The 65,998-nt window shown below is 39.6% G+C and overlaps 1 protein-coding gene across 1 annotated transcript; it reads left to right on the plus strand.

Annotated features, from left to right (window-relative positions):
• Positions 1-5,715: 5,715 nt before the first annotated feature.
• MAOB (monoamine oxidase B) lies at positions 5,716-60,204 on the plus strand (the record flags this gene model as incomplete). Its single annotated transcript, XM_083361335.1, has 15 exons — positions 5,716-5,770; positions 20,547-20,641; positions 21,892-22,029; positions 25,838-25,942; positions 26,736-26,827; positions 38,164-38,305; positions 44,950-45,099; positions 48,039-48,198; positions 49,394-49,490; positions 49,977-50,030; positions 51,774-51,831; positions 53,740-53,837; positions 56,932-57,043; positions 59,188-59,247; positions 60,049-60,204. 15 exons carry the CDS (start codon positions 5,716-5,718, stop codon positions 60,202-60,204), a joined length of 1,572 nt encoding a protein of 523 aa, XP_083217461.1.
• Positions 60,205-65,998: the final 5,794 nt, after the last annotated feature.

A 65,998-nucleotide genomic window follows, 5' to 3' on the forward strand; every position in this document is an offset into this window, starting at 1 on the left:
TTCGGCGAAGGGTGGGATATAAATGGAATTAAAATTTTAAAAAAAATTGTACCAACATGACCATTCTAGCCTTAAACATGCTTTTAGGTTTTTTTTAAACATCCACATGTATTGTATGTCTACATAACGTAGCAATTGATGGCTCAATTACTGAGGTGACCATTCTTCTCCTCTCTCTCTCTCTCGTCTAGGATTTGTATAATTATTTTTGTAATATTTATCTTTTAATTTGGATTTTTGTATATTTATGTTCTCAGGGATGAATGGCTGTCCTTTTCTCTTACATAAAGAGAGTACTGTATTGGTAAATGTATAAAGAGAGCCTAGCAGGGTTTTTAAAACAGATTTTCCCAATCTAGTACTTTGAAGGTGTATTGGGACTGACAATCCCAGAATCTTTGGTCAGATTAGAAGAGCACATTCAGTGCCAAAGAGTAATATGTTGTTAGGGGTTGCATCTGAAAGGAATTGCACCATCCTCCTACACTTTTTCAGTCTGCTGTGGCACAGTTTAACTTTTTCCATCAACAGCAATTTTGTCCCTATCTATTTTTGTAACATTAATTGTGAGAATGCAATGAACGCATATGCAGCAGGATTAAGAGGGGGGGGGGAAATCACTTTTCTATCCAATCTGATTCTTTTCCAGTGTTGTAGCTTCTCACTTTCCTAACAGGAGCAATTTACCTATCTGAATGAGGAGAATTGTACTGCTTTTATTGATAGATCAAAGGAACTGAGAAGCCAATAGTTCTCTCTATATACTGCCAAATGGCTGCCCTAACAAAAAAACATAACAAGAAAATCATATGCTGACTGATTTGATTTGTTGCCCATTCATTATCATCATCACCCAAATTCCAAGAACAAAATGATTTGTTGACATAGTGTGAGAATCAGAAATGAAATGGCAACGCTGCTATGTTTTAGATATCTTTGAGTATGATTTGTGAGAAAGCGTGCTTGCCCTGAATCACAGACACCAAGATTGCCAAGAAAGAGAGAAGCAGAAAAACTTTCTATACAATTTCTCATTGAGACACACAATAGGTATGCCTGAAGCGTGGCTGTGCTCTGTGCTGGACAGCTCCCTTGATTGAGTGAAGTTTGGAGTGAAATGTGGCCCCACCAATGGGAGAAAGGACAAGAAATAATACAGGCTTCTCATTAGCGGCCACTGAAGATGTAAAATCATGTGTACTGTTACACTGATCTTCCTTTAAATTTCATTGATTACTGTTGGGTTGGATAAGTTGAAAGGAAAAATAACGAATTCCAGATTGTGCGTGGTTTTATTTTCTGTGTTGTGATTTCAAGTTTATTGTGAAAAGATTTTGACATTAAAGGGGCAGCCTAGCCCTATACTGTCTTCTATGTATCCTGAGGGGTCTACTGTGCTGGTGGATTTTACACTCACACTGTAATAAACACTGACTTCAAAAAAACCACAATAATATATTTAAGGGGGAAACATAAAAATGAATAAAGTTTGCTATTTTGTTATTGGATGCTTTCCACTTGCCTTGCTGAGGGATCGAATGCAAAAAAATAATATAAAATACTGGAGATCAGTGTACTGTATTGTGACTATGCATGATGTGCTATGCGTGCGTCATATAACCAGGTAATCTTGCCAGCTAGTAGCAATGGATTTCAATTCAACTCAACCACTTTGACTCAACCACCCATATTGGACGAGATGTGGTCTGCTGACCAATTCAAGCTTTTGTCTTGTTTCAGGGGGAAGAAAATGCAGGGAGAGAGACCAATAATCTCCTGGCAAGCCCTGGTATTTATATATTTTTGCAATCTTTGCCTGTGTTCTACAGTGACTTGGGCAAGCAGGTTACTATTGCTTATATTGCTTCAGTCGATTTTATAAATATTTGGTTATACCTCAAGGATATAAAGAGAATTACAAGTCAGGCTTTATATAGAATACCTGTCCCCACTATCTTGCTTGAACACTCCTGATCACAATTTTATTCAAATTCATAGGACTCCTTCTTCTGCCGTACTGCAGACATGACTACTTGTTTTGGCAAAAGAGTATTTGTATCTTTAAAAGATCACGCAAGAAGCCACCCTATAAATGGATGCTTTGGAGTGGAATAGATAGTTGCTAAGCACCAGGGCAGCTGATAAAGTAAGGTCTGTGGCTTGCCTATTTCTTATATTAAGGCAGATCTGAAAATGCTTGAGAGATGAAAGCAATCTGCTTTCAGCAGACTTATTTGGAGAGAGAGAAAGAGAGAGAGAGAGAGAGAGAGGGAGAGAGGGAGAGAGGGAGAGAGGGAGAGGGAGAGGGAGAGGGAGAGGGAGAGGGAGAGGGAGAGGGAGAGGAGAGAGAGAGAGAGAGAGAGAGAGAGAGAGAGAGAGAGAGAGAGAGAGAGAGAATTTTGTTTCTATTTTGTCAACTAAATATATATGTATTATCAGGGCTTTTTTTGTCATAGAACGCTCAGAACGGAGTTCCGGCACCTTTTTTGGATGGAACCTTGTAGGATAGGCAAGGCGGGTTGTATGACATGTGTGAGTTCCAGCACCTTTTTCTTTTACAAAAAAAGCACTGTGTATTATCCATCCATGTCTCTGTAGATTTATATTTCATTGATGTGTTTGTGGTAACACTAAAATAGGGCCATGGTCATTATGACGAGGTCATCATCTAGAGAACATAATACAAAATTGGGAGCCTTCTTTCTGCAAACTTAGCTTGAAGAAGTTAAATGGATTTCTCTGGGAGCCCATTTGGATTCCCAAATGCTTTGGAAGATATGCAAGAATATCAGAATGTGTTGCACTCTTGCCATGATAAATCAACTCAACTTTTTCCATAAAGGTGAAAAAAGATTTATTATGTTTCAAGCTGGGTCTGCTGGAAAGAAAACTATCTGCTATAAAGCCCCTCATGCCATAGAGCCGGGTTATTGAGGACCATTTATCTCTCAGCTGTTTCTGTTAAACTGGTGAGACTGGGCAGAGTGGGCATGCTTTGGGTTCCATCAATAAAACTAGTAGGATCCAGGAAAAATGCTTCCCTTTTCCTGGTACCTGTTTCATGGAACAATATCCTTTCAGAGACTTTGACAGTTCCCACCCTGATAATATTCTGGAAACTATTGAAGACCTGAATATTTTACTGGGTGTTGCGATCCAATGATGATGGAGATGCTGTTGTAAGAATTTGGGGGTATAGTCTTCCTGCTGCTAATTAATCTTTCTTTCCTTTAACTGTATACCACCTGTATACCAGAATTATCCAGCTGCCTCCAAAAAAATATCAGAGTTTTGCAAAAATTAAAATTATACCTGAATTAGATAATTTAGAACACTAGCAGTCTGTTTACTATTATCACACTGCTCTTCCCATCAAGTTTTAAAATTTTCCGGAAGTCTTTTAATTTGAACATTGTAGCTGGTGCATAACTAGTCCTATGCTCTATTTTTTTTTTTAACCTAGAAGTAGTGGGTTAGGACACTGAGCTTGTCGATCAGATGGTCGGCAGTTTGGCGGGTTGAATTCCTAGTGCCGCCTAACAGAGTTAGCACCTGTTACTCGTCCCAGCTTCTGCCAACCTAGCAGTTCGAAAGCACATAAAAATGCAAGTAGAAAAATAGGGACCACTACAGTGGGAAGGTAACAGCGTTCCGTGCGCCTTTGGAGTCTAGTCATGCTGGCCACATGACCACGGAGACATCCTCGGACAAGCGCTGGCTCTTTGGCTTTGAAACGGAGATGAGCACCGGCCCCTAGAGTCAGAAACAACTAGCATGCATGTGCGGGGGAACCTTTACCTTTTAAATATGCACAGGGCATTGTATCTTCCAAAATCCAAAATGACAATGTGAGCTATTCAAATGGTCACAAATGAGCATGCAAGTTCATCAGAATTATTAATCGAGCAAGATGCAAAAATCCAGAAATGGAAAGGAAGCAAGAAATTAGCCCAGATGCTTTCGTCTAAGATCTGCGGGTGAAGATCAGTCTCAAGAATTCAATTGTCAGTGTTGGTACTTTCAGTATCAGTTATATCTTGTCTTTAGGAAAAAATAAAATGGTTGTATCCAGCTCCTTAGTTTTGAAAATGGTCTCTTGCCACATTCCACTGATAGGGAACAGAAGACCTGCAACTAGAAATAGAATGACTGTGGCAAAAGTAAGCAGATGTAATATCAATAGTCAGGGCTTTTTTTCTCATAGAACGCTCAGAACGGAGTTCCGGCACCTTTTTTGGATTGTACCTTGTAGGATAGGCAAGGCGGGTTGTATGACATGTGTGAGTTCCGGCACCTTTTTCTTTTACAAAAAAAGCACTGTCAATAGTAATACGTGCCTTGGATGCAGCACCAATACCATCGGCATTGACAAATTCACCATCAGTCAATTGTAAAAGGCAGCTTAACATGGAATAGCTTACATCCTAGGATGATATCTGTAACACCATCAAACATCAACACCTGACTATTCCAGGTCCTTGGGAAGGACTCGATAGGTGGATAAAAATGTCAAATCCAGTCAAAAACATCTGGCTGTCTATGCAATGAACCAATAATAGTAACAACAAAAACAAGTATAAATCAGAAAACCAAAGGGTAATTTTTGGTGGTTCAATAGGTGATTTGGATTGTGGTTGTACAGGTTTAAATTAATTTTGGAAATTAAGTGACTGTTTCCGTTTGTTGTTGTTGTTAGTTGTGAAGTCATGTCCAACCCATCGCGACCCCATGGACAACGTTCCTCCAGGCCTTCCTGGCCTCTACCATCATTAAGTGACTGTTTCCATTATTATATTGCAATTATATATTATCTTGCAATTAAAATCAATGCTTACTACATTAAAACACTGAAAACTATGTATTCCAAACCATATATTGGAAAAGCAGTTTTTAAAGATTATAAATTAACACCCCATCTATCAATTAAATGCTTCCATGAAAGTCAAGTCAAGCAAAGTACTCACTGTACTGTAAAGAATGCTTACATTCAGTATGAACGCACCGAAATGAAGCTGAATGCCCATTGGATTTCAGTAGACGCACACGTGTGCAATGGTCAACGGGGTAAAATAGAATGACAGCAGAAAAAAATTGGATAGAAATTGGACTGACAGGCTTATTGTGAAAGAAAGCTATGCAGAGACGTTTTGCATGGATCCCTGTGGTGTGTGTGTGTGTGTGTGTGTGTGTGTGTGTGTGTGTGTCTGTGAGTGTAACAGAAGCATGTAAGAGGCTGAATGTCTACGCTGTACTTTTGGCAAGAATCACTCCAGTGGTAGGTGTCAGACCCGTTATTCCCTCAGGAGATATTTTAAGGAAAAAAAAACTTGTCACAGCACCAGGGCATGCAAACCATTCAACAGGTGAAGCCTTCACGTTGTCTGCTTCTCCCGTCGGCTTCCTTTTACTGATTCCCTGCCTGGTGATTCCTGCCTTAAGCAGCGGCCATATCCCCGCCGCCGGGGAACTACAGGGGCGGCAGGGATAGGAGCAACTCTGGAGCGTCCGCTCCGGTGAAGCTGCCTGGCTGAGCCACACAGGCTGGGCCGCCCTTTGCCAGCAGCGGGCGGAGTCCCCCGCTGAGCTAGCCAAAGGAGGGGTGGGTGTCGCTCGACGGAACGGCTGCCCCTGTCACTGGGTCGGGCTGGCAGTCGGCGAGGAGCCTCTGCGGCTACAGGAACAACCCGCGACAGTTGGAGCCGGTGAGCAGCCATCATGAGCAGCGACCACCAGAAGTGCGACGTGGTCGTGATCGGAGGAGGCATCTCGGGTAAGTCAGCGGAGGCGCCAGCGGGAGGGCGGGCTGCCGACGTCCCCCAGGCAGGTGCTGGCGGACAGAAGGGCAGGGAGTCGGACTCTTCTGGGGGATCGGGCCCAAGGTTGGCCGAATTGGCTCGTGGTTCGTTTCGGCGGAGGGCTGAACCGAAGGGATTGTTCTTAGGTTTCGTCCTGGGGTGGAAATGCAGTCGCATTAGCCGGAGAGGCGCCACCGGTCAGCCGTGTAGGTCCGCCCTGAGCGCCGTGCCCTTCTCTGTTGCCTGGCGCACAGCTGAACGCCATTCTCCTCCGGAGTGGCAAGCGGAGGCTGTTCTGGGTCACGCTTCTTTTCCTCAACCTGCTCGCAAAGAACTCCTTTGACCGCAGGCAACGAATCCGGGATTAAATCGCCGCGCAGTAAGAAAGATTAAAAACGGGAATGGTTTGTTTCAAGTTGGTGCACTCGAGTCATGTGTAAACTCGGGGCCCCTTAATCCTCCAAGCAATTTAGGTTTCAAGGTCTCTGGAGGACACTGTCCTAACATATCTACATACTATGTGCCGGCAGACCTAACCAAAGCTCTGAGTATATTTGCATGTACTGTACGTCTCCACCCTACCAATCTTTCTGGCTACATATCCATCTGATCTCTAGATACTAACCATAAGCCACAAACATCTGGGCTGGCCACAAACACCATTTGTTCCAGACACTTGGGCTCCACGTCTTTCTTTGATTTACCGGATACAACAGAACCAGAACTTCAGATGCCTTTTGAGTGTCTTGAGAGTGCAACCCATCCTCTTCGCCAGCACTTAATAGACATTAAGTTCCTTTAAAATAGTTTTGTGCTTTTTTCAGCTGTTGGCAGCATTATTCAGTAATGACAAAATAAATAAATGAATAAATATAGCAGAAGGGTCAATGGGAGGTCACAAAGGGCTTCTAAACCTTTACTTATTATTACTCCCAATGTAATAATCAAACTATGCTTGTTAAAGTATTTCCTCTTGCCTTACCATCTGTTTTAATTGTATATCTGTCATTTTAAGGGAACATAGAGTGGTTGGCATTAAAATACTCTAGAATAAATAATAAGCATAGATACTTATCCCCCACCTCACATTGACTTGAATAAATGAATTCAGTGGGAATGACTTCTGACATTTAAGATGGCACTATCCATTTCCAATCTGATTTAATGGTGCAATCCAACTGATTTCTATCAATTCCGTAGTTCTATGTTACTTACTCAGCTAAGTAGCATTCTGCAATGCTTTTTTGACTTGGATTTCTATATCTTAAATGTATAACACATAGAAGTTCATTTTCTCCTCCATGGCTATACAATAATAGAGAAGCTACATTGGGTGTATTTCTACTATGCAATTGGCAAATGCCCACAATATTTAGCTTAGAAATGGCTACTATACATATCCCCAATCCTAGTACCCTCTGGGAATTCCCAACATTCCCAGTCAACATTTGAAGGGCACCACTTTGGAAAAGATTAATACCTAAGTAGACTTGCTCACCTTGTTTTTTTTCTGATTTCTTGGTTGAGAGTTTATGTTGGACAATGTGATATATAGCAAAAGTGGAGAATCTGCTATTCTGGCATTATTTGTTATAAGTGAGCTAGTTAATTTAATAAAATATTGATGCTTCTATGGAAAGATGTTGCAAAAATAATTGTACCATTGATTGTTCATGTTGGCATACTTTTCAGGTGTTGCAATATGTGTTAGCTAAGATATTATACTTTTGGGAAAGCATTAGTTAAGCATTCCTATCATTTATTAAAAAAGATTTATGGAACATTATTATGACCTTGTTTGATCATGGACAACTGGAAAACAAATGTTCATCCAAAAGTGAAGTTTTAGATTAGATTTGAAACCTTCTGTAACAACAATGACTCTTAATGTTAACTCAAGAGTTAAAATAAAAAAGAAAGGTCTTTTTGTTGGCTAGCAACAGAACGAGCTAAGATTATTAAGTAGCAGATGGAAGTCAAACAAGCCTTTTATCCGATTTTTCCTTCATGGAGATCAGAGTAGCAGGCATTTTCATTTAATTTGCACAATAACACAGTGAGTTAAGTTTGTTTAAGATAATTTGAACCTGCTTTCTTTTATCCTAGCCTGCTCTTTCATTCAAAACATATCAATATATAAAATTTGAAGTGTCTGGCACTATAGCATCAGTCTCATCTCTGATTTAGTTGAAAAGTCATGTGCACAGTTATGAACATGAAAGTCCTAGTCTAAGCCCATTCCTCATATATTGATTTAAAACACAACTCATCTCTCCAGCATAAATGCCTCCATGGTATTGATTATCCATGAACAGAGAGCCTCTGTTGTGACTCTCTGCCAAACTGTAATGTGTTGATTTGAATGTGTCAGTCCGTACAGAAATGCTGATTGTTCTTCTCACCTGGCTTTGCTGCTGTCTTGCTTTGGCATATCAGTACTGAGGAAGAAATTAGATGTAATGTTATTGCACAGTTTTGTAATTTCAGGTTTTTACTTCTCTAGATTGATTTGTTGGCCCCCTCCTGCCTACATCCCATTAAAATAACATGAAACAAAGAAAATTATGATGGGAACTCCTGAGCATAAACATGTGTCTGACACTTGTTCAGATTACTGAGTAATGTCAAACAGATTGTACACAGAAACCAGGTCAGAAATAGCCACAGAGGAGGAGGGAGGGGGCAGGCTCTGCCATGGTTGTATAGCCAGCTGGGCCCTTAGAGCTGAATTAATAACCTTGCCTCTTCATCGGAGAAAATAATGGGAAGTGATTGATCCAGAAATACTGGTTGTCCATGTCTTACAACCACAACTGAGCCCAAAATTTCTATTGTTAAGCAAGGCAGATGTTAGGTGAGTTATGCCTCATTTTACAAACTTTTTTCTCATAGTTGCTAAGCAAACTATTGCAATTGTTAAGTGAATAATGTTGTTATGCAAGTCTGGCTTCCTCCGTTGACTTTGTGTGTCAAGACAATGCAACTTCCATAAATACATGCCAGTTGCCAAGCACTCAAATTTTGATCCTGAGGATGTTGCAACAATCACAAGTGTCAAAATGGTCATAAGTCACCTTGTCAGTGCTGCTGTAACTTTAAATGGTGATGAAATGAATGGTTGTAAGTTGTGGGCTACCCATGCTGGCAAACAATCAACAAAAATCAAATTTGACGTCTCTTGTTATTTTATGTTGCTGCAGGGAAGCTCAGACCTGCAGAATTTTCAATAATGCCATTTAGAACTGCACAAATAAGAAGTTATACAGATACATTCTCCTCCTCCTCCTCCTCCTCCTCCTCCTCCTCCTCCTCCTCCTCCTCCTCCTCCTCCTCCTCCTCCTCCTCCTGCTCCTGCTCCTCCTCCTGCTCCTCCTCCTCCTCCTGAAAGTATACATAAATAATAAAGTATTTATTATATACTTTTAAACTATGCTATGGCAGTCAGATTAAGAGGAAAACTAGCCTTATTGCAGTACACAAGGTGATGCTTTATTCTGCAGAAATCATGAGCTGATATCAGCATCACAATCTTGGGGGGAACTTTGGGATTGTCAAATCTTTGTGATATCACTCAAAAATACTAGTGGGGAAAGAGGCAAGATGTTCCGAAGGGCAGGAGTGATGACAGAGAAGCTTCTTCTCCTGGACTCTGCCAAGCCATAATACACTGCCTGATGGGGCCCACAGCATGCCTCCTCTGCTGGGACAGATGGGGTGGGCCAATCCCACTGGGATGTGACGGTCTCTCAAGTAGCCTGGGCCCATGCCATAGACGGCTTTAAAGATGATTACCAACACCTTGAATTGCACCCAGAAGCAGACTGGCAGCCAGTGCAGCTCATGGAGCTGTGGGTTACCTGGGCCACTCTTGGGGCCCCAAAAGCTGCCTGCACCCCTGAATTCTGCACCAGCTGTAGTTTCTGAATACTCTTCAAGGGTAGCCCCATGTAGAGTGTGTTGTAGATTTGTCTTTTCCTAACCATCTCAGCAAGGCGAATAAGGTTTTTCTAAGTTTAGTGTGGATCCTACAAAAAAAATAAAAAAATCTCAAGCATGAGGATTTTCAAAAGTTATACCAACAATACTCATTATAGAGTACACTGTTTCCATTTATATTGTTATTTAGTGGGCAAATTTGATGACTTTAGTTGAAATATTTACAGGGCTCCAAACATTGTGAAGATTTGTGCTCAGTATTTTTCTAATTCTCATTCCTGGATATTTTTAACCAAGTAGATCTCCTCCTCATGTTACATGTTCACCTTTCCTGCGCTCCAGTAATGGTGCTGTATACTGGATCAAGATAACATATGCTAATAAGAAGCACAGATGATACACTGAGCATGACATGCATTGCCTCTGAAAAAACCATCTATGAATCCAACTTATATTGGAATCCAAAAAAGTGTATGTCATATGAGAATAAAATGAATAGAATAGAATAGAATAGAATAGAATAGAATAGAATAGAATAGAATAGAATAGAATAGAGTTTGTCAAGATCTTTTTGGATCCTCAGTTTGTCCTCTGGGGTGTTGGCTACTCCTGCCAGTTTGGTGTCATCTGCAAATTTGATTCAATTCCCTCATCTAAGTCATTTATGAAGATATTGAAGAGTACAGTACTGGGCCTAAGATGCTTATTTTATTTTTTGTTTCTAGTTTGTCTTTTGCAGTGGTTTTTTTTTTGTATGTTGGGCTATAGTTTCTTTTTGTGTGAAGACTGATGCAATGAATGAGTTAAGCAGCTCTGCTTTCCCCATTGCCTGTTATTTCCTTGCCATCTTCTCTCTTTAGTGGACCTACAGTTTCCTTGACTTTTTTCTTGTTCATATGTTGGAAGAAACTTTTTTTTTATTATCCTTGATTTCTGTTGCAAGTCTTTGTTCATTATGAGCCTTTGCTTTCCTGACTTCATCTTTGCATGTTCTGGCTGTCTGCTGATAATTGGCCTTAGTTATGTGCCCTTCTTTCCATTTTTTTACTTGTCCTTTTTGTCTTTCAGTTTGTCAGAGACATCTTTGTGCAACCATGCTGGTTTCTTCTTGAATTTCTTGTTTTTCTTTTTCAGTGGTATTGTGCTGGTCTGGGCTTTTATGATCATATTTTTCAGAATTTCCCATGCTTCTTCGGTTGTTTTCCCCTTTAGGAGTTTCATCCATGGGATCTTTCCTAGGTTCTCTCTGAGTTTGTTAAAGTCAGCTCTTTTGAAGTTTGGATTGTTTTCTATTGCAAGTATTTGCACAATACTTTAGTGAAAGAAGTTAAAGGTACAATTTTGTAGTCTCTGGAATAGTGTTCCAGGGGGTCACACTATTTAATAACTTGACATTGGAAGTAAGAACAGAATAACAGAATAATAGAGTTGGAAGGGATCTTGGAGGTATTCTAGTCCAATGGGTCCAGTCTCTTCTTAAAAATGTCCGGTGTTGGAGCATTCACAATTTCTGGAGACAAGTTATTTTACTGATTGATTGTTCTAACTGTCAGGAATTTTCTCCTTAGTTAGTTCTAGGTTGCTTCTCTCCTTGATCAGTTCCCATCCATTGCTTCTTGTCCTGCCTTCTGGTGCTTTGGAGAATAGTTTGACTCTCTCTTCTTTATGGCAACCCTGTAGATATTGGAACAGTGTTATCATGTCACCCCTAGTCCTTTTCCCCCCATTAAACTAGACATACCCTATTCCAGCAACTGTTCTTCATATGTTTTAATCTCCAATTCCCTAATCATCTTTGTTGCTCTTTTCTGCACTCTTTCTAAAATCTCAACAACCTTTTTACATTGTGGTGACTGAATGCAGTATTCCAAGTATGGTCTTATGAAGAAATCCATAAAGTATCATAAACACTTCATATGCTCTTGATTCTGTCCCTCTGTTAATACAGCCTAGGATTGTTTTGGCTTTTTTGGCAGCTACAGCACACTGCTGGCTCATATTTAATTGATTGTCCACTAGGACTCCAAAATCCCTCACAATTACTATTATTGAGCCAGGTGCCACCTGTACTGTAACTGTACATTTGGTTTTTCTTGCCTAAATGTAAAACCTTACTTTTTTCCACCACTGAATTTCATTTTGTTAGATAGGACCCAAAGTTGAAGTCTCTCAAGATCCTTCTCTATCTTAAGCTATCTTCTGGAGTGTTGGCCAATACTCTCAATCTTGGCAATTTAATGTTGGACTTCAACTCCCAGCATGCTCATGCTTTCCCAGGAATTCTGGGAATTGAATTCACACATCTTCAAGTTACTAACACTGGAAGATATTAATCTAGTCTTTAGTGCTGGCATTCTCTGAATGTGTCCAAGTACTAAACATGCCTACTTAGACTAGGCGCTACCATCTGCCGAAATAGATCCATTATATTATACAATTTCAGATGGACTTCTTTCATGCATCTTCTGGCCTGTCACCCACAGCTGCTATTTGTACATGATTTAAACAGGTCAGATAAGATCTGCTTGGCTTACAGCACTATGAAACAGCTGATCAAACAGTTCATGCCACACAGTGTAATTGCTTACACAGCTCATACACATCAAGATCAATTAGATTTTAATCCCTGCTAACAAACTCAGATATTGAAGCAAGTTTCATATAGCTGTTTTCTGAGGCATCAGATCAAATTACCGGATGCATTACAGTGAATTCACTCTCTCCATCTTTCTCTCTTTCTCTTTCTCCCTTTTCATTGTTTTCTAGCAGGATGTATATTCTCACCCTCCAGTAGAGGCAATATGAATAATCATATGAGTCAGAAAATAATTTAGACACTCCTGACCACCAACCCACCTCATTTTCCCCCAAATTAATGAGCCTTTTGTTTCCCACTGAATGTACCGAGCTGGATAAAATAAATTCATACGTGGCATAAATTCATAGTCACCTTCTCCACTCTGGAAAAAACAAGGTTTTTAATTGCTAGAGGTATATGCACACATTGAGCAGGCTTAATGTTCATGGAGATTTTCAGTCATCCAGATCATAGTTGTCCCAAAGGTGTTTTTTCAAAAAGCAACAGGACTGGCCTTCAAAAGGTAACAAACTCCAGTTGCCTTTTGAAAAAGCACCCTTGGGACTGTGCAAACTTCTCAATTCAACCACTCCTATGTCTTATGTAAAAATTTATCAGGATCCCATGAAAAGAAGGAGACATAAAAGGATTCATTTACTGAGCAAGTTCCATTTTGCCCCTTTTTCTCAATACCTATGTAAGAAAAATCACAAGTTTATTGTGCATAAGAGTGACATCCAATGTTACAATTCTTATATTACATTCCTTATCCCCAGCATGTGAATGTGTAGTGTGATTTGTACATCTATGTAGAAGTACAAACTACATGCTTCCTCGACTAATTTTATAATTTTTGACATTTGAAATTAAATATTAAAAATGCATGCATTTTCTTCTGAAACTAAACTGTTGACTGACTGCGTTGCAATTCTTTTTTTCCTGCAAATGGTGAATTGATAGAGAAATTAATGATATAATCTAAAGCAAAGTAAAACATTGGCTTTAAAAAAGTTTATTCTCTCTCCCCCCCCCCCCGGCCATGTCTCTGATGGGAAATATTTATCTCATCAAGCATATGGATAAAAGTAGAAAACATTCTTTCATTCTTTTTGTTCTTTTTCATGATATTTAATTTAATTTATGATGAATTAAATTGTTTTTGAACCATTAGTTTCTGATTCCAAAGCTGTTGTTGCCTTCCTGCCTCTCTTTATGCAACAATTTACCTGTAAATAAAGGCAATACAGAGGGACGCGGTGGCTCAGTGGGTTAGGACGCTGAGCTTGTCGATCAGATGGTCGGCAGTTTGGCGGGTCGAATCCCGAGTGCCGCGTAACAGAGTGAGCGCCTGTTACTTGTCCCAGCTTCTGCCAACCTAGCAGTTCAAAAGCACGTCAAAATGCAAGTAGAAAAATAGGGACCACTACGGTGGGAAGGTAACAGCATTCCGTAAGCCTTTGGCGTCTAGTCATGCCGGCCACATGACCACGGAGACGTCCTCGGACAAGCGCTGGCTCTTCGGCTTTGAAACGGAGATGAGCACCGGCCCCTAGAGTTGGAAACGACTAGCACGCATGTGTGGGGGAACCTTTACCTTTACCTAAAGGCAATACAACTTCCAAGAACATAAAGAAACAATTTGGAAACTGAGAAATGGAATGTGAAACTGAGTAATTCTGGTGTCATTAACAAAAACGTAACTGATTATTTAACAGGAAGGGCCATAAAGGTGCCTAATGCCAAGTTCAATATCTCAATAGCAGTTCAGTAATCCGATTATTTGTATTGTGTTCACTGTTTTAATTATCTCAATGTTATTAAATCCAAATCACAGACAGAGTAATGCAATCAATGGATATTAGGGCTATATAAAAAAACCCCTAAGCTTAAGGGAATTGGCTGTCTTACCTGCAAATAAAAAAGGTTTTCCCATTTTGTTCTCTCATTAGGCATCACATTTTTTTAGTCTCTCTGCAAAGATGATGGTCATGCTTTCAAGGAAGCAGTTGACTCAGACATTAAGGCAGCATGTAAGAGATGTAATCAGGTCTGGTTTTGATCACAGAGGGAATTGGTTTGAGCTCCTGGTACATTTATCAGAAAAGGTTTTGGTAAAAACGGTGATCCGTGTAGGGTTCCTCTTAACAGAGTTAGGGACTTGTGGCTTACCAAATCCTAACATACTTGATAGAAAGATGAGTCTGCACTGAATAATTATTCGAGTAATGAGGAAGGGCATATTTACTGATGAGAAAAAGCTTTTGAAGACAAGGGGATGAGTGGAAAGTGAAAACAGTTACAACTTCTGCAGTAAAGATGACTCTGAACAATAGTTATTGTTCTGTTAAGTAATTGCTTGTTTCCCAGAGTCACTGGGTTGAGATGAGCGACTATAGAAAATAAATAAGTAAATAACCCACTGTTGTAAGGCCCAAATGTTAGAAATAACTTCCCCTCCCCATTGATTACTTCTTCCTTGTAGCTCTTCCTCCCTTTCTCTCTCCTTCCCTTCTCACTATAAAAAGGTAAAAGTAAAGGTTCCCCCACACATGCGTGCTAGTCGTTTCCGACTCTAGGGGCCGGTGCTCATCTCCGTTTCAAAGCCGAAGAGCCAGCGCTTGTCCGAGGACGTCGCCGTGGTCATGTGGCTAGCATGACTAGATGCCAAAGGTGCACGGAACGCTGTTACCTTCCCACCGCAGTGGTCCCTATTTTTCTACTTGCATTTTTACGTGCTTCCGAACTGCTAGGTTGGCAGAAGCTGGGACGAGTAACAGGCGCTCACTCTGTTACGCAGCACTCGGAATTCGACCCACCAAACTGCAAACCTTCTGATCGACAAGCTCAGCGTCCTAACCCACTGAGCCACCATGTCCCTTCTCACTATAGCTTATAGAAAAAAAGTATCCTGTTTCCACTCTTGGTTCTTTGTTTTCTTCTTTTTTCCTGTTTCTTCTGGAAGGCGGGAAAGTAATGTATACATGTGGCAGAGGGTAAGATTATCTGCGGGACCACTTTTTCTTAAGGACATATACCCATCCTACCAGGTCAGATAGGGCCTACTCCAAATATTATCATCTAATGGGAGCTAAGAAGCATTCCTTTACTGTGCCAGCCCCTAACCCTGCCCTGTGGAACACTCTCCCGCCTGAAGGCTACCCTCCTAGCCTTTTGTAAAGCTTTGAAGTCTTAGCTTTTCCCATTTCATTTTTCCCATGATTTATTTTATTGTCTAGATAAAGCAGTAGATATTTTACTAAGCATATTAATTGAAATCCTGTGAATGAAAATAATCTGGATATAGCTCTTCTCTAAGATTTTAAAACTAAAAATGGTTCCTGCTGCTTTGTTGAACATTAAACAAATAAAATTATTTATTACACTGTAAGTAAGAGTTGCTCTGAAGAACAGAGAAAATGCAAATGTTATCTGTTTTTCTTTCCCAAAGATATTTAAAGTACACTTAACTTAACCCGTACAATTCCCTTACATATAAATGCTTATATCTCGCATATAATGACAGAATGCAAACTTATTTCCCAAGAGTGTAAAATGTACATGAGCTGTTCTACAATTTCTGAACAAGTGCAGGAAAGAAAGCACAGCTTTCTCGTATGTTTCTCTTCTCTTCAGTAAAATGTATGAAGCTGCTCTGGGCCCTTAAACTTTTTAAGGAAGATAGATTATCTGTCCGTTTAAAGCTGCCATAAGGTTTTTCTTAGGAATTAACATTCTGAATCAAGGTTTTGGATCAACTTTCTTATGAAGTTGACTAATGGGAAAAAAATCAGTCTAGGATGGAATTATTCCTGATAGAGGAAAGGTGGACCAGCAGTAATATGAAACATTAGATGCTTCTGAAGGCTACATAAAATTAGTTTGATGTTACATCTTCCTAATGCATCTCTAGTTTTGTAAATAATATGTATCACTCCAAGAATCTAAACTAAAGTTATAGAGAAATAATAGAAAAATGAAGTAGCTTAATGCTACCCTTCAACTACTATATATTTGTTTAATGCTTTTAATTTTCTTTCATTATATGTTTAAGGAGTCAATAAAATTTTATTTATGCTAACAGATCATAGAATTTTGCATAAAATATTAAACAACAAAAGATATAATAAAATAATAAAATAAATGCATAGCTATTTTTCTTTGAATTCAGAAATAATCTGTCAGAATTTAATTATTCCCAGTATTTCCTTATATTTCTTCTGACTCCCATAACTCTTTCCTATCTTTTAAAAAAGCCTTTTAAGGTGTTGAAAGAAAAGTCTTCATCATCAGGGTCCAGTCCAAGCTGGGAATAAACAAAATGGAGACTGCTTTAGAAAGAAGGTTGTAGTTTATTGAAGAGCAGAACCACAAGACATGAGGCTCTGGAGCAGCTGACCACATGTTGCTAGGAGTGGTGGCTTTTTAATACCTTCTTGGGCATTTGTGTTTGGAGTTCCTGTTCCTGTGGCATGAACTTTGACCTGAGGTTTTGAGTGTGTCCTTTTTGGTATTGGTGGATTAATCCTGTTATGTCCCAAAGGTCATATCCTGCTTCTCTGGGGCTGTGGCTGTTGGCTTACTTCCTGTGTTGGATTTCTTGGGTGAGGGGTTGCTGGTTCTAATTCTATCACTCTGCTATTGTTAGCTGTCAGTTTTGCTGCAGGGGATTTCAAAATATTTTGTCTTGAATGCGCTTCTGCCTTGTGGTATTTAGAACAGCATGGAATGGAATGGAATGGAATGGAATGGAATGGAATGGAATAGAATAGAATAGAATAGAATAGAATAGAATAGAATAGAATAGAATAGAATAGAATAGAATAGAATAGAATAGAATAGAATAGGAGTTGGAAGGGACTTTGGAGGTCTTCTAGTCCAGCCCTCTGCTCAAGCAGGAGAACCTATACCATCTCAGACAAGTGATTGTCTAGCCTCTTCTTTAAAATCTCCAGTGATGGAGCCCCCAAGATTTCTGCATTTGTTCATGAATGGGGCTTAATGGGATTATCAAACCTGCATTTCTAAAATGTGGTTTCCTGAGTTTCTACTGGGGCTGTTAAGAAAACCTGGCCCTGCTTTTCTGCCTTTAAGATCCTTTAGGGAAATATATTTCCAAAGTATTTCTTTCTCTTGGGGGGAAGGTACTGTACTCCTGCAAAGGATTTGTCAGGAAATTGGAAAAATGAATTCTCTTCCATAGAACAGGAAGGGTGATATTAATTTAAAATGCCATGATTGGTTCAGCCAAACATGGGACATTGATACAGTGACACCGTCTACAAAGGACAGATTTAGTCCTGGAAGAGAAAGTTATTCAATCTCCATTCCAGAATACTGATAGTAAAAGATTAAGCCTGGTGAGATTAAATGCTTTTCTGTAAGAAACAGAAGAAATGATATGCAGATACTTAGGAAAAGAAAGGACCTACCCCATAGGCATTGGTGAGAAATGATTCTGCCCCTTTGGAAGTCTTAAGTCCAGAATATGTTGCTGGACCTCCTGTAAATCCCTTCAGATCCTAAACAATTGAGTAAAAACAAAACAAACAAAAACAAAAAACAGAATAGACCATCTGAAGTTCTGCTTTTTTTCCTAAGAGGAACCAAGTTTGTAGACCAGGATTAACTGATTTAAAAAGTTTAACCAGAAATTCATTTTAACCAGCATTTTAGTTGACATGTTCTATCTTTGCACATGTTCAAATGTTGGATGAATAAATGTGAGAGTAGAATGAAAGAAACGTCTTTATGAGCATATCTAATTATTTCATGAAACAAATCCCGTTTCCTCCTCAAAAATATTTTCTTTGTTTCTATATGCACAGTAAGTCAAAACTGATTATATATCAAATTATAGAATTGAGTCAGGTATGGGGGGATTGATTTAACTTTTTTCTTATTTTACTTTTCCATCTATCAAGTTTTATAATAATGTTGTGGTTGACTGTAAGGTCTGATGTTATCAAATAAAAAAATGAAATCCTCAGTCATGGATGCTGACATTTTAGTCACACATTAAATTTAATACAGATTCCTATGAGAATAGGGAACAAGCTCTGCAGCTCTGTAAAAGCCCATAGAATGTCAATCTCCTGCAATGTAATCTTCTAAAGGGAAGCTATTTGAAAACAGGTTGCCATAGTTACCTAAGAAAGCTTGGAGACTTGGCCTTATCCTCCATCTAAATGTTGCTGTAGTTCTTTTCTCTCTTTTGAAATCCTTTTTCCTTTCCCTTTTTGGTACTTTAAATCTTGTTAAATTTGATCTGTTATCTATTTTCCCCCTTTTCATTAACACACAATCACACAAACAAGCACACACCCTAAATCGTAATGTAATGAAATCATTAATATTAAGTACTAGGGTTAAGACCAAAACCTCTATTATACAAGACATACTATATGTGAGTTGTAGCGGTTCTTCTTTTAATGTTCCACCTTTTATAAACAAGCCAAATAATTTTATGCTTGTAATATTGACTTGTTAAATTGTAATTATTATTGGAAAAAACACCTTTTCTCTTTTCTCTTCTTAAAATAAATATTAATAATTTTAATTGTATTATATAAACATCACTGAATTGAAACAGTTTAATGTATCATGATATAAAGCAACATAATACAAAAGAAAAAATGTTGTATTCTTTGTATAAATAAAACCTATGGTTATCAATCTGTGGAATTTGTTTTACTATTTGTCTTGGAAAAATCAAAGTTAAAGCTACTAAGATGCCACAATGCACTTGGTGGTTTCATTTGACAGTCTGTTTTACTATGCTTTAAGCCAGGGCTCCCCAACCCCCGGTCCGTGGACCAGTACTGGGCTGCGGCATGCCAGCAACCGGTCTGCACAAACAAGCAAAGCCCCATCCACGGGATGCAGGCAGCACACAAAACCATGTGCTCTGGTCTGTGGAAAAACCTCTCTCCACAGAACCGGCCCCTGGTGCACAAAAGGTTGGGGACCTCTGCTTTATAAAGGTAAAGGTAAAGGTTCCCCCGCACATGCGTGCTAGTCGTTTCCAACTCTAGGGGCCGGTGCTCATCTCCGTTTCAAAGGTGAAGAGCCAGCGCTTGCCTGAAGACATCTCCGTGGTCATGTGGCCGGCATGACTAGACGCCAAAGGCGCACGGAATGCTGTTACCTTCCCACGGTAGTGGTCCCTATTTTTCTACTTGCATTTTTACGTGCTTTCGAACTGCTAGGTTGGCAGAAGCTGGGACGAGTAACAGGCGCTCACTCTGTTACACAGCACTCGGGATTCAACCCACCAAACTGCCGACCTTCTGATCGACAAGCTCAGCATCCTAACCCACTGAGCCACCATGTCCCTCCTCTGCTTTATGCTACGTCATAAATAAACCTTTATCTTTACCTAAAGTGCAGATTTTGACAAAAATGCCCTTGTAGAAAATGTTACATTGGATTTATTATAAAGTTCCATTTTCTACAGTGAAAGCATGGTATCTGACCTTGTCAGGCACCTTCAGGAAAGTTGAGGATCCATTGCAGATCCTTATCAACATTAGCAGTATCACCTGTAGCTCTCTTTTTTATTCCTACCTTTCTCAAGCCTTCTCCTTTTGAACTCCTTTTCTGGCTTGTCATTCCAAAATTGGGAAAAAGACCATCTCCTCCCATAGCTGGTAAGCTCAGAAGAGCTCTGAGTTCCTGGGTGATCCCTGTGGGATTTCAAGTTATACTAGCATTACTGAAAATCATTAGCTTAAATACTACATGTTCTGTACTTCACACTTACATTAATTAACTCTGTTCTTTATGTTAAATATTCAAATTGTTAGACATTTTAATATATCCACTGAATCCAACTTTATTCCTTTAGGTCTTGGAACAATATCAAGTTTATAGCATGCTTCAGTAGGGGCGGTTCTTACATTACTTATCAAAATGTACTAAGGAGAAAAAAGAGTGAGAAAAAGAAGTGGAAAGATAGGGAAGGACAAAATTCAGAAAACTTGTTTTAAAGCTTCATTACTAAAACAGACAGTTACATAATAAAAGTCTCATGCTAAGCCCTCAAGATTCTATCAACTGAAATCAGAATGAAGTAGAATTTGAAAATACTTTCTGTCTAAGATTTTGGTCTTATATTCTTAATTTAATGCCAAAGAGTATTTTTTCACATTTTTTTTATTTGTAGCTTATTTATTGCAAAACTTAAATTGCTATGAAAATCTTTGTGGCATTGTGCAATGAAGCTTTCTGTTGTTGTTTAGGTTTGTCTGCAGCGAAATTATTGCATGACTCAGGATTGGATGTTGTAGTCTTAGAAGCCCGAGACAGGGTTGGAGGCAGAACTTATACAGTAAGAGTAAGTATTGTGTGTATGTATGTGTTTGTATGTCTTTCTTTCTGTGTGTAATTTTCCACTATAGAATGTGAGAATGTAGGGTTCCCCAGTTATTTTGCTGTTCAGATTGGTGCTCCATGTTATGTTCCAATTGCATCTGTTCCTTTAATCAGGAAACCCTGCTGATAGTCACTCATGCCTTAGTCACTTTATGATTAGATTTCTATTAATGGAGTTGCCCTTGATGACCCCTTGGGATTTTAAATTGATCCAGGATACAGTGGCATGGATAGTTATGGGCAATTCTTACTATCCCAATGTAACTCTTTTAATTCAGGAGTCCCCAACCTCCGGGTCACGGCCCATTACCAGGCCATGGCCTGTTCACATCCAGGCCACGTGAGTGGTGGCCAGGCACACATGCATGTGCATGCAGCTCGACTTGCTTGCACAGCCTGGTTCCCCTCTTCTCCTCCCCCCCGCAGCTGAGCTACCAAGCCACAAAGGTTGGGGACTACTGTTCTAATTCATAAGCTGCATTGGTTACCAGTTCACTCCTGATTGCTGGTCTTACCTATGAAAATCTTTGTGGTATAGAGTTAGGCTATTTGCAAAACTTTCTGTCTCGAATCTTTTCTATCTGTCTAGTAAGTCTTATAAAGAGTCAGTATGCTCTAGGGTCTGTCATACAGGCAATCTTACCTGGCAGAATTCAGAAGATGTGCTTTCTTTGTTGCTGTTCCTTCCCTATGGACCAACATACCCCTTGAGATCTACCTGACAGCAATTCTGAAAGCCTTTAGGAGAGCATTAAAGAATGGTTCTTATTCGAATGTTGAATTTGGGAAAGATACAGCTTTGGATGAGGTTTTCCCCCCAGCAATTTATGTGACTATATATCTCTGGTTTGTTTATATTTTTTGTCTTTTTGTCATGTAATCTTATGGATTTATTTTTGTTTTTAATGAGGTATGCTACTCTTAATCATACGTTGAGTGGATAACTATAAACACCAGTTAAACAAATAACAAATATCCAAGCATGAACAGCTTCATCAAAATTGGATCATACTTCTTTGAGCCAAGATCTGAACCTTGCAGATTACCTTGCAGATTACCTTTCTGACCAGCAAAATAGGACATTGTAATCATTATGCAAAAAATTATCGATGTTGTACAATGATAGATACATTGACACGTTTCCCTTTTTTCCATTCATGTTAATGATACCCATTGATTCATTTACTAATATGCTATTGTTTTCTCAACCAGAATAAGCATGTCAAGTATGTTGACTTGGGAGGAGCATATGTGGGACCCACACAAAATCGTGTTTTACGGCTGTCTAAAGAGTTAGGACTTGAGACTTACAAAGTGAACGAAGTTGAGCATCTTATTCATCACGTCAACGTAAGAGCAACTGTTTCTTAACTTCTTTTATGATGTGGGAGACTCACAAAGCTTTAATAATTTTTGAAAGTTTATATTTTGTAATGGTTTGTTAAATATTCAGCTTAACAAGATATGAGAGAATTCTGAAATTGAAGAAGTTGAGTTTTCTTCAATTTGTATTATTTCCAAAAGTTTTCTTCAATTTGTATTATTTCAGGAAGTCAAAGTAGGCAGAATATTTTATTTAGCATAAAGATTAAAAGATAGCTACAATTGGGGTGTATATATAGGTCAGCTAGCTGGCAGAAATATTTTGGCTATTTCTTTTGGAGGTATCTCCTATAAAATCTGTTTACTGATAGACCTCTGGTCATGAATATTATTGTGTTAGCTAATATCACTGACACCAATTGTCAGTCCAAACCATAGTACATTCTGTAAGGATAAAATGTGGGGAGAGAACCCCATATATGCATTGTCTTCAGAAAAATCAGTGAGCTATAAATAGTGCACAATACCAATTTTATGCCTTCCAGACCACCTTTATGTTGCACACCAAAATTTATTGGCAAAAATTATGCTTGATAGTGAATTTTTCCATTTTTTCTCTCTCAAAAAGTAAGGAGAAAAATTTAGTAGTATATAATTTAAAAGTGCAATTTCCTAGTAAAAACAAACTTTTTGCAGAAAGACCACTGGCTACATTGAGAAATTTAAATTTATGGAAAGTTTCCTTAACTATATCTCCAAACCAATCTTGGGACATAGTACATAATTGTTTAGTATAAACCTCAGATTTATTTCCCTATTATGCAAATTTAGTTTGTTTTCTTTCATAGAGGAAGGTTAGTAATAATTATTTGACCATTTACCTTTATGTTAGAGAAGTGCAGAAATGTCAACTATGACTATTACATTGTATTTAGCAAATCTCATGAATTTTACAATAACTATAATAACAGATGGTGATAACCAGTAAATTTCCCTCCCACTTCTCTAGCATTGCATAGGTCCCTTGAGATGAATTCTTAAAACTAAGCTAAGATCTTATAAGTTAAAAAAAAATAAAGTTGAAAGTTCATCTCATCCTGGCAAAAGCACAGGGGCCCCTACATAATTTAAACTCAGGAAAGCAATATAGACAAGCTTCTTCAAACACTTTTGGTATACCACCAAAACAGTATCATCAGGTAATATCAACGTCTATACTTACCGTATTTTTCCACTGTTGAATTAAAATAAGTGGATTATTTTCCATGACATGAAGCCAGTTTTTAGAGGAGAGAACATAGCAGACAAATACAGGCCTACTTTCAGACGAACTTCTACATCATCTTATCAATTCATGAACCAATTAACTTCTCAATATGCCTTTTTTAAAAGGCTCAGCATGAACCCAATCTCTGCAGATTGTCATGAAATTTGCACCACACATTTCTCATCAAACCCTTCTTTTATGAATTCATTTTAATTCTGCTTTAAAATTTTAAAATTCCCAAATTTTACCTTTCCCCATATTTTCTAATCAAACTTGTAAATACCAATATTATTTTCATGTTGTGACACTTCTTTTTGTGTTGAATGTATTATTCTAATTACCCAGATTTAATAATCTTCTTCAGAATTAACTCTTTGTAAGTTATAACTTTGATGATATGGTTTTGAACATGTTCTATTTATTCTGTAATAAGCAATCTATTGTTTCTAAGAACTTTGTGTACGGCCTTATCAGACTTGACTTGACAGGTATCAGATTTTTCATTAAGCAGTTATGGATCAATATCACAAGATTTTGTATATACTGTATGTATTTATTATATCTATATGTCTTCATATTTATATCTCTTGAACCTGTAGAATATTGCCTCTGGTTAGATGCTGCCACTGCTTCCATTGGCAATCACTGTAAACTTGCAAATATATACTAATGCCCATGTGAGAGATAAGCTGAAAGCCAATAGTCTTCAGTGCAGAGTTGTCCCTTATTTCAACACCAACAACCAGTGTCAAGGCCATTAACCTCAGGGCAAACAATAAAAGGCAATCAGCTGCAGCTATTCTGATGTAAGAGAGAAATGCAGTCTCATGCTGACAAAAGGCAACCAAGATTCTTCTATGTCATATGTCTAGGAAGGTTTGACTTTTTGACATTGATCCTTTAGGTTGGGAAAGTAATTAATAGTTAATAGAAATAGTTAAAAAGTTGCTGACTTTTTATATCCTTATTCCAAAAAGATTTATGTTAGAGCCATATTAAAAAAAGAAAATGAAAACTTAGTTGCAATGCAATCTCTTCTTTATTAGATACTGTCTTATTATCAGAGAGGTTTCTTATGTTATTTATTTACCTATTATCCTGCCTTTATTATTTTTATAAATAATTCAAGGCAGTGGATGTACCTTCCTTCTCCTACTTTCTCCATAGCAACAAACATGTGAGGTGTGTTGGGCTTAGAGAGAGTAACTAGCCAAAATCACCCAACTGGCTTTCATGTATAAGGCATTATGGCCTCTGAAGACTCTCCAAGATTTCAATTTTGCTGCGCTGATTATAGAATCCTGAGTATACAATAAAGATGTCAAAAGGGGAAAGCTGAACTTTTGCACATTTAAATGAACATAATTCTGTGTCTCTTCTATCAAATATTATTATTAAAGATACCAAATAAACTGAGATCTAACACTGGCCCATAAAATCTTTTCTATCCAATGATACATACTGTGATCAATTTATTAACATATGATTATCATGCTTAACTTGTATTTTTAATTAGTCAATTTAATCAGACACTTCATCAAATGCTTATGATAAAGCCTAACCAAATCCAATTATATCAAGAATAGAAATCAATTAAGCTGTTTTGGTGGAAACAAAAAGGCTAATCTGGACAAAATCCTTATACATTACCTTATATGGCTTATCTTATCTTATCTTATCTTATCTTATCTTATCTTATCTTATCTTATCTTATCTTATCTTAGACCATGATAAGCATTTCTGAAATGTTCTAAATAGAGACTACTCATTCTAATGTTTTCCAGTTGGTGTGAACTGTATTTCCAATAATCCTGAATTTATCTGAAACTGGAAAATTCTTAAGTATTCTTACATAGAAGTGTAAACCTTCTTAATTAACGCTTGATTTCCCAAAGGCTCCCAAATCCTATAGCATCAGGTACTGATCTGGAGAGCAGATAAATCTCATGTACTGTGCTCTTTCCCTTTACTTTTGCCAAAATACTGCTGCGAGTATAAGTATATTTTAAAGGACAGGATTTGCAGTGAAGAGATTGGGGTAAGAAAAGTGGATGGCATATAGGCTTCCTATCTATGTGGTTGCTGAATCTACCTGATGGTACGACACAAGAGATGTGGTTGCTAACAATCACTTGATGGCACAAGTGCATAATCCTATCACTTATAGTCAAGTCTGGATTCGAAATGAACAGAACCAGATGATTTCCTAACATTTTGGAAAACAGCTAAGTCACAGCTGGAAGCAGCACAGAAAGAGAGCACTGCAACTTCTTCAACATCCCCTTTTCATGACTTTGAATTTTCCTGCTGTTTCTACTGTTCTCTCTTTGCTCTTTTAGTTGTTCAAGCTGTTCTTACCTAGCTTGGCCACTTACAGATACTATTCTAATACAACTTCTTAGCATATGAAAAGGAGAGTTTTGCTCTCCTTGTTCTGACTGTAGTCCATACAGAAGTATAATAGAAAATGTGTGCATTTGAATTCACATCCTTTCCTGGACTTTGTAATTGTAGCTAGATGTAATAACTATCAGTTTTGAGTTGTTTCTTCTTTCATCAACCTTATAGGGCAAATCTTATCCCTTCAAAGGGCCTTTCCCTCCAATGTGGAATCCCATTACTTATTTGGACTACAACAATCTATGGAGAACACTGGATGAAATGGGGAAAGAGGTAAGATTTGGACAAGTTGCAACTTGAGATAAGGATGTAATTAGTCAACATGCTGGCTGGGGAATTCTGGAAGCTGAAATCTACACAACTTAATGTTCCTGAGGAGCTGTTTTTCAATGTGAACATCAACAGAACTAGGCAAAGCAGCCTATTCTCCAGAATGCAAGTCTGTTTCCATTCATCTGTTCTTCTTCCGAGATGCCTCTGTCCCTCCATGGGAGAAAGGGGTTGGTTTTTCTACTACTTATGGGGGTAGGAATGAAAGAGGCCCAGTATCTTGAACAGCCCAATTTCAAGACAGTTTATTTATAGTACTAAGTCATGCTTCATTGGCTAAACAACAAATATTTATTTTGTTTATTAGTTAAATTTAATTAATTAGATTTAAAATATTTGTGATTTATGTGGGAATTTCCCTTTGTTTTATCCCCAAAACAGCAATTCTGTGAAACTGGCTGCATGGTCAAAAAGTGTTCTTTGGACAGCAAACATATGGTGGTTTAAAAAGAAACCTGCAAAATATTCATTCATGCAGTTCATCTACTGTACCAACTCAGAATAAAATACTTTCCTCTACTAAAACCCTGTAACATAAGTGACAGCATTGTTATAAAAGCTGACCAATTTAAACCAATTCAAGAAAGTCTTCAATTTTGAAGAGCAATCATTCCTTTGTTGCAGACTAGGGAAAAAGCATTGGGAGCTAATAAAAAGATTGGATGATTTTGAAACCGTTGCATGATCATCTCTGTGTTGTGTTTTTTCTTTACACGTGTGTCCTTTCCTTTCCTAGATTCCTAATGAAGCTCCATGGAAAGCACCTCATGCAGAGGAATGGGACAAAATTACCATGGAACAGTTGCTAGATAACGTGTGCTGGACAAAGTGAGAAGTAGTTATATACTTATATACTGAAATTATATATATATATATAATTATACATATATAATCTGATGACTTAATTTGCACATTAAAATTTAGGTGTATGGATCTGTAAAATACAGAGAGTTTTATACATACATACATGCATACATACATATGTACATGCGTACATGCATACATCATCATCATCATCATAAGTTGGAAGGGACCTTGGAGGTCATCTAGCCCAACCCCCTGCTCAGGCAGGAAACCCTATACCATTTCAGGCAAATGGCTGTCCAGTCTCTTCTTAAAAACTTCCAGTGTTGGAGCATTCACCACTTCTGGAGACAGGTTGTTCCACTGGTTAATTGTTCTAACTGTCAGGAAGTTTCTCCTTAGTTCTAGGTTGCTTCTCTCCTTGACTAGTTTCCATCCGTTGCTTCTTGTCCTGCTTTCAGGTGCTTTGGAGAATAGCTTGACTCCCTCTTCTTTGTGGCAGCCCCTGAGATATTGGAACACTGCTATCATGTCACCCCTCACCCTTCTCTTTGTTAAATTACACATACCCAATTCCAGCAACCGTTCCCTATATGTTTTAGCCTCCAGTCCCCCAATCAACTTTGTTGCTCTTCTCTGTACCCTTTCTAGAGTCTCAACATCTTTTTTACATCGTGGTGACCAAAACTGGATGCAGTATTCCAGGTGTGGCCTTACCAAAGCATTGTAAAGTGGTATTAGTACTTCACTTGATCTTGATTCTATCCCTCTGTTAATGCAGCCTAGCACTGTGTTGGCTTTTTTGGCAGCTGCAGCACACTGCTGGCTCATATTGAAGTGATTGTCTACTAGGACTCCGAGATCCCTTTCACAGTTACTACTATTGAGCAAGGTACCACCTATACTATACCTGTGCATTTGATTTTTCCTGCCTAAATGTAGAACCTTACTTTTTTCACCATTGAATTTCATTTTGTTAGATAACGCCCAGTGTTCGAGTCTGTCCAGATCCTCCTGTATTTTAAGCCTATCTTCTGGAGTATTGGCTATTCCTGCCAGCTTGGTGTCATCTGCAAATTTGATGAGTTCCCCATCTATCCCCTCATCGAAATTGTTGATGAAGATGTTGAAAACCACTGGGCCCAGAACAGAGCCCTGGGGCACCACACTACACACTTCCTTCCATGTAGATGCAGTTCCATTCAGGACCACACTGTTCTGTACCAGCCTGCTACCGGCCCTGCAGCAAAAGCAGGGACAACCCCTTTACAAACGGCAAGAGGCTGGAATAAAGCCTGCCAAATTTATTCACATAAAACAGAGCAAGACAAGACACCAACCATGAAACAGGAGCTAAGAAACAGGAACTATCCAAGCGGTTGCCTTCAGCAAACCAGCCCTCCCCCACATTCCTCTTAAATACAGTTCAGGGCGTGGCTTCTCTCTGCCTCCTTCCGATGTGCCCCATTGCCTTCCTCTGTTTACTCCTGATTGACTGCCTCCTGCATCGGGCGTCCTTGAACAGGGCCAGCTGTGGGTCATCTTCATCCACGCTGTCAGGCTCAAACAGCTAGGTCTCCATCGTGACCAGGTGGGAGGGGCCTGACTGAGGGCTCTGCGGAGCCTCAAGGCCATCATCAGCAAGCTCTTCAACACCCCCCTCCTCCTCCTCTGAGTCGTCCGACCCAACTGCCGAACCCACAGGCTGACCCTGAATCACAACACACACGCTGAGTACGGCCTGTCAGCCAGTTACGAATCCATCTGGTGGTGATGCTATCTAACCCACATTTTTCTATCTTTTCTAATGCTTCTGATATTTAAGCCAGGTGACTATTTTTCTTCATAAGATCATTTTGAACCCAAAACCTGCATAAATCTCATTTTCTAAAGTAGTTTCTTTGAGTATCATCATCAAGCTTTGCCAAGATTAAGCTCTGGAAAGGCTCTTGACAATAGCCTCTGACAGCAAGGTGTGGTTTCATATAGCAATGCTAAAATAAAAAGATCTGCATTAGCAGCAAATTATAGTTGCTTATTTAAAAGTAATTACTGTTGACTCACTAAAACGTGTCACAGATTGGCATGGAAAGGCTTACATTGTTATAAATTCCTGCTAGTGCTTTACAGAATAACCAGGACACAATGTTTTTTTTATATTTATTAAAACATGTATTGTGCTAGATAGCATAAAACAAAACAAAATAACCATTGCAAGATTTGCTATTTGGGGGAACAAATCAAAAGAAGTCTCAGAATGATAGGAAATAAATAAAGATAGTAAGAACAGGCCACTGGTAAAAGCACAAAACTAGTCAATTAGAGAACATCTGATGCCTCTGTAAAGAAAATCATTGTTCTTTCTTATGAAATAAATCATTTGTCTCAAAAGGAAGTGAAATCCACAACTCCATTGAGAAAAACCTCTGTCCCATGTAAACTACTTAATGTTAAAGTTGTTTTAAGTGCGTTAAATATGCCTTAAATATTACAAGAGGGGAAAAAACAGATTTGAAAGGATGTTAATACTCTGGCATCACCTAACAGTATGATTTCCACTAAATAACACCCAGGGAATGTGGCCCTTGACAGGAGACCATTTCTAAAAGTACTTCGCAGATGTTTGCACTGGATCCTGGAAAAATAGGATGCTAATGCTTTAGATAGCATGGGCCAAGAAGGGGAAGTGGTGCGTTCAAATATTTTGGACTATGGCACTCACAATTCCATGCCCTTAGCCATATTGAGTGTGACAAAACTGAAGTCTCAGATTTATGAAAGCCACTATCTCTTTGACTTCCTTTTGCCTAGTCCAATTGTTTGGATGGTCAGACTTTCTACTGTACATCAAATGCACTGCATTAATCAAAACTGAATCCAACAAATCAATCTTGACATTTACATTTGTTCTTTGTAGCAATAAATACTTCTGTTTATAGTGAGTATTCCTAAGATAAGGCTGAGTGGCATCGCTTTGTTCCATCTTCTAAATTAGGGAGGGAATCTGAAATCCTATTTTGTCCTCCACTATCTGATGCAGAAAGCACACATAAACTTTTGCATAACATAAAATAAGTTTAACGTTTTTTTAAAGACACACACTACCATCACCTCAAATAGAAAACTTTCCCAGCCATGTCCAACTCACTCTGTGTCATCGCCATGCCACTAACATCTCTTATTTCTTCCCAAAATGATGAAGTGCAGCTTGCACATGTTTGCTTTGAACACTGGCTTCTGAAAGGAGAGTATGAGAAGTCCCCAGAACAGCAATTCAACTTGGAAAATATAACTAGAGCATGTGGCTCACTAATATAATAGATTTTCCCAGTCATTGGGAAAGCCAGTTGTACCACTATCCAATTAAATGCTATGTCTTATTTATTTCAACATGGTTTACTGAAAAGCCATATGCAGCTAAGCTTATATTATGCATTATGCCATAAATCATCATTTACCAGGCCTATTGTCCACTTCATATAACTTGTTAAGCCACAACTAAATAAAGCACATTGTGACTTAGCATATTGTATGACCCACACCAATTTCAAACTTAGGAATCTGACAAAACTAGATGGAGGTCATATAGGAAAACACAAGAAGAATACCCATAATGTACCATTATAACCATCTGTAATGCTATGTGTTCCTCTAACTTAGCTTTTAGTTCTAGATAAAATGTGTGAAAATGGTTTTCAAATGAAATCTTTGCAGAGTTTCAGCAGACTAGAGTACCTTTTTTTTCTTCCTTATTCTGGCTTTTTTCCTTTGCCAAATCATCTTCCATGTCCTTGTTTTGGGGTCATCGAACCAGTCTCCTTGTAATATCATATATATTAATTGATATTGGAAAAACTATCCGGTTCCATTTTTTTGAGAGGACTTGTAGATCTAGTGGGTCATGTCTTTATTCTTACATATCGACGTGGTTGTTCTGAATTGTTTATCTTATCATCCAACTGTTCTTTTTCTAGATCCTCTAGTTCCTTCTGAGTTGTATAAGAAACCTTTTCCTTTTTCCAAGTTGTCAATGTCTTTTCTGGGTTTTCAAATGTCAATATTTGTTGAATAGTAGATTCTTCTGTCATAGTATTTGATTGTTTCATTTTTTCTATTGTATTTTGTATAGATGGTTCTTTAGTTCTTTAGTTATAGTCAAAGTGTGGGCTTTCATATCTGGGGTGTCTTCTTGTTCCTTTCCATAGCATCTTAGTATTTCATTGATTGTGGTAAGAGTTTGAATTAATATTTTCAATGTAGAGAGAATTTGTTGATCTTCATCCATGAGAAGATTTTGTTCCTGGTCTTCCATTTTAGACTAAAGGCTTTACACTTAGAAAATCCAAAAGGGAGAAAAAGTTTTTTTTTTTCTAGGTAGGGAACACAAAGCCTTTCACAGCTGTTGTTTCAAAGTTCTCAAGGTTATGTATCTTATCTATTTCCCTGGGCAGTCAGCCAGGCCCCTTTTAAAGTTTCCCTTTGAGTCCCAAAATTATTTTAATCTTTTCAGTTTTTCTTTTTTTATATATAAGAAAAAACCCAGATTTCCAACAGAAGTAGACAATGAAAAATAAAAAGTAAAAGATCTTTCATTCCACATGCTTTGAGAAGTGAAGTTCCAGTTGGGATTCTGTTGTGTAGTGAGTTCGTTACACAGGAATGAAGAAGAGGTGAGTGAGTTCAGCAATGGTCATGTTTATTTGCTTGCAGGATCTGAACTGAGGAACTGAGCTGCAGCCTGCAGCAATTTATAGCCTGGCCCCTAAGCAGCAGCCAATAGGTTTAAATCAACCCATTGCCACCTAGGGGAAGCCAATAGCAGCACTGGAGACGGGGTGTCTGAGTTGCTGGGAGCCGTTAGCTAGCTCCAGCTTACCATGTGGTGTTACAATTAAGCCCAATACATAACAGATTCAGTTACTTTTTCAATGTTTAAAACACCCCTGGGTATTTAGTTGCCACTCTTTCTGGAGGAAGGGCTAAAATCCCCCTTCCCTCACCACAGGGGGGAGAATGCTTAGCAGCTTAAGGAGGTATAGAAAATAATTGGGGTGTAAAAGAGGTAGATCTCACCCAGTGTCTTCCGTGCTGCTTTAAGAGTTGCCTGGTGGAAAATGTGACTTCGGCTGTTCACAGCCTAGGGACGAGCCATAATGGTCGGTCCTTTCGTCCGCCAGTTTGGAGGGATCTCCAGGTCTAACGGGAGAGTTGTGGCTATCCCGCGATCCAGCGAGCACCCCTCCTTGCTGGTCACCTTTTTGGGGGCAACTTTTCAGGGCCCATCAGCGATGCGAAACTGGACGGGGGAGAGAGAGCAAGTCTCCCAGCTTTCAATTCTTCTAGCCAATGGAGCAAACTTTCATTTGCTAGTATTGCATGTCTTTAATGGTTGAAAATGCATGAATAGGGGGGATACATATTAGGTAGATTTGGTGAGTTTTAGCATCAAAAATAATTGTTAAAATTATGGAGATTAGTTGATGTCCAGTAAATTCTAGAGTTCCCTTAATTATTCAAGAGTCAAGATATGTTCAAAATTGAGCCATCCAACAGATGAATCCAAAGGGAGGAGCTATGCTGTCACATGAGCCCAGAATGCACTGAATCTCTAATAAACATGCATGCATAAGAGCTAGTCCACAGAATTAGACTCTGTTGTCTACATTTTGCAGCTGAGCTGATTTGAGTCTGGCTCATATGGTAAGTGATCCCAAAAGGAAAGTGTGTTTTTGCACAGGTTCTTGCCTCATTCCTGCTCCTTCCCTGTTCCTATACTATACAAGACACACACATGCGCATGCGCGCGCACACACACACACACACACACAGACAGAACACTAGACTTGTGAAGACTGTATTATGATGAGTTTAAAATAGAAGCTATGATTGATCCAGGCTTTTTTTACAGTTGCTGCTCCCATGAACTCCTAGTCCACGAGAAGGGCAAGGGAAGGTGACTTGATCCTTGGCAGTGCACCATCTTCCATATAAATGGTGGGGCTGTCTTGACGTTTCTTTCTCCTCTAGCAACTGCCTTATGGTTAAGGGGATGGACAGGAGATGGGATTGCTCTTGTTCCAGGACACTCACCCTCTTTTGCTCTCACTCCCGACAGGCGGGCAATATTCAAAATACTTTTCCTGATGCTTTTATGTGGGCATTGTTTGATCTGTACCTCCCTCACTCCGAAAAGGCACATGCTGACATGTTACAGTTTCACCATCATAGCTACAAATAGGTTTTTAAATGCAAAGGGCAGATGGTAGCTTTGTGGTTTCTTCAACCATTTTGCTTTTTAATGCGTGCAAATGGCTCATGCAGATGCAGCCAGGATGTTTTAAAAATGTCTGGTAAAGAGTGAATACTGGCAGTACATTTAATATCCCTTATGCATGAGATGGGGAGGGAATTTGCTGCTCTAGAGCCTGCAGTAATTTGGGATAGCATACTTATTTTATTTTTTGCATTTTTCTCTTGGTTTCAATTTGTTTTGATGTTTTCTGCCTGGTTTCTTGGCTTCAAATTGCTGTGTGTGGGATTGAGGAGTGAATACAGTTTGATGTGCAAGTGGCTTTTGTGAAAGCAAAAGTATTTTTAATTACTTGTTACTGTAAGAAAAGTAACACACACATATCAAAGTGCAAATAAAGCAAATTTTTGGTCCCAATCCACTGCTTTCAACTTGTACTGTCTATAAGCTAAGCATGACTATCTATGCCAGCCAGACAAATGTTACCTTGGTTTCTTTATGTTCAAATAGCAAGGATAATAAGAACCTCTTATAACTGCATGCATTATTTATTCGTTGGCATGATAAAGCACCAAGGAAGGGGGTAAACAATATATGAATTATATGACTGTCAAAACCTAAATCCTCAGTATTGCCTAAAATTACGAGTCTTTCCACCCTCTCCTCCCATGTTTGACATGTAGAAATATTACTCTCATATCAGAAGCATGAATTTAAAACATATCCAAATGTCAGGTCTCACCAGAGTCCAGCTCCATCTTTAAGCGCTGAATGTTTTATTACTAAAAATGAGTAAGAAATGTTATCCAGAAAAATGAAAAAAAAGGAAAAATGTCCACAGTTTTCCTTTTGCTTGCAGGTATTTCTTATATTCAAAACTCTCTGGTTACATATGATTATAAGATTTCAAACTATAATTAGACTTTTTAATTTTTAACTTATTGTAATTGGGTTTTTTAATCAGAGTTATAGGGGTTTTAGATTTTTAATCAAGGATAATTTAATCTATTTTAATTGTTATTAACTTTTTGTATTGTAATGTTGTTCTAATTGCCTTGTGAACCGCCCTGGGTCCTACGGGAGAAGGGCGGTATATAAGTACAATAAATAATAATAATAATAATAATAATAATAATAATAATAATAATAATAATAATAATAATAATAATTTATTTGCTTGAAAGCAGATTGACTCCTAAATGTAATATTTAAAGGAATATTGCAGGATAAAAATATTGAGGATAAAAATCCTCAGCAACTAAAATCTGCAATTATTTATTTATGGTAATTCATGCCATATTCCTTAAGGAATCCTGATATTTATCAATAAACATTAAGAATATGAATATATAAAACAATAAAATCCTCTGAAAAATTAAACTTCACAGAATAGGATGGTCACCCTAGTTATTCCTCAAACACTCTCCAAAAACGCGACATTTTGACCGAATGTGAATTGATGGGTGCAAATCTAAGCTGATTGTTGCACAAAGTAGGAACCCCCAACAAGAACCTGCATTATCTGCCCCAGCTCCCCTTCATTCACAGAAGTGGGAAATCATTAGCTGGCTCTTATGGGAAACACAGATAGGATAGCTTGATCCTATCTTTGGGACAACCATGACCTGCATGATTGAGAATCTCTATAGATATCTGTGGCTGGGTTTTCTATCTGTATTTTTAGTTCCCAGTTTTTCATCTCTATTCCTTTCTTCATTTCTGCTTATTCTGCTGCTTAAAAATTTCCATGTGGAGAAACAGCTAATATGGGAGAAACTAAAAAGCAGAAACGTCATCAGGAGTTGAGATTTAATTGAAAATAGTTTCAGCTCTCTTATCACACCTATAGTGCAAATGAATCGGGATAATAAAAAGTATTGCTATGTGCATATGCAAAATTCCTGTAAGAAATAGGGCATCCGAGTCAGGTGCTATAATTTTAGGTTTCATACCATGTCTGAATGAAATATTTCAGATACCTTCTAAATGCAACCCCAATTTTTATCACTTGTTCAGGAAAAGGCCTTCTGAAGCTGTAGAACAGGGGTTCCCAACCGGGAGACAATATTCCTGGGGGTGCAAAAACTTGGGTTTTCAAAATTATACTGTATATGCATAATTTGTTGCCATTATTTCAAACTTTTGTAAGGGGTGCGAGAATATATCAGAAGCGTTCCAGGCAGTGCTTTTTTGTAAAAGAAAAAGGTGCCAGAACTCACACATGTCATACAACCTGCCTTGCCTACCCTACAAGGTTCCATCCAAAAAAGGTGCTGGAACTCCGTTCTGGGCGTTCTATGACAAAAAAAGCCCTGGTTCCAGGGGTGCGGGGTATAGAAAAGGTTGGGAGCCGTTGCTGTAAAACATGTTCCTAGGGAGTTTTGTTTGGTCTCTGTACTGCTTTCATTTGAAGTCAGATAAACCCCTTCAGCCATAACCTTAAATATTGATGCAATTAGGTTTTGTATATTTTTAATGTAGTGTTTAATTTTCTAGTGTTAATCTTTATGTGTGTGTGTGTTTAATGTTAATATAAAATGAATGAATGAATCAATGAATGGGAATTCTGGATCATATAGTTAGAAATGAAAGCACATATACATCTCCCCTGATATATATATATATATATATATATATATATATATATATATATATATGTATGTATGTATGTCTTGGCGTATTCAGGTCTTTTCCCGTGTAAGATTGAGAGTGTCTTGGCGATGTTTCGACGAGGTCCCACTCGTCATCTTCAGGCTGGTGTCTTCAGCTCTCGCACAAGCACGAAGCCGAAGACACCAGCCTGAAGATGACGAGTGGGACCTCGTTGAAACGTCGCCAAGACACTCTCAGTCTTACACAGGAAAAGACCCGAATACGCCAAGACCTACATACCTATACCTGTGAAAATATACGAATATACGAATATATATATATATATATATATATATATATATATATATATATGTATGTGTGTGTGTGTGTGTGTGTGTGTGTGTGTGTGTTTGTGTTTGTGTGTATGTATATGTATGTATATGTATATGTATATGTGGTGTGTGTGTATGTATGTATATGTATATGTATATGTGTATATATATATATATATATATATATATATATATATATATATATATATATATATATATATGCTTGTTAACTATTTTTAGATTACCTTGCTAGGCCCCAAACATGGGACAAATCTTTATTTCCTGTGTCAGCCTAACCTGAAGGCCATCGACAGGCAGTAGTCACACCGGTGACAGCTCATATTTGTGTAAATTTTAAATTGTTAACAATATATATATATATATATATATATATATATATATATATATATATATATATATATATATATATATAGAGAGAGAGAGAGAGAGAGAGAGAGAGAGAGAGAGAGAGAGAGAGGTTTAACAACAAGTTTAAAATCTCAAAGTCTTCTGGTAACAATCTATTATTGTATTCAACTCATAGAATGTCTACAATGGCTTCTTATCTGCTACAAATCACTACTATCATTATTTCTGATCCATCCGGGATCAAATATCTTCATTTGGTTTTTAATAAAAAACCCTTTTCCTTAAGATTTTTATTGGAAGCTTTCCCAACTTCATCTCATGTTCCAATATCCTACACCCCTGCTGTCAATATTTTTACCACATCCATTGTTGAAACAGCCTCAGTGTGAACCAAAATATAAAATATCTTGTCAACTGTTGTCTGGTTAAATATAACAAATCCATTTTCCAAAATAGATCCATCCTCCTAGAAAAGTCCAATCCAAATTACTCATCAAATCTGCTAATTCTAAGCCTATAAAATGCAAATCTCCTTCAAATTTCTGCAAAAGGCCTCCTGTTTTCCAGCAAAAGTGCTCCTTTTTCAGATATGGCAGCATGGACTTAAATTCCAGTCCATCAAATTGGCTGTGATTGTTTGCATCTGGGTATTATCTTTAGCCTGGTTTGAAACCCAGCTAATTTTATCAAGCTTTTTACCAAAGTTTTCAATTTTAACTTAAACACATTTTTTTCTCTGCAAAGATAGCCCACTAGGCTTTAACTTTAACGGTGCATTATTTACATTCTTAATATAAAGCAGACTCTTTTGTATCTGAATTTACAAAGAAAACATTCCTTTCAAAGACAAAAGAGGATAAATGTACTGTAACAAAATGCCTGCAGAGAACATTAAAATGATATTTCTCACAATGAAGACGTGAAGGAAAAAAAGGTAAAAGTTCCATCAAAAATTTAAAAAAGAAAACTATCCAGACCAGAGTTTTTTAAGAGTTAAATCTTGTAGTGAAATCCAAGATAGAATGGTCAGTTTTACTACTCAGAAAGTTGTCAATAGGAAAAGCGAAAATAGGTCAGAGCCAACACAAAAGCAATAAAGCAATGAAAGAACGTTAACATTAAAATCCAGCAAGGAGTTAGAGTAAATCAGCCTTCGAACAGTGAATTAACTTTAAAAAATAAGAATCAAATTAAAAGCAAAAATCATTGAAACTTGCAGTAAAAAGCCAAGGTGAGCTTAAAAAAACTAAACAGCTGAGAGGAAAGATGGAGACCAGGACTCTCCAACTACCCCTACCGGGAACTGCAACCTCCAGGATTCCTCCTCCCAGAAGTGTCCACCGTCATTCAGGAGTGGTCTTGGGTCATGCTTAGCTGCTCCGATATGTGTGTTCTTTTTTTTGTCCTTTTCAATGCACATTTTAAAATTTTCAGTCCATTTTTGTTTTTGTTAGTGTTGTTATTATATATATATCACACACACACATTGAAAATTCAAGGATTCTCTAGGGACAATGAGCTGTACATTCTTTTTTAGTTACATTGATAGTTTTTAAATTGTTTTCTGGTTTTTTTATATTCTTCAAGTTTGTATTCATAAGTTTTGTTTATCTTCCTTAGTTTTATTAAAGCAATTTTAAATAAAAAACAGTAATAAAAATAAGTCAATCTGTTGGTTGAAAGATAAGCAGCATTGGTTTCCTTCAACCAAGGAAAATGATTTAGAGGCACATTGTTGTTTTTCGTCTACTAGCAGGAGAAGGTGTACAGTGTCATGTGATTTTAATATTATTTATTTGTGTTGGTTTTGAATATAGTGCTGCCAAGAGGATTGCTACTCTGTTTGTGAATGTTGATGTTACCTCTGAGCCACATGAAGTTTCTGCTCTCTGGTTCCTGTGGTATGTTAAACAGTGTGGAGGTACAACTAGAATATTTTCAACAACCAATGGAGGCCAGGTGGAGTATATTGTTAATTTCTTTGCACTACTATGCATCCTTCATGGCATTTCTCAATCTGTGCAAATCCTCGCAAAAGTTCTTCTCATGGTGCCCCTTGAGTAATTAAATGAGTTCCCATTCTTTCGAAAATTAATTGATTTGTTGAGTCTGGGAAGTAATTGAAAAGTTGTGGTTTATTGATCAAGCACATCTGTCGCATTCTAAAGCTCTGTAGTTTAATTCTTGATGTTTCTTCACAGTTGGGGAAACCTCCTTGTTTAAAATCTTTATTCTGGGCTTGCTGAGAATGGCTGTCCAATGGATTTGCGTTTGTGTGTGTATGTGCTTTTAGTCAGACTTGATTCTTGGTGACTGCCTAGACAAGTTTTCTTAGCAACATTTTGAGAGAAGTGGGTTTGCCATTGTCTTTTTTTTTTCTTCAGAAAGTGACTAATCTAAGATCACCCAGCTAGTTTTTGCCTAAGATAGAACTAGAATTCAGGGTTTCCTGTTTCTAACCTAGTTTCACTTTGGAAAGCTTTCTTGTTGTCACGGCATGCATGTGCATACAGCACCACTTTGCTTTGCTGCATGTGATCAAACAGGTAAAGAAAGTGGTTTTCTTTTAAAAGGTATGGCTGCCTCAACCCTTTAAGTATGAGTACTTAATGTCAATAGGTTAAGTTTAGGTTTAGGTTTATTCGATTTCTATACCGCCCTTCTCCCGAAGGACTCAGGGCGGTTAACAGGGCATATATAAATACCAGTACAAAAATTAAAAAGAAATTAAACCAATGCCCAATTAAAATACAATAACAATAAAATAATAGAAAACCCATTAAAAAGACCCATATTCCCCCATCAGGCCAGATCAGCTAGTTCAAATAAGTGGGTCTTCAGCCCGCGGCGGAAGGAGTGAAGGTCCGATGCCATTGTTCTGTACCAGCCTGCTACCGGCCTTGCAGAAAGGCAACCCCTGTACAAACGGCAGAGGCTGGAACGTCTGAGGCTGGAAAACGTCTGCCAAGTTTAATTCACAAACAAACAACAGAACAAGAAACAAGATACCGGAACTTTGATCCTCAAACGGAGCGGTTGCTTTCAGCAACCAGCCCTTCCCCAAACACTCCCTTTATTAGAGTTCAGGGCGTGGCCTCCCTGTGCCTCCTTCCGAGGAGTCCCACAGCCTTTCTCTGCTTGCTTCTACTGGTCTGCCTCCTGCATCGGGCATCCTTGAACAGGGCCAGCTGTGGGTCCTCTTCATCTGCACTGTCGGGCTCGCGCAGCTGAGAAGAGGGGCCTGGCTGAGGGCTCTGCGAAGCCTCCAAGCCATCATCAGCAAGTTCGTCTTCAACACCCTCCTCCTCCCCCTCGTCTGAGTCATCCGAGTCATCCGACCCGGCTGCCGGACCCACAGGCTGACCCTGAATCACAACACTATCCCGCACCGCAGGGCCCTTCCCCCGGGGCTGCCGATCCGGATGCGGTCGGGATGGGAATTGTTCGTGAAAAGCAGTCACCAACGCAGGGGCATGAACGGCGGTCGTGTCTTCCCAAGTGAAGTCCTCCAGCCCGTACCCTTTCCACTCGATCAGGTACTGGAAACGACCTTTCAGCCAACGGGAATCCCTGATGCTGGCGACCTCGTACTCGGGGGTGCTGCCTCCATCACGAGGTCCTGATGGGGGAGGTTCCGCTTGGCGGAGTGGACAAGCCGGTTGCTCGGGGACCAACAGAGACCGGTGGAAGACGGGGTGCACGCGCAGGGAACGTGGCAGAGTTAAACGGTAGGTGACCGGATTGATGACAGCCTCGACTGGGAACGGTCCTAGGTAACGGTGATCCAACTTCCTCGCCGGCCGTGTGGATGGTAGGTTCCTGGTGGACAGCCAGACCCGATCCCCCACCGATAGTGGAGGCGTATCCCGTCTTGACCGATCAGCAAACCTCTTGTAATCGGCCTTGGCCTTCTCCAGCTGCCGTCGCACCAATCGATGGATCACCTGTAACTCTGCTATGAAGTCGTTCGCTGCCGGCTCCGGTGAGTTCACGGGAGAAAGGGGGAAAAACCGGGGGTGATAACCCACATTGGCCAAGAACGGTGTCATCTGCGTGGAGGTGTGCTGCGAGTTGTTAAAGGCAAACTCGGCTATGGCCAGATAGTCCACCCAATTGTCCTGCTGCAAGTTGACGTAGCAGCGCAGATACTGTTCCAGGATACCGATGACCTTCTCGGTACCCCCGTCAGTTTGAGGATGATGCGCGGACAAGAGGCAAACCTTGATGTCCAACGCACGCATCAACTCCTGCCAGAAGCGGGCTGTAAACTGGGCCCCCCTATCGGAGACGACTCTATCGGGGAGGCCGTGCAGCCGAAACACCTGTTGGATAAACATACGACTAGTGGCGCGAGCTGACGGTAAGCCACGACAGGGGATGAAGTGCGCCATCTTGGTCAGCATATCGACCACCACAAACACTGTCGTGAAGCCGGAGGATGGGGGTAAATCCGTCAGAAAGTCCATGGACACAGCCCCCCAGGGTCTCTTGGGTGTTGGCAAAGGCTGCAGTAATCCAGGCGGGGCCCCTGTCGCTGACTTGGCCTGCCTGCATGGGATGCAGGAGGTGACATAAGACTGGACGTCGTGTCAGACTCGGGGCCACCAGAAGGTACGGCAGACCAGGTTCAGAGTCTTGAACAGGCCAAAATGCCCCGCTGCCGGGTTATCATGACACTGGCTGAGGACGAGACCCCTGAGTGGCCCTCCCGGAACATAGAGCCGGTCACGATAATACAAGAGTCCATCCGTGACCGTCCAAGGCGAATCTGGCCCCACCTCCTCCTTCCGCTGAGCCACCCACGCCTCCTGCTGCTGCGCCTCCCGGATCCGAGCCCGTATATCAACCGGCTCCTGCACCGCAGCAAAAGACTCGACGGGGATCACTGTCCTGGGCAGAAGCTTGTCTTTCACTCGGGTATATTCGGGCTTCCTGGACAGAGCATCCGCTCTCTGATTGTGCCCACTTGGTATGTACCGAACCCGAAAGTCAAACCTCGCAAAGAAAAGAGACCACCGGATCTGGCGTTGGTTCAAATTCCGAGCAGTCTGCAGGCTTTCCAGATTCTTATGGTCCGTCCGGACCTCGATTTGATGTCGCGCCCCCTCCAGATGATGTCTCCAAGCCTCGAACGCCGCCTTGATGGCCAGCAGCTCCTTCTCCCAGATGGTATAGTTGCGCTCCGAGGGGTTCAATTTCCGAGAGTGATACGCGCAAGGGAAATGGGTACCGCTGGGCGTCGTTGCCTGGAGTAACACTGCCCCAATGGCAATGTCGGAGGCGTCCGCCTCCACGACAAACGGCCGTTGCGGGTCAGGATGCTTCAAGATGGGCTCCTTCATGAAGGCTTCCTTCAAAGCCTGGAACGCCTGTTGTTCGGGTGCGTTCCACTGGAACCGAGTCTTCTTCTGCAGGAGCCGGGTGAGGGGGGCTGTCAAGGCAGGAAAGCCAGGGATGAATGTTCGGTAGTAGTTGGCAAATCCAAGAAGTCGCTGAACATCCTTCACGCGACGTGGGGGTTGCCAACTCTGCAACGACTCCACCTTACTCGGCTCCATGGCGATGCCCTCAGGAGAAATGCGGTGACCCAGGAAATCGATGGTCACCTGGTAGAACTGGCACTTCTCCAACTTGGCAAACAGCCAATGTTCTCGGAGGCGCTGCAAGACCTGACGGAGATGCTGATGATGCACTTCACGCGACGGGGAGTAGATCAGGATGTCGTCCAGGTAGATCACGACAAACTGGTCCAACAAATCCCGGAAGATGTCGTTCATAAAATGCTGAAACACAGCGGGGGTGTTAGTCAGGCCAAACGGCATCACCGTGTACTCGAAATGTCCATAGCGAGTACCAAACGCCGTCTTCCACTCATCACCCGGCCGAACTCTGACGAGGTTATAAGCTCCACGCAGGTCCAGTTTCGTGAAGATCTTAGCCTCCCGGAGTCGGTCCAAGAGCTCGGGGATGAGGGGCAGCGGGTAACGGTTGCGCACCGTGATGGCGTTGAGTTTCTGGTAGTCGCAGCAAAGCCGTAATTCGCCCGACTTCTTTTTGACGAAGAGCACGGGTTCAGACACTGGCGAGGACGAGGGCCGGATGAAACTGCGAGCCAAATTCTTCTCCAGGAAGTCCCGCAATGCAGCCAACTCAGGCTCCGACATGGAGTACAAACGCCCCACTGGGAGAGGCGCATCAGGGACTAAGTCAATGGAGCAGTCATAGGACCTGTGCGGGGGTAATTGATCCGCCTCTGACTCGCTGAACACATCAGCAAAGTCGGACAGTTCAGGAGGCAAGGAAACCCCTGGGGAACCCTCCACCTGGCCGGCACAGATATGGCGGGAGTGGTCCACGCACTGCAAGCTTGGGAAGGTGACCAAGTTCTGTGACCAATAGATCTGTGGGTCATGCGCCCGGAGCCACGCCAGTCCCAAGACCACGGGGAAGTGCAGATCCGAAGTGATGTAGAACTGGATGGCCTCCACATGGGAACTGATGGCCATACATACTGGTTGCGTGGCGGCCGTAATAGGCCCGGACAGGAGCACTCGACCATCGATAGTCTCCACTAACATGGGCGGATCCACCGGACACTGGGGAACAGCCCATTTGGCCACAAAGGCTGCGTCCATAAAGTTTGTGGTAGCCCCAGAGTCAATTAAGGCATGGACTGGAATCCCCTCTGGCTTGCCAGGAAGGATCAGACGTGCCTCCAAAATCAAATGCCGTGGAGGTTCACAGGCACCATCGGAACGGCGTCGCTCGGTGTTGTTATTGTTGTGGGACGCCCGATCTATCACACCGTCTAGATCAGGCTCGGGGCGTTTCCCGACAGCAAAGTAGGGGACTTTCTCGGGGCAGGCTTGGTCACTGATGCCCGCTGACGCTTCTTTGGGCAAAAAGCAGCCAAATGTCCAAGGTCCCCACAGTAAAAACACAACCCCCCCGATCGTCGTCTGTTCATTTCTGTCACCGTAAGACAAGACCTGGCGGCACCCAGCTCCATTGGCCCCTCCCTTTGGACTGGAGGCTCACGCACAACAGGGGCGGCAGGGGTCTGTGGGGTGGCACGGCGACTCTTTCGCTGCTGCAACCGGGCATCGATCCGCAGGCAAAGATGGATCAGCCCATTCAGGTCTGAGGGAATGTCCACGCGGGCCAGCTCATCCAACATCTCCTCCGACAATCCATCCTGAAAGGCACCCACGAGCGCAGCCTCATTCCAGGCGGAATCCTGGCTAAGCAGCCGGAAGTCGCTGATATAGGCCTGTAGGGAGCGTTGACCCTGCCTCAGAGCTTTCAGGCGTCGGGTGGCAGTCTGCGTCTTAATTGGGTCCTCGTACATTAGACGCATATGGTCACAAAACCCCACAAAGTTGTCCAACAATGGGCTAGGTTGAGCCAGCAGAGGCGTGCCCCAACGAGCTGCATCCCCCGAAAGAAGGCTTAACACAAACCCCACCTTATCCCGGTCAGTGGGGAAATCAGCCGCTCTCACGCTGATAAAGAGCTGGCATTGTCCCAGGAAAGCAGGAAACAGTTCAGGAATACCTGTAAATTTGTCCGGCATTGCTACCTGGCATTTTCTCCTGGGTGGGGGTGCAGCATGAACCTGTGCTTGCAGTTGAGCCACCTGAGCTGCCAGCAAAGTGAGTTGCTGAGTGAGCTGAGCACTCTCGGCACGAAGCTGCTCCATAATAGTTGTAAGGGGTGGGAGGCTGAAAGCAAACTGTTCTGTACCAGCCTGCTACCGGCCTTGCAGAAAGGCAACCCCTGTACAAACGGCAGAGGCTGGAGAGCGTCTGAGGCTGGAAAACGTCTGCCAAGTTTAATTCACAAACAAACAACAGAACAAGAAACAAGATACCGGAACTTTGATCCTCAAATGGAGCGGTTGCTTTCAGCAACCAGCCCTTCCCCAAACACTCCCTTTATTAGAGTTCAGGGCGTGGCCTCCCTGTGCCTCCTTCCGAGGAGTCCCACAGCCTTTCTCTGCTTGCTTCTACTGGTCTGCCTCCTGCGTCGGGCGTCCTTGAACAGGGCCAGCTGTGGGTCCTCTTCATCTGCACTGTCGGGCTCGCGCAGCTGAGAAGAGGGGCCTGGCTGAGGGCTCTGCGAAGCCTCCAAGCCATCATCAGCAAGTTCGTCTTCAACACCCTCCTCCTCCCCCTCGTCTGAGTCATCCGAGTCATCCGACCCGGCTGCCGGACCCACAGGCTGACCCTGAATCACAACAGCCATCCGGAGCTCAACCGGCAGTTGGTTCCATAATGCCGGAGCACCCACAGAGAAGGCCCTCCCCCTGGGGGCCACCAGTCAACATTCCCTGACCGGAGGCACCCAGAGGAGGCCCTCTCTGTGGGCACGCACAGGGCGGAGGGGAGTTGACGCCGGCAGCAGGTGGTCCTCGAGGTATCCTGGACCCATGCCATGTAAGGACTTAAAGATCATAACCAAACCTTGAACCTCACCCAATATACTTTCCAAATGATTCATTTTACTACTTTCAAAATTGTTACAATCCTATGTAAGTGTGTGAAGTATGTGAAACCATCCATCTTATCTGATTTTATTTACATTTTCTTCTGTTCTCTTCCCAGGAGAGGAAGTTCATTGGAGGCTCCGGACAAATTAGTGAAAAAATTATGGAATATCTGGGAAAACAAGTTAAATTAGAGAAGCCTGTAACCTATGTTGATCAGACTGGTGGAAACGTCATAGTAGAAACATTGGATCATGAGAGATATGAGGTAATTTTAATATTGGAATTTTAAGATCCGCACCCTGGTTTTTGTTTTTATAAGGAAAAGTGGAAATGAAAGGCCTACATAGATTCTATAAAAGCAAAGTTATTAATGGCAGTTGGGTGCATTCCAATCACAAAAACTTGTTACTATGAGTAAAAACAGCCTGCATCGTCCCAATATGAGAACTTAAAAGCTTTTGCTTATTTGTGATGAACGCGTTTCTTTGCACCAATAAAACTACAACCTTAAAAATCATAATTCAACATAAGAACCCTTCTAAGCAACATTAAATTATGGCTTGAGACACTTGTGGGTAAAACATCAATTTCTATAAACCATGGTTTTTATCAGTCTTGGAAAAATGGCAAATATAATGCTCACACAACCAGATAACTGCAAAGTATATAAATCTTTCCATTCCCCACCTTTCAGTCAGAATTGAGGAAGCTTCTTGGATGAGAAGCAAAATGTTTTCAAAGAAAAAAAACAAGAAAATCCGGTTGCCTTTTGGAAAAACACCTTTGAGACAAACCATGACCTGGATGATTGAGAATCTCCACAGACACGTAGTGGCCCATCCCATTTTCAAGACACTCCCTGAATCCAACAATACTGGACAATATTTATCAAGTGTCTCTCTTTTGGAAAAGGTTGCTTAGAAATGATCAGTTTGCAGCTCCAGCTCCCCCACCAGGAAACAGATTATCTGGGTCCTTTTCTGTCAATTTCAGACTGAGATATAGTACCAAAATAGCACTGATCACACTTTTTGATAACCTTTGACAGGACTCCTTGATCCCTCAGCAGCATTCAATATTATTGATCACGATATCCTTCTGGACTGGGTTCAAGGGTTAGGGAGATGAGATATTGTAATGAATCCCCTCCTTCTATCAGAGCCAGTTACAGTAGGTGTTGATAGCATAAGGGAGTGGGATCTCATCTAGGCTCCTGTTTTGTGGAGTTCCTTGGGATTCTACCCTCTCTCTCCATTACTATTTAATATCTACATGAAGCTGTTTCATGGCATGAAGTTAGATATCAACAGTATGTTGAAGATGCCCAGTTAGACATCTTTACCCTAGACTGACCAAGTGCTACCATCAAGATTGCTTCCTTTGAAAACTCAACAGTGGCCACAGGATTGGAAAAGATCAGTTTACATTCCAATTCCAAAGAAAGGCAGTGCCAAAGAATGTTCAAACTATCGCACCATTGCACTCATTCCTCATGCTAGTAAAGTTATGCTTAAAATCCTACAAGCTAGACTCCAGCAGTATGTGGATTGAGAACTACGAGAAGTACAGGCAGGTTTTCAAACAGGCAGAGGAACTAGAGATCAAATTGCCAACATATGCTGGATCATGGAGAAAGCTAGGGAGTTCCAGAAAAGCATCTACTTCTGCTTCATTGACTATGCTAAAGCCTTTGATTGTGTGGATCACAACAAACTATGGCAAGTTCTTAAAGAGATGGGCGTACCAGACCATCTTATTTGTCTCTTGAGAAACCTATATGCAGGTCAAGAAGCAACAGTGAGAACTGGACACAGAACCACTGATTGGTTCAAAATTGGGAAAGAAGTCCGGCAAGGCTGTACACTGTCACCCTGCCTATTTAAGTTATATGCAGAACACATCATGAGAAAGGCAGGGCTGGATGAATCAAAAGTTGGAATTAAGATTGTCAGGAGAAATATCAACATCCTAAGATATGCAGATGATACCACTCTAACGGCAGAAAGTAAGGAAGAACTAAACAAGCCTCTTGTTGCGGGTGAAGAAGGAGAGTGCAAAACTTGGGTTGAAACTGAACATTAAGAAAACCAAGATCATGGCATCCGGCCCTCTCAATCCCTGGCAAATAGATGGGGAAGAAATGGAGGTAGTGGCAGATTTTATTTTCCTGGACTCCAAGATCACCGCAGATGGGGACTGCAGCCAAGAAAGTAAAGGAGACTTGCTTCTGGGGAGGAAAGCCATGGCAAATCTAGACAGCACACTAAAAAGCAGAGACATCACTCGGTCAACAAAAGTGTGTATAGTCAAGGCTATGGTCTTCCCAGTTGCAATGTATGGCAGTGAAAGTTGGACCATAAGAAAGGCTGAGCACCAAAGAATTGAAGCCTTTGAACTATGGTGCTGAAGAACAATCTTGCAAGTCCCTTGGACTGCATGGTGTTCAAACCGGTCAGTCCTAGAGGAGATCAACCCTGACTGCTCTTTAGAAGGACAGATCCTGAAGTTGAAACTCAAATACTTTGGCCACCTAATGAGAAGGAAGGACTCACTGGAGAAGAGCCTAATGCTGGGAAAGATTGAGGGCAATAGAAGAAGGGGACGACAGAGAATGAGGTGGCTGGATGGAGTCACTGAAGCAGTAGGCATGAGCTTAAATGGACTCCAGAAGATGGTAGAGGACAGGAAGGGCTGGAGGAATGTTGTCCATGGGGTTGCGATGGGTTGGACATGACTTCGCAGCTAACAACAACAACAACAACTGCATGGGATGTGGTTGGACCTAATCCTGTTGATTTTCCATATGATCTTGAAGACTTAACAATAGTTCTTCCCTTAGGTCAGAGTGTTGAATGATCTTGATCTGTAATAGCTTTGAATTTGGTATATTTAGGGTTGGCCTTAGCTGTGCAATACTGTACTCTGTATTTCTGTGTTTGACATAGATAATGTTTGTTTCTTAACTGTATGTCTGCCATCCAGAGTTGCTATTTGTGTATTGGGTAGGCATATCAAGCAATCAGGTGAGATCAAGACAAGACAAGATCTTGTTAACAAGCCAGAGATTCCAATTCAATCCTGCCAAATGTGTCTTATTGTGGGACTCAGTTTTCTTGATCTACTATAACTGGTCTTTCATGCCACAGAAGTGTGTTATTTTGTTATGTAATAACAACAACAATTTTGTTTGCATTTCTTTTCCAGGCCCAGTATGTTATTAGTGCCATCCCTCCTGTGCTTAGCTTGAAGATTCATTTTAATCCTCCTTTGCCTTCCATGAGGAATCAGATGATTAATCGGATTCCTATGGGGTCAGTGATCAAGTGTATAGTATACTACAAGGATGCATTCTGGAAGAAAAAAGGTATTTCATGTTAACTGAATGGGCAGGGCAAAGGAGAAAACAGGGATAGTGTAGTTACAGCTTACACTTAATGTATCTGCCTACTTTTATGAAGGTCTTCAAGAGACTTGTGCATGCAAAAGTATGGCTTTATCTCACGCTACATTTCACTAGTGTAAAATTTGGAAATCTATCACTAAGGCAAATGTATTGAAAATAATATTGTGTATGCTTTTGTGGTATTACATATGCATCAAATTTCAAGGGGGCACATACAGAGTTGTCCCGCAATGTACTATTATTCTGTTCTTACACCTTTTAACTTCAGCAAGATTTTGAAAGACATGACAAATATTTGCCACCAAAAGTGGGTTGTAATAATTATGTAATATTTTAAAACAAGCAAGGAACAGGAAAATAGGAAAACAGACAATGTATATTAAAATCAGTGAATCAGAGTCAGTTACCTGAGATACTAATAAAATATCCACACATATATATACACACATGCACAAACACACATGCATACAAATACATCTCATTTATTTTCTTTTTTACTTTCAATTATATCAACCAGACTTCCTTGGGATTGATGAATGTTTTAAAGATGGTGTTATGTTTCTTATCTTTGACAATGCCTTTGATGCACTATAGAGAGGAAACACCTGGTGATAATTCTTTATGATTGCCATTTACCAGGAAAACAAGAATCTAGCATACATTCAGACAATATCTATGGATCTAAAACAAATGAACAATCAAACAAATAGCATTTGGCTCGCTCACACAATTATATAATAGAAATGTGATGTTTAGAAAATCAGTGATGATGGAGGTTCTGAAGCCATTCTTATAATCCTATAGTATTTTTTATCACTGCACAATTCCGAGTCTAAGATATTTATTCATCCTATATGATTCTGAGTTCAACTCAACTCACAGTATCCATACATGAATAGATTTTAGGATGATGGAGAAGCAGTTCTTTGTGGGATCTTACCAAGAGTTAGCCACTCCTGATTATCCTAACAGTTCATAGTGCTATTACAGTACATGTGTTTTGTTTCAAAAGAGTTGCAGATATGCCAATTTTTACTTATATTGTCATCATGACCATTGTAATAAAGCACTTGGCAGCTTTTATTTAAGGGAGTATCGTATTCACTAAACCTAGTAGAAATACTGATATCTGGATGGACCTTCCTTTTTCCCCCAGATTATTGTGGTTCCATGATTATTGAAGATGAGGATGCACCAATTGGGTTGGCATTAGATGACACCAAACCGGATGGAAGCTTTCCAGCCATAATTGGGTAAGAATTACTTCAAAGCTATCAGAGATGAAGGGTGAAAAGCAGGATCTAAGAGAGAATTAACTATGTCTTGAGTAACAGTTGTAACTATATTGTACACTTGAAGCATGAGTATTCCTCAATAAAAGTATATACATTAGGTGCTATACGTGAATTACAAATAACAGCCTCTCCCTTACAGTATTTTATGTAGCAATTGTATTATAGTGGCTTGGTATGGGTTTTACGAATTTCGCCCCTAACTGAAGAAAAAAACATATATTTCCCTCTCTGTAACAATTCGGAAGCATTGATTGAAAATCTAGCACTTCTCTTCATATTTTGAAATATGGAAATATGCTCTTAATTGGAATCTGAAAATTTTGGAAATGTGTTTTAGGAAATCATATTAAAACTTAACTGACATAAATTGATCCTGTTATGAAATGATTAAATTGTAAGAGGAATAACATTTATTTCTTCCATTTTTTTTATTTTAAATTTCAGTTTCATCCTTGCCCGGAAGTGTAGAAGACTGATTAATCTCACCAAGGAAGAAAGGTTTGAACAATAAATCTTAATGGATTATATTTCTAGAGGTCAAAAAAAATATGGGAATCTTTTTTCCCCTATTTATTTTCATTCATTGGAAAGCCAAGGAGAGTCTCCTCTCTTGCTTTCTAGCTTTCTATCTAGGCAGCTTCACAGAAAATCAAAGTCCCAAAAACCAGATCTCCACATTATGGCTTTTTCTCTGTGGGAGACTTGGTATTTCAAACATTTTACCCTCAGGATCTTTACCATTCCCCACCTACTGACATTTCATAATGCTGGGGAAACAACTTTATTCAGGTGGACTGAATGTACTTTATTCAATGTACCAATACACAAATATATTTGCAGCATCAAAATTTCCATTTCTCTCTAGCCAAATCAACAGATAGTTGTTTTGGTTTTAATCCAGCTACATCACAAGCACAGTCGTATTCATACTTGATTCTGTTCTCCTCTAGTAGTTTGGCACCCATCTTCTGACCTCAGGTGCTCATATTCTAGTATCTTGTCTATTTTCACTCGATTGTAAATGTCGATTAGGCTTTCTGGAGAAATTGAAATTGGCCACCATTTCCTTCTCCAGTGGATTGTATTGATTCCTTATAGCAGGGGTGTCAAACTGCCGGGTTACAGGCCGGATGCGTCTTGGCGAAACCGCGCCCCCCCCATTGCCGGCAATGGGAAAAAAGTCGCGATACATCACAACACGTCACGTGACGTTGCGACTTTGACACCCCTGCCTTATAGGAATCTCTGCTCTTGATAGAATCACACATAGCATCAAGCTCCTCTATCTCTACATGGTATCTATTCACAGAATAGCATATTAACATATCTTTCTCAATTCTTGCTTGACACTGAAAACAAATAAAGCAACAATCTTCATATCATTCCATTTTTTTCTGCAGTGTCAATATTACTTTTTCATATGTATCTATGTTTGATTAGTAAAAAGGAAAGTATAATCTCTCTCTCTCTCTCTCTCTCACACACACACACACAGACACACAGACACACAGACACACAGACACACACACAGAGATGATACCACGTGATTTCAAAAGATTAGCAATTAAAAGCAGGATGTGGATCATTTTGTCTCATCTGGGATAAAAATATTTGGTCTGATGCATATCTGACTGATGATTTATTGATAATATTAACAGCACCCTACAAACAACCATGTTCCCTTTTAGGTCATGTGCATGGACCTACCTGTTCTCCCAAGGATCACACAGTATATGGGAAATCTGTCTAAACAGAGATTACAACTTTCATGCATAGATTCTTATAAAACAGTTGAAAAAGAGCCATTTGTGGAACCGCTTTGTGCTAAAAAGCACCCTATGATGCACTAGTCAACTCCTCTTTGAACACGGAAACTCCCACTGGTCAGCTGTTGGCAGGGAAACACATATGCCCCACCTTCTCTCTTTGAATGGTCATTTGTAACATTGGTCAATGGTCCCAGGTCCCAGGCAAATACAAGGATCTATTTGTAGTTGTGATGTCTCTTCCATTTAACAACTACAGTACGTGCAGATTGCAGAAATTTTTTATCTATGTGTTCGATTTCTGAGACTTGGCTTTGACAAAAAAAGAGGGAGAAAGACCGTGGAAGGCAGTTTCTACGATACAGCTTCAATCCTTGCAAACACAAATCGTTAGCAAATCTTAAAAGATGTTTAAAATCCAAACTAAAGCTATTTCAAAGAGGCAATGTATATCTCATTAATGTTTCTTTTACAGGAAAACAAAGATCTGTGAGCTCTATGCAAAGGTGCTGGGAGCACAAGAAGCCTTACATGTAAGAACTTAATTTCTGATATAGCAGGGTTTTTTTTAAGTAGCATTGAAAATTCATGAACCTTAGCAGATATGTTTAGTGTGCCTAGAGTTGGAGAAGCCAATCTGAAGCTAAATTTCAAGATAATGATTGATTTCAGTCATAGGCCAGGTCAGCAAAAGCCCAAATGTGAGGGCAAATTTAATTATTTATTATTGTCAAAATATCTCTAGGGTCTGCTCCAATTGTGTAAATTGGGTAAATGAGGAAGCTGATAAGTGTACATTCAAAGAAGATTCAGATATTATTTTATGGTTCAAAATGTAAGAGATTATTTAATACACTTCAGAATTAAACATTTCAAGTTAATAGCCAAAGGCGCACAGAACACTGTTACCTTCCCACCGTAGTGGTTCCTATTTTTCTACTTGCATTTTTACGTGCTTTCAAACTGCTAGGTTGGCAGAAGCTGGGATGAGTAACAGGTGCTCACTCAGGATTTGACCCACCAAACTGCCGACCTTCTGATCGACAAGCTCAGCGTCCTAAGCCACTGAGCCACCGCATACCTTTCAAATCCAATATATAAAATATAAGAGGATTTGCAGATGAAGTTTTTATTGAATAAATATTCGGCTTCCTTCATATAATTTAGTCAAGAATTTCCATATGAAGAAAAGTAAGTTTCAATAGGACCTGTTCTTGAGATCAATTATTTCCTTTTCTGAAAAAAAAAGATGATTACATTTTTAAAAATGACGTGAAAAAAAGTAAGCATAAGAAGCAAATGGATATTCAGTAATGGATTTCCTGTGTAAGGTGGAGTTTGTCTTGACAAAACAGCTAGTTTGACTTCTCCAGTCTGGTTTCAGAAACTTGACATGCATCTTATTTTATATCCAAGCCTTAACACTGAAAGCAAAATATTCCTGTGAATGCCTAGGTGGAAGCTCCACATACTTTAAAATTTTAATATTAATGGCTGCCTGAGTTGTCCATTAAAGACCAAGGAAAAAGCACCCAACTCATTTAAGTACCTGTTCTGTTCCAGCCAATGAACGGCCCTGTTTGAATGTCAGGGACAACCCCTTTTTATAGTCAACAGGCTGGAAAAACCCAACCAAATTTATTTACAAAGAAATCAAAAGTGCAAACAAGAGTTAAACCAAAAGTGCAAACAAGAGTTAAACAGGAATAACAGACCAGGACTCTAGCAGAAGATCTTCAAATGGTTGCCTTCAGCAACCAGCGCCACCCACACCTTCCCCTTTTATCAGCAGTCCCAAGGCGTAGCTTCTCATTGCCTTCTTCTCCTCTCACCGAGTTGCCTCATTGCCTTTCTCTGTCCTACTCTGCCGGATTGCCTCCTGCTCCTAGCCTCCCTGAATAGATCCAGCTGTGAATCATCTACATCCAATACCTCATGCTCACACGGCTGAGTCTGATGAGGAACATGATGGGAGGGGCCAGGCTGAGAGTCCTGCAGTGCATCAGAGCCTCCCTCTGACACCAAAGGCTCTCCAAACCCCTCCTCCTCCTCCTCTTCAGAATCATCAGACTCAGTATCACAGGCTGATGCTGAATCACAACAGTACCTTCCTTTGAGTCAGCCACCTTGGAATGTTACAGATTTTGGTCACATGAATGCATAATGTTGAAGTGCATTATGTTTAAAAAAAGTACTAAGCATAACAAGATGCTATGTTTCTGTATCTATTATTACAGATTTCTAATTACTGGGAACAAAGATGATTTAACTTTTATACTATCCCTTGTTTCCTATCATCTTTTAAAGTAGATTTATGTGTTTATTGTCCTTGGAGATGATGTGACATGGGAAATTAGTTACTTCAAAGTTTTCTATTTATTTTGCAAAGTACAGTATCTATTTTTGTCTCCTTTCATTATTTGCTATTGATGATTTTGTAGCCAGTGCACTATGAAGAGAAGAACTGGTGTGAAGAGCAATATTCTGGAGGATGCTATACAGCTTATTTTCCACCAGGGATAATGACCCAGTATGGAAGGTATGGTAATCATAATAAGTAAGGATGATGTTAAGATTAAAGGGTTAATGAAGAATATAAAGTACTTTATGTTCTGTTAATTCAAACCAATTTCTTTAACTTACTCCATAGATATAATTTCTGGGGATTGTGCAAAGGATTGCAGTATTAATTACATACTTTTACCAGAATAATGATGGCATTTTGTAGTTATACACTATATAGGGAACAAATAACAACAATCCCTGCAACAAGATAACCTATTTCTAATTGGGAAATATATTTAGGAAATTACTGAAATTTATGTATCGTTCTGTAAAATGCATATTTGCAGTTAAAAATCTATGTTTATAATGGGTTTGCTGCTGTAACTGAGTAATAATCAAAAGTAATTATGTATTAAACCAATAGATTTTTTTACTGTCTTTAATGCCTTGATACAGTAAGTATGATGCATTTCAATGATTTTATATCCATTTATTTACTTCCCATTAAAGCTACTAGATCTGGATTGCATAAATGTAATTGCTTTTATGGCGATGATAGGTTTCTGTACATCTTCCCGTATATACAGAAGGATATTATGCTTTATATCATTTCTGCATAAAGTGGTATGTGTTGTAGCAAGTCATGCATGACACATTTATGGATAATTAAGTATAGCCTTTTTGAGCAAGATGGAACTAATTTCAGAGTTCAGCAGGGCTTTGACATTATTGATAGATTACTTTGAAAAACATCAGCCACACACACACCCTATGTGTGGTCCCTGAATTCATAGAAAAAGTTTTGATGAACTACTTTTAATTAATTGGCTTGCTTGATGTTTGTACGTACCTATTGTTATGTTTTATTTTCTTTCTAAAAGTTTTATATATGTATCAGATTGCTGCATCTATTTTATGAATTACTCTTGGATAAATTATTTCATCCTTGTAGAAGTGGTTGGATGATATAGGTTAGCTTTATCATCAGAGTTGTTTCCATTTTCTGATTTAATCAAGTTGAATATCATTCTTTTTAGAGCAATTCCAAAGTATTAAAGCTGTTTGCATGCACCATCAGGCTACAAAAATACTCCTGTCACAACTGACCACAGCTTTCTCCAGGGTGAGGGGCACATATAGCTTTCAAACCACATACTTTTGAAAAAAATCCAAAAAGTAATAACTGGGTCCAGCGCAAAAACTATATGGTTTTATTTTGTTTACATTTACATGTAATTAAAAGTTTAATGAAGCTTAATCTGATTATTTTCTGGCCATAAACTGTATTTAATAAATTTTACCTTAACACTTTAGAAACCCAATTTAACATTATATTATAGCTATTTAATATAGATAGTCCTTGACTTACAACCACAGTTGAGCTCAAAATTTCTGTTGCTAAGCAAAACATTTGTTAAGTGAATTTTGCCCCATTTTATGACCTTTCTTGCCACACTTAAGTGAATCACTGTAGTTGTTAATTAGTAACACAGTTGTTAAGGGAATCTGGCTTCCCCATTGATTGATTGATTGATTGATTATTTATTTTTATTTTATTATGGGACTTATATGCCGCCCTATCTCCCAGAGGACTCAGGGCGGCTAACAGCAATAAAAAACAGCAATACAAAAGTTAAGAAAAAATTAAATAACAGCCCCAGATATTAATTACACAGTTAAAAATTTAAACTTTTAAAAAACCATCATCATTTTGCTTGTCGGAAGGTCGCAAAAGGTGATCACATGACCCCAGGACACTGCAACCATCATAAATATGAGTCAGATGCCAAGCTTCTGAATTTTGATCACCTGACCATAGGGATGCTGCAATGGTCATAAGCGTGAAAAGAGGTCATAACTCACTTTTTTCAGCAACGGATGGAAACTAGCCAAGGAGAGAAGCAACCTAGAACTAAGGAGAAACTTCCTGACAGTTAGAACAATTAACCAGTGGAACAACCTGCCTCCAGAGGTGGTGAATGCTCCAACACTGGAGGTTTTTAAGAAGAGACTGGACAGCCATTTGCCTGAAATGGTATAGGGTTTCCTGCCTGAGCAGGGGGTTGGACTAGATGACCTCCAAGGTCCCTTCCAACTTTATATTTTTATTATTATTATTATTATTATTATTATTATTATTATTATTATTATTATTATTATTATTATTAATATGTATTTGAAAAATATATTAATATAAAAACATAATTATAAACATAATGCATTTGTATAAATACTGTAAATATACAACATTGCTGTACTTTGAAGTCAAATAATCACAGCCTATATACAAAAGGATTGTGATAAAAAAAGCCCAAATTTACATCTGCTTGAACAAGGAATTGATGGACCTCTTAGAGAATTCTTGAAGCTAGGATTGCAATTCATTCTTTCATCTGGTTATGACACCAGTCTAGACTTGGCTGCAAATTATATTCAGGGACTATATAATAGCAAAAGCTTGACAGGTTTGATATTGTTTTATTGCAGAGAAAGAAAAGAAAGGCCACTCATTATATGGCCTTCTATTTCACAACAATAACTCTGGGTGATGTACAAAGGTTTAAACCCAACAATTAGAACAATAACCCATGGTGCTCCAGGTAAAGAGCATGTTCCAATCATAAAAACATATCAACAACTAGGGTAGCCTCCTGAATGTCTAAAGAAATGGTCAGGTCTTCATAGCTTTACAAAAGGCTAATAGGGCTTGAGCGGTCTGGATTACAATCCCACTGAAATGGCTAGAGCTGAATTTATTTTGGCCAGTTTTTCAGGAGACACATGGATGGAGAAGTGGGGAAGGGAAAAACATGGTAGTGTATTATAATGCATCATCCCAGCTACGTATCACTGCATTAAAGAGAAGTTTCTATTTCTGCCAACAGAGACTCTTTCCCCTGTTAGAAATGGAGACTTCAAGGGCCGGGGGAAATGTGCATGTTTATTGCATCCAATTAATACCACATTTAATTTTGCCTTGAATATCCTGGAGCAAGTTTCAAGCTGATCAGAAATAAAAGGTCATAGCTACTGCCATTTAGGGTGCTAATATTAGGAATAATTTTCCATTGTTTATAATCAGAGGAATGTGTCCCTTGGCATTTCATGATCTGCACTTCCTTTCAAAGGATTCTTCGTGAGCCAGTTGGGAGGATTTTCTTTGCAGGTACTGAAACAGCTTCAGAATGGAGCGGCTACATGGAAGGTGCTGTCCAGGCTGGGGAAAGAGCAGCCAGAGAGGTTGGTTGCATCAAATAATTTTACTTATGTTTTCATGATGATTCTTTGTATGAATTTCCAACCCAAAGCATCCTCAAGTTGGCTTGAGTGACCTCCAGTTAAAGATAAATGGTGTATCCCATATTCTTAGGAGTGCTTTATTGCGTGTCTGGAAAAAGTATTATTATAAGTTAAATTATAAAATACTGATTTGGGGAATTCCTGGACTCGCGATAGAGGGCGTATCTATGGGAGTGAGTATGGATATGGTTTCTTATAAGGAACTACTTAGATTGCAAGGGACTGATTGGCAACTTAAATAATTAGAGGAGTTAAGACAAGAAAACATAAGTTACTCTTGGTTTCAATATACCCAATTGAAAGTTAGGTGGAAGTTAGATCAAAAGGTTGGCATCACAATTACAGATCAAAATTTAGTAAAACAAATTAGAGATTTAAATTGTGCACATATAAAGAGGATATATAATGCTTTAATTGAATTGGATTTGGAAACGGAACTGGTTAAAGACTGCATGATAAAGTGGTCACAAAATATTCAGGAACCAATTTCGTTGGACACCTGGGAGATAATTTGGGTTAGAAATGTTAAATTTACTCAGGCTCAAAATTTAAGAGAAAATTTTTATAAAATGTTTTATAGATGGCATCTGGATCCCAAGAAGTTGTCCAACATGTATCCTAATTTACAGTCTAAATGTTGGAGATGTGGTAGTTTAGAAGCTACCTATTTTCACATGTGGTGGACTTGTAGAAATATAAAAGCTTTTTGGATCAAAATTTGGTGGAACATTCAAAAGATTTTTAAGAGAAAGATAAAGTTTTCTCCGCAATTGTTTTTATTGGGTATTGTTGTAGATTGTGATGTTAAAGAAACTAACTTGATGTTGAACATGATAACGGCAGCACGGTTACTGGTGGGACAATATTGGAAGAAGGATAGTTTGCCCACTATAGAAGAATGGGTGTTTAAAGTTTCGAATCTTGCAGAAATGTCTAAGATTTCTGCTTACTTGAAAGATCATTCACAGGAAAGATATATTTCAGTTTGGAGGAGATGGATAAATTATATTCGGAACAAATATGGGACTAAAAAGTTCCATTTAGCTTATGAGTAGATTTTAGTGGGATATTGTTATTGGTACTTTGTTTGTAGTTATGTTAAAGGGGAGTTAAAGCACATTATGAATTTGGTTAATTGTATATTATGCATAATTTTTATTTAGAATATGATTATTGTAACTATAATCCTGTATTTAGCTCTGGGAAGTGGGGAGGAAGTGGGTGGGTTTGGGGTGGGAGGGGTTTGGGGATATATTGTAAAATTTTGTTTTTGTAAAACTCTTTAATAAAAAAAAGATAAATGGTGTATTAATCTTATAATAAAAACAAGCTGTAGGAGACACCAGGCTGAGCTCAAGGGAGGGAGTCAAATGTGTCATCAGTTACGATGCAATAAATAAATATACTCATTTGAACTGCCTGAATCTCCTGATTTCCCCGGCACTTGACACAAGAAAGCAAAAAGCATTAAATATCAAAAGCTAATACCAAACTCATGGACGCTGGATGTCATATGTGCATTCAGGATTTAAATCAGTCCCAGAAAAGGGCAAATACAAAGTTCTTAAAAAGGCATCATCAGCGTATCAAAAGAGGAGTTGCAGCTCCCTCTGGATATCCTAGCCTTGCTAAATTAGACCCTAAAGTTCTGATGGTGATAGGATGACTTCCAGCGCTGATGATTAAGGAAAAATCTCCAATGTAAAGGGCAGAGGAAACGAAACTGAACATTAGAAATGGAGATAAAGCCGCACTGTTCTGAATTAGTCATTCAAAACAGTCTATTTTAAAAATGAATAGATTGTTATATGGATGAGGAATCCAGGCTCATGTTTGTTAATGAGAATTTGAGCGAAAGAAATTGACCTGGCTTGTCTTGATTGCTTTTATTTAAAAAAAAATGAAATTAAACTTTTATACGAGTCCCATTTATGTCAATAAGATTTGCATGTTTGCATATTTACGGTGCCTGTAATGCAGCATTTCCGAACTTTGGCCAGAATCAGGATATATTTTAAAACGGCCACTTGGAAAAGCTTTTGGTTGACTGTTTTCTACTTAAGTCTCAAATCACTTCTTTTTAGGTACTACACTCGATGGGAAAATATTCAGGAGAAATATGGAAATCAGAATCAGAATCCCCTGTAAGTATGCAATGTTTTATTGGATATGGAATGTGAAATGAATACCTAGAATTAGAGAAGAGGCCATGAGGAAAGGAATGATTTGGTCCTCACTCTGTGCTGAACTTAATAAATGAGCTACAGGCAGTCCTTGATTTGCAACCATTTGTTCAGCAACTGTTCAAAGCTACATCATGACCTCATCACTTAGTGATGGAAGATCCAGTCTCAGCTGTAGTCATAAGTCGAGGACTACCTGTAGAGTGAGTTAATTATAGGGATATAATTTAAATCACACCAACAATATGTCTTTAACATTAGCCATAATAGCCTATACTGTAAACCACCAATTGGTGTGACATGCTGAATAGCTTTTGTAAATAAATATGATCTTGGCCCCTGGAGTGAAGTCGGTTCCACCACCACCGCCAACCTTCCACAAGAGTTTAAAAACCTGGCCCTGCCAGCTGGCTTGGCGCTCCAATGGGGGCAGCTTCACATTGGGGCTGGTTGACAGACTAATAACGGATCCCCCACCCCCACCCCCTCACTCCCCATCTTTACTTAGGGTTGTGTATTTATCTTTCTAATTACAATGGTCTTCACAAGTCTTCAGTTCTCCCTCCCTCCCCCATCTCTCTCTCTCTCTGTGTAGCGTTCTGCTTGAAAAATGTAGACCACTCTACTTTAATCATTCCTACTCCAACCATATTATAAAACTGTAATTGTTTAACATAAGAAAGCTGTGCTTTGCTATTGTTTTCTGGTACTTTATCTTGAACAGAAAGAACCCCTATTAATTCTGAATGTTCTTCCATCCAGGATGTGTCAGCCCTGCCAATAACTGCAACATTTTGGGAAAGGAACTTGCCTTCTGTTCCTGGACTACTGAAATTGATGGGGTTCTCTATTTTCTTTACATCAGTAGCTGCAGCTGGGCTCTTTGCCTACAAAAAGGATCTCTTAGTGCGAAACTGAAAACAGATGTGATAATAGGGAACTATACAGTTTGGTCTGCAAATTTATATACGTTAACACAATCTTATTTCCCTCTCATTTAGACTGTGGATTGAAATTCTCTGTTATTCGGACTATTAGTTCAAAGTGTCTTGGATCCTGTGATGGAGTCCAATATCTGTTTTCAAGGGCACTACAATTTGGCTGCTATAAAAATTATATAGTAATTGTCTGGAATCCAATTACAGGTAGTCCTCAGGATTTGACTAGTCACTTATGACCATTTGAAGTTATGACAGGCCCGCCCCAAAGCTACATACAACCCTGTTTCAAACTTATAGCAGTTGTAGCACCCCTATGGTCATTCACCCTTATGACTGACCCTAAGGACGCTGCAGCATCTCCTGGCTCTTCTTCCCCCCACAACCCTGGGAATCCACATTTCTTCAATAAAGAAAGCAAAAACAACAACAACAACAACAACAACCCCAAACTGGGAGGGACTGACTTGTTGATCTTTCTTCCCCCAGCATTAGAGGCTGAAACTAAACTCTCTGTCTCTGCCCTCTAATCTCAATCCCTTTTAACTACCTAATTTGTTAAATTTACTGTAAATAAAAATCTATACATTAGTTACCTTGATGAGTGACCGCCAGGCTGAAGAATACTGTAGAGAAAGGGAAGGAAGGAAGGAAGGAAGCAAAGAAAATCTCTAAGCCCTAAGCCCATTATTCATTCTGCAGCAGAAAATGGGACAGTTCTAAGAAATCTCTTAAAAATGAGTTAGTGAATCATAAAAATTAATAGGAAATTAAGAATGTTGATTTTCTCCCTCTGAAAGTGGGAGACAGTGGCAAAGTTTGGTTATACTGTTGCTTTCAGAATCTTTTCAGACTTTTTCAGGGTCAGGGCTGCTGCTTAAAGAGTTAAAAGTCAGAATAAGCTGCAGCCCAGAAGTAGTTTATCTTTCTTTTTGACTAACCTAAGATTAATTCTTCCTAACAGTTCCCTGATTTCTAAAGAGTGTGCTGTATAATATTTTTTACTGATATACAATGCCAAAACAAAGGACCATAATGTATGTGTGCTACTGCTGTTGTCTCTGTGTCCGCTTATTATTCTTACTATGTCATAATTTTATGAGCCTCTTGTGATTACAAAGAAAAGCATAAGACTTCAGGACTCTCTCCAGGATCCAATTTCAGATAGATAAAATTCTTTTTCCCATTAGCTTTCCTTCCTAACACTTCTTCAGTAGACTTTATTGGAGACTCTTTCCAGAACCAGGAGCAGCATTTTAAAGGAGAGAACATGCAGATTTCTCTACCTCTCAACTCAGTGGCTTAGGAATTCAGTCTGGAAAAGATTTACAGAGTTTCAGCTTAATATCTGGCACTTTGCCCTCAGCAAAAATAGTTAACTATTCTGTTCAGGACCGCTGTACTGTTTTTGAATCAGATTTTATTGATGAAAGATGTGATAAAACTGTTTAAATGTTGGCTATTCGTGAAATAGCAAAGCAATCCTATGTGGGGTGGGAAGTGATGTAATAGTTCCTTCCTGATTTCTTAATATATAAATTAATGAAAGATGGTGGCAGAAAGTGAACTTATTTTTTTTCCTTTTTCCAACAGTTATTTACTAATATAGTGGTCTGATCCTGGGAGTCCTTGAGAAAGAGAGAAATTGATTTTATTTCTAGAAAAAGTTTTGGCTATACTACTAGAGGTAGATTTATACCAATGAAGTGTTTTGCATATATAACAAACCTCTAAGGTAGATTTGTCCTCTTTCTACTTGACTCTTCTTGTATTGCCCTTAGATTGATCATCAAAGTGGCTGCACACTTCATAGAAAGCAAATTTCATTGAAATGGATCTAGTTCTGAATGAACATACTTGGAATCGCACTGTTTAGTATTTTTAAATTAAGTACTCTAGTAATCAGATGCTACAATCAGACATCATACTGAAACGTATTTAACAAAAGTGTTCCTTGTCAGGCTCACACTAAAGACTTCATTGAATAAGTAGCATACTATAACACATTTTTTCCTCTTTGTCTTTCTCATAAAAAGAAATAGTGTAGATCAGGACTCAAGAAATTCAAGAAACCTGCATTTTCATTTTTCACTTGGGGGTGGGAGTAAGGAAGAAGTAGCTTAATTTCAGTGAGGTGGTTCTAATATGCTGGTTGTAGATACAGCAAGGTCAGGATTTGTTTGGGTCCCATGTTTACTTCTCAGTCTGAAAAAAGAACAAGTACTGTCTGTTACCATGTAATAAAAATAACATTCTAGCTTTTTATAGCCTTATGCCCTTTAATGGCTTGAGCACTAACAGTAATTTTAGAAGGTGGCTGAAATCTGGGAATTTCAAGAATTATCTGCAGAGTGCCAGGCTGAAGGAGCCTTGGCTATCCCATGGTATGTTCTAACTAACAGAGGCTTTCCAAAGTCTCATGCACAGGATTCTCCCAGATCTGTTACATGAAATGTTTGTTACATGGAGGGAAGTAAGCAGTGGGGTACCATAAGGTTCCACCTTAGGCCCAGTACTCTTCAATATCTTCATAAATGACTTAAATGAGTGAATAGAAGGGGAACTCATCAAATTTACAGATGACACTAAACTGGCAGGAATAGCCAATGCCACACAAACTCAGGATCCATCCAACAAAATGAAATTTAATGTGGAGAAAAGGAAGGCTTTATCCTTATGCAGGAAAAACTAAAGGTACAAGTACAGATTAGGCAAAACTAGCCTCAAAAACAGTAACTGAGAGAGAGAGAGCTTGAAGCCCTACCTAGTGGATGATCACTTAAATATGAGTCAGCAGTGTGCGGCAGCAGCCAAAAAAGCTAATACAGTCCTTGGTTGTATAAACAGAGGCATAGAATCAAAATCACGTAAAGCAGACATGTCAAACTCACGACGTCATGTAATGCCGCACAACGTATCAGAGCCTTTTCACCATTGACGGCAATGGGGTGTGTGCAGCTTCCGTATGAGGTATCCGGCCCACAGACCGGCAGTTTGACACCCCTGACGTAAAGTATTAGTACCACTTCATAAAGCCTTAGTAAGACCACACCTGGAATACTGCATCCAGTTTTGTTCAGATTACAAAAAAACATGTTGAAGACTTTGGAAAAAGTGCAAAGAAAAACAACTAAGATGATTAAAGCCTGGCAACTAAAACATATGAAGAGCTGTTGCAGGATTTTGGTTTGGCTAGTCTAGAGAAAAGAAGGACTGGGTGGGGGGGACATGATAGCAATATTCCAGTATTTGAGAGGTTGCCACAAGGAGCAGGGGGCCAATTCATTTTCCAAAGCACCTGAAGGCAGGACAAGAAACAATGGATGGAAAATAATCAAGGAGAGAAGCAACCTAAAATTAAAGAGAATCTTCCTAACAGTGAGGACAATTAACCAGTGGAACAGCTTGCTTCCAGAAATCATGGGTGCTCCATCACTGGAGGTTTTTAAGAAGAGATTACACAGTCACTTGCCTGCAACAGTATTTGGTCTTCTGCTTGAACAGGGGGTTGGACTAGAAGACCTCCAAGGTCCCTTCTAGCTCTGTTCTGATTGATTGGTTGGTTGGTTGATTGAAATCATTTTAAATATACATGCAGAAGAAAAAAAATACAAAGGAAAGGTTCAAAGTAAACTTTATTAAGGGCCTGGCATTGTTTTGTTTCTCTTTCTTCCCTGTCCTAAACACCTACCATGGGCAACAAAAGGGATAACACCACAGCTTTAGTGACGACATCACAACATTATTATCTCAGAGTTCTGCCAATGACATGAGTTAGGCGTAGTAAAATGTACAACTGTTGATGTCACTTAATATATTAATGAAATTAAATAACAACTCACATTTTTGGTATGCAGACTTATAATATCAATTTGGGTATAAATAAAGAGAATTCGGTTTCCAAGGAATTATTGTACAATTATTTTACAATTATTGTACTACTTGAGGAGTATGACAGTTTGTGCTTTTGTTCCTCTATAATGCTACAGAAGACGTGGTAGGGAATTCTGGGATTTGTGTACATCAAGACATTGGGAGGGCACCAGATTGGCAAAGGCTGCACTTAATAAGCAGTTGCCTGTAATGGATATGATTGTAAGAATGCAGCCTTTAAATTCTTGGCAGGAGTTGAACTGAGGAAAAAATAGATCCCAGATATAACTCCCATGATTAAATAGGATTGTATTTGGGAAACCTGTTTCATTTGTAGCTAAGCTCTGAGACTGTAGTTATAAAAATTCACTCACAGCAATGTTTCCCCCCCCCACCTCTGGCAAACATTAAAATAGGTGACAAATATTGAGAACATATTTCCTTAATTCATTTTATTTGTCACTTTCTTACTCATTTCATGAGATGGATGAAAGCTGAAATTAATAAAGAAAATGAAACTGTTTCTCATGGCTGAGCAAAAATAATAATAATAATAAATTCTTAGCTCTTAGTTTCAGCTGTACAGTTTGGATTGCATAAACTGATCTATCTAATCTATAGGCTTTGCTGGAAGAGGCTGCTTTGGGCAAAAGGCTGAACTAATTGAACTTTTGGCCTTCCTAGCTCTATGTTTTTATAACATTTCTCAGAACCAAGTCCAATACCTCAATGTAACTTATATTGCAATCCAATGCGAGAGACCAAGGAACGGAAAGAATACAAAAGGTCGCTGTGTGGAAACCAAAGACAAAAGTTCATCAACTGTTTGGCCTGTTTGTTCGGAAAGAACAAAATCAGAGGCTGGCCTGCATCTAGAGATAGCTTCTCTCTCGCTTTCCCTGCAACCCGCCTTTCAGAACTGCTGGAAAACCTGGGGGTTTATTTGGGATGAGCAGAATCAGCTGACTGGCTTCCTGGCAGGTCTTTGATTGTAGAAATAACCTAAGATATCCTTGGATTATCCTAAAGGGAGACTTTTTCCCCAATTCAGGGTTAGGGTTAGGGTTGTTTCATCCTGCTATTTTTGAACTAACACAACAAAGAAACACGTCCACCCACGCGGTGGGTGTATTATTTTAAATGATTTTACACGTTTTTAAAAGCAGAAACTAATGAATGATTAGGGGGAAATAAATGGAGAAGGGTTAAAATGTAATTAGAGTGTTTGGGAAATTATAGCTCTAAATCAGGGGTGTCAAACTCAATTTCATTGAGGGCCGCATCAGCACTGCAGTTGCCCTCAGGGGGCCAGGTGGGTATGGCCAGGGTGAGCGTGGCCTACTGGGTGGGCGTGGCTAGAGTGCTTATGGCCTACTGGGTGGGCGTGGCCAGCTCTACATCGTTCGCCTCAAGGGTGCCTATGGGGGCCTGGGCAGGAGTGGGACAGATCTGAGGGTCTCTGGCAGAAGGAGGGTCTCTGGGCCAGGGCCAAGGCAGTGGGGGCCGTTCCCTCACTGTTTCCAGGATGGCTTCGCGGGCCACATGAAACCACTTCGTGGGCTGGATCTGGCCCCCAGGCCTTGTGTTTGACATGTCTGCTCTAAATATAACAACAGACGAGAATATCACACACACGCTGTGAAAGGAAAGGAAAGAAGTAAAAGGAAAGGAAGGATGAGGAAACATATAGCCCGGAAACTAACTGAAGGAGGAACAAAGCAGAATAGGAATGAGGATAACATCACCAAACATACATTGGTTACAGTTTGTTTACAGGAGCCAGTGATATCACAACCTGGGAACAAAATCTGGAGGGCAGTAAGGTGTAATTGTAAGTAAAACCATGTATAGGTTTTCTGTTGCCATTCATCCAGAAGGCTACAATTGTATTGATCCTAAGC

Source organism: Vipera ursinii (assembly GCF_947247035.1).
Source record: "Vipera ursinii genome assembly, chromosome: 4".
NCBI classification, from domain to species: Eukaryota; Metazoa; Chordata; class Lepidosauria; order Squamata; family Viperidae; genus Vipera; species Vipera ursinii.